This window comes from Gossypium hirsutum, chromosome D08, assembly GCF_007990345.1.
Source record: "Gossypium hirsutum isolate 1008001.06 chromosome D08, Gossypium_hirsutum_v2.1, whole genome shotgun sequence".
NCBI classification, from domain to species: Eukaryota; Viridiplantae; Streptophyta; class Magnoliopsida; order Malvales; family Malvaceae; genus Gossypium; species Gossypium hirsutum.
In genome coordinates this window covers 23,890,562-23,962,650 of record NC_053444.1, presented here as the reverse complement: position 1 = coordinate 23,962,650, position 72,089 = coordinate 23,890,562, and the positions used below count along the sequence as shown (strand labels likewise).

The window sequence follows — 72,089 nt, the reverse complement described above, 5'->3', positions numbered from 1 at the left end:
GAAGGGTTGTGTTTGGTGGTTTGGCAGGTGCAAAATATGGAGAAAGAAATAAAGGAGTGAAGGTTTGTCAAGGCAAAAGGTTAGACAGTTTGTCATTTTGTATGCCTCGACAATTCAGGAAGATGACCAAGTCAACATTCAGCGCATACCAGTTTCAGCCCAACTCTACTTGTACTAGAAAAATTTGCCTAAAAAAGAGGAGAAGATATTGTGGGTTGTTGGAGCTATTATAGGAAGAAAAGGCCTAAAAAAATCCAATGGAGAAAGCCCTAAGTGTGGAGATCCAGAGGCTACAATTGAGGGAAGCGACTGAGGAGAGATGAAAAAAGAGAAAACCGAAGGCAGTCCCTCTCAGCCATCATAGGACATTATTCTGCTGGATTACTGATTGATTTGGTGACAGCCATCTACCTAAGTTCTTCCATTATTTATTATTTTGTTCTTCGTGAATTAATTTGGTCAAAACGATGTTGGGTGTTTTTTCAAACTTGAATTTTAATCTCCGACCCATGAGCTAAATCTCATAGGGTTAGGATTACATGATGGAAACTTTTATTTTCTTTAATAGTTAAAGCGTATATTCAACTTAATTTAATGTTTCATTCAATTGTTTTATTTCCCAAGTGTATGATTATATTCTCTAGACATAAATGAATGTGCAGTATGCCCATAAAACTGAATCTAATTCTAAAAAGGTTGGATTAGTTGGACCGTAATTGAATGATATGAGCAAGTACTCGATAGATACTTTTAGTAGACTCTAGACATAGAGCAATGATCATACGGAATGAAGACAAAATAATGCAGGGTACTGTGATTAGGCCTATAGACACAGGCCAGGTAACTTGAGACCTTGCTGTCAAAAGAAGCAGGTCACTTTAGGTCTCTTTTGAGCAATAGATTAAGTACAATTATGCTGAGTCATTACTGAAAATAAGAGCAAATTCTTAGTAGTCTCAACCTTTAAAATCAACATCATAAACCTTCAATCTGTTGCCGCAGCATTATTGCCATAGCATTCTTAGTTATTTATTTATTCGCTCACATTTTATTCGCGTAATTATTCTTGTAATTGCCATTGCATTTTTATTCTTGTTTTGCCTTAGTATTTTCTAATATTAGTTAGTATACATTTTTCACTCATCCTTATTATTTTAATTTATCACTGCGTACTTAACTCGATTTTTCCATAACATTAATCATTATCATAACTTGACCATTTCTATACCTAATCTGATCCTTGTAGAGACGATCTCACTTATCACTTTATCACTTGATTCGACGTGTATACTTGCACAATTCACATATCATATTCACACGTGACAATTGTTAAATGAAAGAAATTGAAGCAAAAACAATCAATAAGTTGACAAGAAGAAATTGGTCAAGAAAGAAGAGAGATCTCTTTGAATTAAGATGTTCTTGATGGAAATCAATAAGAACTTATTCTTCTTGAGTGTTTCTTGATTTGGAAATCGAATAATAAAGCCAATCAATTAGATAAATAATAAAAAAATTTGAACAGAATTGAACAAAAAGAAAAGAAGAAAAGATGAAAGATGGATATGATCGAATGTAGAAGATGGAAAGATGAAGATTGGGTAGATGGATAACACTCTAAAAAGCTTTTCAATAAAAAAGATTCAACAAGAATTCTTGCAAAGAAAACTTAAAAGTATTTTATTCAATCAAAGCATAATGATCAAAAAGGTGACCAACCATGCTATATATAGGCTGGCAAGGGATAAGTATAAAGAGAGTGTTTTTAGGGTAAAGATAAACATGCTATCTAAGACTTCAAAATAATTAACTAACTTTATCCTAAATAAATAAAAAAGATGAAATAAAACTTCCTAAGTATGGATTAAAGGTTGAATTCAGCCGAGGCATGCATATGGGCTGCTTGGGTTGAATTTTTACAAATGATCCAGTTATTAACTCAAAATGGGCTAAAAATTAAAATAGACTTAAAAAGAGCCACTCACTTATTAACTAAAAACCTTAAGATGGGCTTGTGGACGTTCCCATGGTTGATTTTTAAGGTTTTGAATTTTTGATCCATTCATTGCAAGATTGGGCTCGTTTAAGCTTGTTGATGTAATTCAAGTTGTTCTAACTCCAAGATTTGGTTTCTTGGATCAATAATTTCAAGATCTGGAATCTTGATTTTCTTAAATATTCAAATCTTCAAATATGATGGAATTGGGCCAATGTTTGGTTTCTTAATTTTCTTGAAACCAAGAAAATGAATCTCGATCTTCTTTTTCCTTCGTATAAGCTAGTAAGGCCTTCGTTACGAACTCTTGTACAATCACGCTCAATTTCATTTTGATTTGCTTGGCTTTCAATCTTATAATTGGGTCTTCATGCTCGCATCAATTATTTAAAATAATCTATAATAATAAATTTTTTTATCATTTTCGATGATAATTTAATTTAATAATATATATATACCAATGATTAAAATAAAAAATATTGTTATATCAATATTCTCATTAAATTATTATAATAACAATATTCTTATTTAATCATAATTTTTAATACACCATCGTATTATGTTAAACAACACAATGTTTATATATGATCATATATATTTCTCATTAGAACAATATATATTCTTATTACGTATTTGTTATTATTGATTTATATTTCTGTATGTTTTAGAATTTAATTCAAAATTATTTATTAATTAAAATATATTTAATTGATGGTTTGCTACTTATAGATGAAAAAAAACAATACCTTCAATTATATGGAAATTATTAATTAATTATAAATATTGGAATTATTTTAAATGGTATTTATTATTTATTTATTCATTCGGTCTAATATAAGTAAAGTATATCACAATCTCAACAAAATTTAGAAAATAGATAAAAATGTATTTGGTAAAAGGTTCTATTCAACTATTAAATTACCTATAATTTTCAAAAAGTAAAATTTAAATTCATTATAGAACCAAAAATTTCAAAGAATTACGTGTCATTTTTTTATTGGTGCTACATAACTAAAGTAGTTGTTTCATGTTTGAGTCAATATTTTACTTTAAATATATGTATATAGTATTTATTATCAACTATTATCTCAAAAAACTATTATTATAACTATTACATGTTATTTTACTTGTTTTATTTTTTAAAATTAATATTTTATTTTATTTTATTATATAGATTTAAATTTGTATGTTATTTTAAAAATAAGATAAATTATTATTATCAATTTTATTAAAATTAATTAAAAATAAAACGCGTAAAATCAATATAAGGTATGTAACATTAGAAACTAGTAAATCTTAAAATCAGAACTTATTATTTAACTAAAAATATATTTTTATAAATCTAATTATATTTATAATATCTAATTAAATATATATTTATATTAAAATATGGTTTTTAAATAATTAATTTACAATTAAGTTATCAAGTATATATTTTTAAAACCAATATATCAAATTAATTAGTGAAATTTAATTATAAAGTATTATAATATTCATAATTTAAATAATTTTTGTGTAAATATAAATTTAAAAATTAAAATAAATATTACATATTTATGTTTTATTGATATTAAGCTTTAATTTTTTTGTTATATTTATTTATATTTTGAATTTGAATTTGAATTTAGAATTTTATTACCATAGTGAAGAATTTTTTGATTATCTTTTTTTTAAAAAAATTATAAAATTATTTTTAAAATGAATTAATTTATCATAATATAATTAGAAAATATCATGTGCGCAACAATATACACTAACTTAATTAAGATTTCCAGGCAACAATTACGTAAATAGAATAAATACAAATTACCAAATGGAGAGGATAGAATCTATATTACCATATATAAAGGCAAAATATATAAAAAGGAATGTGAGATGCATGAAGATAAATGTTGATGCGACTTGGAGCAATGATAGGAATGCAATGTGTGGAGCGGTTTTTCGGACCATGAGGGTTTGCTACTTCCGCTGAGGAGTTGGTTTTTTTCCTAAGCCGAAAACCACATCATTCCATCTAAGAGTTGGGTGATATTGTTCGATTAATGCCATTTTGCTCTCTTTGGGTCTTTCTCTCAGAAAAAAAACAAAACAATGTTCATGGCCTTCTTTCCACATTATTAATATAATAATAGTTAAATTTTAATTAGGAATTCTCTATACTCTTAGATTATATAAGAATGGTTAAGTTTTAATTTTTGTCCCTATACTATTTTTAAAATTTGAGAATTAATTATTTTTGACATAATTTTGTACTTTAATGTTTATAATGTCATTAATTAGTTTAAATAGTTTATTTTAATTAAAATGCTCACGTGATATTGTAGAGTTGTTAACATCGTTAAAATTCTCTTTTAAATTCAGGTCCATTACAATGCCATCTTTTTGTCACATGGCTATCAAGTGAGTATTTTTTTTTTAATTTTAGAATGTCAAACCAGCAAATTTAACATACGAATTTTAACGGGGTTTAACAATCGGACCTAAATTTTTTTATATTCGAAAAGTAGAAAATTAAATTCTTGAAAATAAAAGTATGTAAACTAAATTATAAATATACAAAGAGTACAAAAACTTAAAATATATTGTAACCTTTAAGTTTTAACTCTATAATTTAGCCCCAAAGTAATTAACCTAACGCAAAGTGTGGGTCAGGAACCATGCTAGTATTTGTTAAAAAGTAACAAAACTTCTAGGGTGCACTTCTTAATACGCTTCCCATCAACTTCTATATAAAACAAAACTTGAAATTGATTATTCTCATAAGCTTCCAAAATTTCTAACGAGATATCAATATTTCTAATATGAAACCTATAGGGGATAAACCCGATTAAACAATAAACAAAGTGAAGAAAATAAGAATCAAAAAGATCGAACACGTAAATTTTACGTGGAAAAAACTCCTTAAAGAGGATAAAAAACCACGGGTAAAGGGAGATTTCACTACAATAAAGGAGAGTACAAAAGATGGGGAGAATTAAAAGAAAACCCGAAGCCCCACGAGAAAAACCCTTCGAAACAAAGAACAAAATTCTCTTAATCTAAATACTTTTGTTTTGTAAAACCTAGAGTAACTAAGGCCTATTTATAGGCTGAAATTCATAGCAGATATGACTACAACAACTCTAGGTTAATTAGAGTTTAAGTAGAAAACTAAAAATAGAGTTTATCTAGGAGAAGAAAAGCGAAAATAAATTTTGGTCAAAATAAGAGGCATTCTCCCACAAATATCCACCTTAACTCGTATTTGGACCAACTCCCTTGTCAAGCCCTGTTATGGGCTTAACTGATTCTTCGTCGAATACTTACCAAGTCCAAGCAATGTTCGAACTTTGAAACTGAAAGGCTCTTTGTCAACATGTCGGTCAGATTGTATTCTGTGCCAATTTTAAGAATCTGAATATCCTCTTGAATGATCACCTCTTAAACAAAATGATAACGTATGTCTATGTGCTTCATTCTCTCATGATGCATTTGATATTTGGTGAGATGTATGGCACTTTGACTATCACAATATACGACAGTTGCCCCTTTTTCACTTACCAGTTCACTGAACAGGCCCTTTAATAAAATTGCTTCTTTTATTGCCTCTATAATTGTCATGTATTTTGATTCAGTAGTCGACAAAGCCACTGTAGCTTGAAGTGTTACTTTCCAACTAATGACAAAATTCCCAAAAGCAAATAGGTAACCTATGAGAGACCTTTTTCGATCTAAGTCTCTTATATAATCAGAATCAACATATCCGACTAGACCCTTTTGAGTTTTTTCAAACTCTAAGCACATGTTAGAAGTATCTCATAAATATCTAAAAATCCACTTAATTACATGCCAATGTAACTTGCCAGGATTTGTCATGTATCGGCTAACAACACTAACAACATGTGAAATATTAGGGTGAGTGCATACCATTGAATACATCAAGCTTCCAACTATACTTGAATAAGGTACATTTGACATGTGCCTTTCATCTTCTTCATTCTGTGAGGAATCTAAAATTGAGAGTTTAAAGTGGGAAACTAAAGGAGTACTTACCGGTTTTGCATCTTACATCTCAAATAGTTCAAGGGTCTTTTTGATGTACCTTTGTTGCGATAAAAATAATTTCCCGGAATATCCATCTCTCAAAATTTCATCCCCAAAATTTTCTTTGTTGCACCAAAATTCTTCATCTCAAACTTAGAGTGAAGCATGGTTTTAAGGTTATCAATTTCAGGTGGATTCTTAGCCGCAATTAACATATCATCAACATAAAGCAGCAAATATATAAAATAACCATCATCAAGACATTGTAGATAAACACAATTGTCATACTTACTTTGAGAAAAAACAATACTCAACATGAAAGAGTCAAAATTTTTATACCACTTCCGATGAAACTGCTTCAAACCATACAAAGACTTTTGTAATATATAAACATGATCTTTTTTACCTTCAAATTTGAAGCCTTCCGGTTGTTCCATGTAGATGTCCTCAAGGTCACCATGAAGGAAAACAGTCTTTATATCTAACTACTCTAACTCAAGATTATTTGATGCAATAAGAGCCAAAAAGTGCCCGAATGAATGTATGTTTCACAATGGGAGAGAAAACATCATGAAAATCAACTCCCTCCACTTAATTGTAGCCCTTTGCAACCAGTCTTTCCTTGTACCTAGTGTCGTTAGGACCCGAACTTCTTTTTTTCAAACGCCTATTTGCAACCAACATTCTTTTACCGATAGGTGGTTTAACTAGCCTCCAAGTCTCATTCTTTTGAAGAGATTTCATCTCTTCTTCCATTTTAATAAGTCATTTTCTAGAATCGGAGGCTTGAACTACCGTATAATAACATAAAGGGTCGGTTGAATAAATGCTCTCAGCAACACTTAGAGCATAAGCCACTAGGTTTCCTTCACAGTGTTTCTGTGCTAGTTGGATTTCTCGCATTTTCCTTTCACTAGCCAACTTATAATTAGTTAACTGAGATGTAAGAGTACCTGAGGGTCAGACGGATCCCCAAACAGATCCAAAATAGGTTCAAACTTGCAAGAATCAAAATTTTGTCATGTCGTAGCGAAACTGGGTGACTCTTCGTTGGGATGAGACCTCTATTTGTCGCAATGTTGGGAATTTGTTGGTCATGACGTCACCCCATGTTTTGAATTTTGACTCCACCTCTCTCAAGACACTTTGATTTGTTGTTTCTTTAAAAGTAAAAGTCTCATTTTCTGATCGAAACATGGCAGATTCATCAAATGTAACATCTCTGCTAACAATTATTTTATTGGATTCCAAACAACACAACTTAAAGCTTTTTCTACTGATAGTGTAATACCCCAAAAATTACTACAGTAAGTAAGATAATATCCTTGATATAATAAAATAAAAAAATAAAGTGATAAAAAGGGTAATATTGAGTTATGTCAACATTGAGAAGTATATTATGACATATTAATTCAAGAAAGGATTAAATTGCAAAAGTGAGAAAAGTTTTGTTGCCCAAGAGTAAATACTCAAAATTTGAGGGGTTAAAGTGTAAATACGAAAAAGTTGAAGGACAATAGTGAAAATATTTTAAGAGTGGAATAATCTAGTAACTAAGGAAAATGGAAGAATTAGGACCAAATTGAAACGGTGAAGAATTTTGAGGGACTAAATTATAATTTTACCAAATGAAGTGATGACTCAATGATGGAATTTCAAAAGATTATAAAGGGCAAAATGGTCAAATAGAGAGAGAGAATTCTAGAAGGTAATGATGATGTTTGTGATATTTTTAATTAATTAATTAGATAAATGTTATTTAATTAATATTTTATTAAGATTTTTAGTATTATTTTATTATTAAATGATTAATATAAAAAAGAGGAAAGATGATGAAAAAATCATCATCTTTCCATGCAACCAACGTTAGAAAAGAAGAGAAGAAAGAAAGTTTTTTTTTTTACAATTTTGGTCCTTTCACCAAAAATTCACTATTTTCACCTAAAAATCAAAAAAATTTTCATCGCTTCCAAGAGAGAAAAATAATAAGGAGACAATGGGGAGCTAGAATGTCAAGTTAGATTCAAGAAGTAGAAGCTGGAGGAGAGAGAAAATCAAGTTAAAGATTGAAATAATAGCACAAGGTAAGAACATCAAGATTTCAATATATTTTTAAGTTTGTTATTGTTGAAAAGCATTGAAATGATGTTATAGTAGAGTTTTCTTAAATAAAGTCTTATGTTCTTGATATATTAGTGAAGGGAAATAAGTGAAAATGATGGGAAATATTATAGAGAAAGGGAATTAGGGAGTTATAAACTTAGAAATCAACATCTTGCACTAAAATAGTTTTGGACAGCAGCAGTAGGTTAACTTTGAAAAATCACCATAAATTGTGGAAATCGAATTAGAGGATGAACAAAATATGGAATTAAATTTGATTAAGTCTAGTTTCTCATAGAAGAAACGGTGTAAGTAATGGAATTGTAAATCATGAGATATAATAAATTTTGTGAGACAAGGTCAGAATGAATTCGGGTTCCCCTGTTCTGACTTTGGAAAATCATCAAAAATTTAATAAAAATAATTAGAGGCTTAAATTTATATAATACTGAATGAGTCTATTTTCAATAGAAATGAACGGAAACATCATCCAAATTCTGTACAAAGAGATAATTATTTTTTAGTGAAGAGGGGTTCGAACTGTCAACCAATGAAACTGAGGAAATTTTAAAGAATAAACTGTACTTATTGGCTAAACCAAAAATTCTGAAACTATTATGGTAAGAAGATATGTTAGTCTAGTTTCATAGTAATTTAGCGGATCTTAATTTAGAGTTCTGTAGCTCAAGATATAAATAATTTAGTAACTATGACTCAAGTGGACAGCTTTGAATTAATATTTAAATAAATGGTGGAATTATAGATAATGTTACATATAAGCATATTATACATTAAGGATGTGGAATGGAGAGGAGGAGGAGGAAAATAAATGATCATTCAACTAGCATGAGTTCTCATTAAAAATGGCCAATTTGCATGTTTTAGGTTCAAGTACTAAATTGAATAAAAGTAATATTTTAAGGGTAAATTGGTAAAGATGTCAAAAAGTGACCAAATTGCATGAAATGAATTATTTTATTATTTAAATTAATAAATTGAATGAAATATTATTAATATCAAGATTGGGTGAAAATTCGATGAAAATAAAAAATGACCAAAATGTCCCTAAATTTTGGTATTTCTGTAATTTAGCCTGGTAAGTTCGTGTAACTTGAATTATATTCTTAGATGATTGAAATATATATATTGGATTGAGAAATTGATTTGAATTGTGAACATGAGAAATTGTGAATTGAATGAAATGGAAATGAAGCTTTGAATTACATGAGTAAATATCTGGTCTCATAGGCCCTATTTGTTATGAATATAATATTTCGAGGATATGTTGTAAAGAATTATAAAACACGTTAATAATTTAAAATTTTTAATTCGGATGAAATTTTGTAACTCGATTTAATACGTATACAAATGTATGTCTTCTAGTAATGCCTCGTACCTTATTCCGGCGTCGAATATGGGTAATGGGTGTTACAATGTGACATCACCAGATTCGGTCATAACGTTTAGACCAGGTTTGGAGTGTTACATTTAGTGGTATCAGAGCTATGATTTAGTCGGTTCTCGGACTAACATAGCGTATGTGAGTTTAGCTATACATGCCATTTTACTACTCATGATAATGTAATATCTTCCGACTCCAGTGAAATTATTTTGTAAGACAGAGATGACTTCTAACTGAGTTGTTTCCAATAATGCTAAAAAAAATTTATGTTGAGGTGATTGAAATGTATTTATGATGAAACTAAATTTAGAAAGGTATGAATAGAAAATTCATGATAAGTATGTGTTAACGTATGAAGTAAGACAACCATGAGTTGAGAAATGTAGAAACGTAGAATAAAATGAAAGTTTATATGGTGATATGCTCATCCGTGTTTGCTTGGCGCGCATATGATGTTATGTGCTCAACATATTTGATTAAGTAAATATGGTAAGTAAATATACACAAATAGATGGAATGTATGTTTATGTACACTTGCTTGAATAAGTGTAATCAGTATATTTATATGATAGAATCTTATGTTTAATTGTTAAATTAGAAATAATATGATATTTGTTTTATGTCTTTACTATTGAACCATGAATATTATAATAGTATGAAAATTGAATTGAAAGATCAAATTGCGTAGAACACAGGAATAAGTACTTTCATTCAGTGATATGTGATTTCCGTATAAGACCATATCTGGGATATGGCATCGGCGTGTGATCTCGTATAAGACCATGTCTGGGACATGGCATTGACATCGATATGTGAGCCAGTGTAAGACCATGTCTGGGACATGGCATTGGCATTATTAAAATTATGAGAAGTCCCATGTAAGACCATGTCTGGGACATGGCGTTGGCACTGAGATGAGAGGTCTCATGTAAGACCATGTCTGGGACATGGCGTTGGCACCGAGATGAGAGGTCCCCCGTAAAACCATGTTTGGGACATGGCATGGGCACCGATATGAGAACTCCCATGTAAGACCATATCTGGGATATGGCATTGGCAGTACAGGAAACATCCCATGTAAGACTATGTCTGGGACATAGCTTTGGCATGTTATATTTAGATAAGAGACCTGAGTATCCTTAGTATTCCAAGCAATTCAACGGGCTAGTAAAGAAATTATGTTACATGAAAGTTCAGGTAAAAGTGTGATAAATAGATTTAGATGAGTATAAGGATTAAGAATATTCCAGTTATCAGTTGAGAAAAGAATTTCAATAAGGAAGGAGTAAGTTATAATCTTTCGTTGTTTAAGCAAGCAAGTAAGTAAACAAGTAAGAAAGTAAATAAAGAAGAAGTTAAATTTGATGAGACAAAATATTCAGGTATGATACCTAAAAGAATGTATGTATTAATTGGAAGTTTTTTTTAGTGAATGGAATAAAGTGAGGTTCGTGATAACAGAATTAGTCAGAGAAATGAAAATTAAGTGGTAAAGATGTCTGTGTGTGAAGGTTACAATCGAAATGAACATGATGATCTTTTCTGGATATTATATATATCCTTTTATTCTCAGAGATATGTATGTGTAATAGTTCAATTCTGATAGAGTTCTTATGTTGTGAGAATGTTAGCTAATTATAATGTTAGACGAAAGCCCTATTGGTCTGGTCGGTTTATGACCGGTTATTATTCTGTTTTGCATGCATATTTAGAAAGTGTATTGTTTTGCTACAAGAAATATTGTGCTGATGACTAAATTGCAAAACATGTAAACGTGATATGTGAAGTACATGATATGGATTATTAGTAAATTATGGATGAATAATGAATTTTGAAATATAATACATGTATTAAAGGTAGAGAAGATATAAATATATGGATTATTGATACAAGAATTAAATTGTAAATCATGTAAAAGCATTATGAGAAAAGTGTAAAAGTGATATGCATGCATGAAATAACTTGCCCAAGTAGACGAGATTAGAACTATTAGGATATTAAGGGAGTTTAGCGTGCTCTCTGATTATTAGCACATCGGTGCTCTCTGATTATTAGCACATTTCTATATCAGTTCCGTAAATCCTCAGTATTCTGTTTAATCTACTGGACCTCTGCTGAAAAAGATAAATAATTTTCGTTACAAGGTAAATATTTACCTCTGATTCATGTTTGAAATATTGAATTAAAAATAAATTGTGAAATGAAAGGATAGAGAATGAATACAAATACTAAGGTACGTAAATATGTACATAATGGAACTATAGAATGATAAAGATGACTTTAAGAAAACTAAATGAAGAAAGGACTTCTAGTTATGAAGAAAGAGAGAAAATAAGAACTCGATTAAGTAAAAAGAGGAATATTATTGAAAAGGAAGTACAAAATTATATAAAAACTAGAAATGTTAGTGATAAGAATGGATAGCAAAAGAATAGTTGAAAGAATATAGAAATGATGAAGTTCATGATCAAAATAAAACAAGGAAATTTCGAGGACGAAATTTATTTTAAGAGGGAGAGAAATGTAATACCCCGAAAATTACTACGGTAAGAAACTAAGATAATATCCTTGATATAGTAAAATAAGGAAATAAAGTGATAAAAAGGGTAATATTGAGTTATGTCAACATTGGGTTATGTTAACATTGGGAAGTATATTATGACATACTAATTCAAGAAATGATTAAATTGCAAAAGTGAGAAAAGTTTTGTTGCACAAGAGTAAATACTCAAAATTTAAGGGGTTAAAGTGTAAATACAAAAAAGTTGAAGGACCAATAGTGAAAATATTTTAAGAGTGGAATAATCTAGAAACTAAGGAAAATGGATGAATTAGGACCAAATTGAAAATGTGAAGAATTTTGAGGGACTAAATTATAATTTTACCAAATGAAGTGATGACTCAATGATGGAATTTCAAAAGATTATAAAGGGAAAAATGGTCAAATAGAGAGAGAGAATTCTAGAAGGTAATGATGATGTTTGTGATATTTTTAATTAATTAATTAGATAAATGTTATTTAATTAATATTTTATTAAGATTTTCAGTATTATTTTATTATTAAATGATTAATATAAAAAGGAGTAAAGATGATGAAAAAATCATCATCTTTCCATGCAACCAACGTTAGAAGAGAGGAGAAGAAAGAAAGTTTTGTTTTCTTTACAATTTGGTCCTTTCACCAAAAATTCACTATTTTCACCTAGAAATCAAAAGAATTTACATAGCTTCCGAGAGAGAAAAATAATAAGGAGACAATGGGGAGCTAGAATGTCAAGTTAGATTCAAGAAATAGAAGCTGGAGGAGAGAGAAAACCAAGTTAAAGATTGAAATCAATAGCACAAGGTAAGAACATCAAGATTTCAATATATTTTTAAGTTTGTTATTGTTGAAAAAGCATGGAAATGATGTTATAGTAGAGTTTTCTTAAATAAAGTCTTATGTTCTTGATATATTAGTGAAGGGAAATAAGTGAAAATGATGGGAAATATTATAGAGAAAGGGAATTAGGGAGTTATAAACTTAGAAATCAACATCTTGCACTAAAACAGTTTTGGACAGCAGCAGTAGGTTAAATTTGAAAAATCACCATAAATTGTGAAAATCGAATTAGAGGATGAACAAAATATGGAATTAAATTTGATTAAGTCTAGTTTCTCATAGAAGAAACGGTGTAAGTAATGGAATTGTAAATCATGAGATATAATAAATTTTGTGAGACAAGGTCAGAATGAAATTGGGTTCCCCTGTTCTGACTTTGGAAAATCATCAAAAATTTAATAAAATAATTAGAGGCTTAAATTTATATAATACTGAATGATTCTATTTTCAATAGAAACGAACGGAAACATCATCCAAATTCTGTACAAAGAGATAATTATTTTTTAGTGAAGAGGGGTCCGAACTGTCAACCAGTGAAACTAAGGAAACTTTAAAGAATAAACTGTACTTATTGGCTAAACCAAAAGTTTTGAAAATCTTATGGTAAGAACATATGTGAGTCTAGTTTCATAGAATTTAGCGGATCTTAATTTAGAGTTCCGTAGCTCAAGATATAAATAATTTAGTGATTATGACTCAAGTGGACAACTTTGAATTAATATGTAAATAAATGGTGGAATTATAGATAATGTTACATATAAGCATATTATACATTAAGGATGTGGAATGGAGAGGAGGAGGAGGAAAATAAATTATTATTCAACTAGCATGAGTTCTCATTAAAAATGGCAAATTTGCATGTTTTAGGTTCAAGGACTAAATTGAATAAAAGTAATATTTTAAGGGTAAATTGGTAAAGATGTCAAAAAGTGACCAAATTGCATGAAATGAATTATTTTATTATTTAAATTAATAAATTGAATGAAATATTAATTTATGTCAAGATTGGGTGAAAATTCGAAGAAAATAGAAAAGTACCAAAATGTCCCTAAATTTTGGTATTTCTGCAATTTAGCCTGGTAAGTTCGTGTAACTTGAATTATATTCTTAGATGATTGAAATATATATATTGGATTGAGAAATTGATTTGAATTGTGAACATGAGAAATTGTGAATTGAATGAAATGGAAATGAAGCTTTGAATTACATGAGTAAATATCGGGTCTCATAGGCCCTATTTGTTATAAATATAATATTTTGAGGATATGTTGTAAAGAATTATAAAAGCACGTTAATAATTTAAAATTTTTAATTCAGATGAAATTTTGTAACTCGGTTTAATACGTATGCAAATGTATGTCTTCTAGTAATGCCTCGTACCCTATTCTGGCATCGAATACGGGTAAGGGGTGTTACAATGTGACATCGCCAAATTCTGTCATAACGTTTAGACCGGGTTTGGGGTGTTACAAATAGAGTATCCTGAAAAGATGAATTTAATGGCCCTTGGTTTGCGCTTTCCCTGGCTGACTTTAGCATAAGCAGGACAACCGAAAATTCTAAGATTAGAACAATTGGGAGGATTACCTTACAATTTTTCCTCTACAACTTTATCGTTCAATGCTCAATAAGGAGATTGATTTACCAAATAACTTGCCAGGTTTACAACTTCAGCCCAAAAGTCCTTCCCTAAGCCTGCATTAGAAAGCATGCATCGAGCCTTTTCCAGCAAGGTTTTGTTCATTCCTTTTGCAAGTCTATTCTGCTACGGAGTTCCAACAACGGTTCGATGTCTTTCAATTCTTTCTCATTTGTAGAAATCATTAAACTCTGACGAACAGAACTCAAGACCATTATTCGTTATCAACCGCTTCACAAATTTTTCAGTTTGTTTTTCTAATAGTGTCTTCCACTGTTTGAAGATTCCGATGACTTCACTTTTCTATTTCAAGAAATAAACTCAAACTTTTTTTGAGTGATCATTAATAAAATTTAGGAAATATTTATTACCTCCTTTTGAGATGTCAGAAGATAGACCCCATAAATTGGATTGAATGTAATCTAGAGTCCCTTTTGTTCAGTGGCACTGCTAAACCGAAACTGACTCGGGTTTGTTTTTCGAAAACTCAATGATCATAGAAACCTAACTTGTCAACTCCAGTGTCTTTGATAAGATTTCTATTACACAAGACTGTCATACATTTCTCATTCATATGACCTAGTTGCATGTGCCATGTTGGGAAATGTGGTCATATTGTAGTAAACATGTAACTATTTTCATTTATTTAAACGATGAATAATTAAATTAAGTTAATTTCACATTTCACTATTATGTCTTCTGTATTTCTGTCTTTTATATTTTGCATGCATAGAGAAATTGTGACAAGCAAATATTAGCTTATTGATTGTCTAAGTTCAAACTGAAGATAAGTGGCATTGTAAGAATGTTTACATTGTGAGAAAGATAACTTACATCAGTAAAAAAATCTAAATAAGTCTGTAATCCTGTAAAATAATCAAAGTGAGAATTTGATTCAAATACTGAGAAGGACTATTATGTCGCCTACAATTCCAATTAGGGAGATGGCTAGTCTTGGACATCGAAGCAGTTAACTCCACGAGTAAAGTTATAGATGTTTTCATTAGTAGAAAGATACATTAGACTGGACCCAAGATGAATCAATTCTGAATCTATTTGTGAATTAATTCACTTGTGACGTTCATGGTGTGACTTACCTAAATCCTGAGTTAGTCATTGACCATGCGTATGTAACTCATGCGCTTTGATATAAGTGGAAGCTTATGCTCTAAAGATGATCGAGCCCATAGCCAGTATGCTGGGTACGTGACTTGTGTATGGCATGGCTTTACTAGCAATAGTGAAATTCATAGCTCAATTAAAGAGTTAATGATATCCTCTCATTAGCATTGTGTGGATTGATAAATATGGAACGTGGTCACGAGTTGCTTATTCTCGAACGAGCAGTTTATCACAGTCATTTGTTGACAATGATCATATTAATCATTAAGAAGACACAATGGTGACAATGAGATAAAATAGGATTGTATTGAGTGAACGAATTTAACTCAAAGGAATCAAGGATATCATATGAGGGTAAAACACACATAACGAGGTCATTGGACAAAGCAATTGGATGAATTGCTTTCGTAAAGAGTATACAATAAGGAGTATTCAATCATGTTACATCTTGTAGTCTGACTCCATGATTAAGTAATTGTGAATTATCAGAATGATACTTCTGGACATAATTGCAATTACTAGAGCCTAATTGTATATGTCTGATTGGTCCCTCTACTAGCTCAATAAAAGCTCAATGAGACTGCATTTGAATCAAAATAAAATTCTACGAATTTGAAAATAATTTAATTTAGTCAATTTATTCAATGTGGAATTAAATTAGGTGGTCGCGAGAATTGTTCAACTAGAGAATCTGATTAAAGAATTTTATTGAAAAATTAATTTAGAAAATCTAAGTAATTTTTGGAAAAATTAGTTTTTATCAAGTAAAATTAAATTAATCAAATTAATCAAAATTAATATGATATTTTTGGAAATTAATTTTCAAGTCAGACAACTAGCCCAATGGGTAATTGAACTTGAAAATTGGATCTGATATCGTAAATTGGACTCAGGAGCCCAAAACTGAGACCAAGACTCAAATACAGGTCGAACCGGGCCTGATATGTGAAACCGGGCCGACAGTCCAACTGGTGGCTAAACCAGACCGGTCGGGTTTTCACTGACTCACACTTAACCGGCAATAACCGAATAGGTTTAGGGTGCCGTAAAGGTGTCACACCAGCACCACCAGACACGGCAGTGCTGGTAGCTGCGATGACGGCATTTCGGTAGCTAACGGTGTTGGTCTTCGGTGATTGAGTAGTGGAAGAGTTACGCTCCTACTGGGACTCTACCAAAAATTTTTATTTTAGATTCACTATTCCAAAAATAATATTATTTTTATAGTTTAATATCAAATGTAATTTAATATTTAGTTTAATAGTATTTTATTAATTAATATTAAAGTGATTATCTTAATATTAAATTAAATTTAATGTTTATCTTGTAGATACACATTCTATTATTTCAATAAGATTTAATATTAAATTTAATCTAATATTTATCTCGATAAATATTACATTAATTTAATATTAAAGTGATTAAGTTTAGTCATAGTTGAACACTTTAAACTCCCCTTATATAAAGAGAGCCTTAGGTCATTATTTTACACACATTTGAATTCAAGAGAAAGTTGTAGAAATAAAATTCTCTGAAGAGACTATTTCAGAAAATTTCTAGAGATATTTTTTATTTACAACTTGATCCAAAAGTTTAAAAAAATTACAACATTACCCCACTGGTAATATTTTGTGAAAATTTTTCTGATTCGAAGTGAGCCCACACTCGGTAGACATGAGCTTGAGGATAGCGGAGAAGACTACTTGGTCGAAGCACTCATCCTAGACGAATCGAAAAGGTACAATTTTGATTAAACGTTTATTACTTTAAATATCACAACCAAGATATTATTTTGGAACAAAATTTAAAACTCTATCCTCCCTAAATTTATTTTTCATTGCGTTTTCCGAACCCGCTTTTTTCGAACATGCCAAAGTTTGGTTGAATAGAAATAGATAGAGAAAGAGTCACGTCGTGTCATCGTAATGTGGTGGCAATTTTGTTTTTTCTTTGTGTAACACCCCAAACCCATTTCCGTCGTCAGATTTGGGTCACGAAGTATTAAGATAACATTTTAAACATTTAACAATTCTAATTCACACATATTCAAATATAATTACAATTATCAAATCACATTCCATTTATAACAAACATACCCTTACGGGACTTAAACCAAGTTTACAGGGACCTAAAAATAGTTTGGAAACATTCTGGGGTCAATTCGAAACAAAACATGAGAATTAGGAAAAATTGAAAATTTTGAAACAGGGGACACACGACCAAGTCGTCAGGCCATGTGTTACAACCCAGACCATGTGGGCATTCAAAGTCCAAACACACGGTTGTGTCCCAACTCATGTGTCTGCCCATGTGTATATTTGTGTCACAGGCCATGTGCTTGTCCGTGTGTGCATTCGATGTTGGGTTACACGGTCATGTCGCTGGTCGTGTCTCAGACCGTGTGACAAACTATTTTAAGACACATGGCTATGTCGTGGGCCGTGTGCTAGACCGTGTGAAACTTGCACCTAAAGACAATAAGACACACGGTTGTGTGAGTGGGCCATGTGTGTTACACAGCTGTGTGACAGCCCATGTCCTAGGCCATGTGCTGCACATTTAACCCCTAAATCAAGCCATTTCATACACCATTCCTTGTGCAACAAGACAAACCATATCTAGGTCAATTCATAAGTTCAAAATCACATTCAAGTCATCAATCACATGCCAAAAATCCATATGTTCTATGTCTAACCAATATGCCATTCAAAGGCACCTCAAACAAAGATTAATCATTCAAATAACCAAGTTAAAAGAACATATGACATTAACTACATTTTCATACTCAAACATCCACTAAAATAGCCCAATATAACCACTCTCACCAAGTTGCCATTATAAATAACATTTACCTATTCACATCAACAATTATATACATCCAAAAGATTCAAGCTCATCAAACATACTTATTTCATTCACAAGCTACATACAAGCATTTGTTTCAAGGAAAAACGTAATTCAAAAGCATCAAACATACTTATTTCATTCACAAGCTAAATATAAGCATTTGTTTCAAGGCAAAAAATGATTCAAAAGTTTACATGGCATCCAAGATAAGTAACCTTCACTAAATTCAACTATAGACCAAAAGATCATTACTCAAAACATTATCATCCTAGGTACATGCCAAGACACAAAAAGAAATACGTCACCAACATTGAGTTCAGGATTATCGTTGGATGCTGAGTCGACAGTAAAAAATATAGGTACCTAACTTGCATACAAAAATATGATCAAATAATGAATAATTTCATTAACTCAAAGAACTACATATGTGTTTCATAATCCATCAATTCAAAATATCTAACATGTAATAGTTATTACCACATACTGTACCATAAGTTCATCATGAACATTTCATATACAATTGAACCAATCTATCATTTACCAACCATCTTCAAGGGATCGTTAAACATCATCAATATTGACCAACTTGTTATTAGCACCCGGTGCCTGACGGATAAACTGTAACAAAGTTTTGCACCCAACACTAGTCGGATAAACCAACAATAGGTGTGCCCTGCACTAGTCGGATAAACCAAAAATGTCAAATGTGTGCCCAACACTAGTCGAATAAAACCGATAAATACATACATAATTTCATAATCCAATTCCCTCGTTTCATAATTCAAGCATTTGCATATATATAAATAAAATTAATATACCAATATAGTAATTAAATTATTTAAAATAAATAATAAGAGTTCGAGTTCAAGGACTACGAACTTACCGAAATTACGATAGTTTTCGGTTATCGAGGTTGATTAATAGACAACTTTCTCCTTCCCTCGGTTAACAACCACTTTACTTGTTTCTTGATCTAAATACGATAATCCAATTCAATTAACTAACTCAAAACCATAATAATTCAATTTAATAATCTATCATAAAATCATATTTATAAATTTAACCCTCAACAATTGGCAATTGCACAACTTAGTCCTTAACATCAAAATTAACTTAATCACATCCTCATTTAATTTCCATAGCTAATTGAATGCACATATGATTCACTAATAGTCCCTAAATTCTTGAAATTTATGATTTAACATCATGCTATTTTAATTTATAGCATTTAACTCCTTACAAGCTAGTACTAACAAAATCACTATTTAAGGTAATAATTTCTCATACCATAAAGTTTAATAACTCAAAAAATTTTCCAGAAAAATAAATAGTCTCAAAACAGTCCCTATACCTATCATAATTTGTCCATCTAGTGCCTCAATTAGCTTGGTCTAACTTCAAGGGTTCTAAAAATGCAAAATCCATTAAAAATGAAGGCATAAAACACTTACATGCAAGGCATTCAACAATCCAAAGCTTAATTTTCCCCCTCCTATAGTGTTTTTTTGGTCAAGAAGAAAAATTAGAGAAGATGACCTCTATTAATTTATTTTATCAAAGTTTTTTCAAATTACCTAGTTGTAATAACAACCTGTTTTTAGTAGTGTCAAAAATAGTGGTTTCAAAACCACGATTTTAAAGAGAGAATAAATATTTTATTCTCTATTTAAAGTCTATGGGATTATATTAGAGTAGTATTAAATTTTCGTTAAGAAATTTTGAAGTTTAAATGGTTAATTAGGTAAAAAGGACTAAATTAAAAAAGGTGCAAAAGATGGATTCTAGTAATTAAATGGATTAAATGGATTTAGAACTATAAATATAAGGATGTAGTTGGTAAATATACCATATTATATGTTAGTGGATGTCTATGGATAGGTTTTATTGAAATTTTAATGGATTTTAAAGGTTAATTTGGTAAATTAATAATTAAATTAAATGTTAAACAAAGTAAAGGAAAAAAAGGTTGTCATCTTTCTCATTTTTCCTATCTTAAAACTGAAATAGCCATTGAAGGGGGAGGAAGCTTCGGTTTTTAATTTCTTCTTGCATGGTATGTATTCAAGCCCCGTTTTTAGTGATTTTTATGTTTTTCAGCTCATTTTAACTTAGTTTAGCTAACTTGGGGGTTAATTTGCAAAATTTTTAAAGGTTGAGGGACTTGACATGGTTGTTTTTTAATATGTTTTGAATTTATTTGATAGATTATTAATCTTGGTTGTTAAACAAACTTGTTTAGCTAAGTGATTTTTGATGAACTTTGAAATAGGGATTAAATTGTTGAAATGTAAATCCATGGGTTTTATTGTGAATTTTTGGTAATTATGGGTTGTGCCAAGGTCCCTTGTAGTATTGGTTAATATGAATTTAGGTTAAAATGATTAGTATTCAAGTTATGAGCTTAAGGACTAAATTGTGAAAAGTTAAAATATTAGGGGTAATTTCATAATTTTACATAAATATGAATTATTGATTGAATTGGATACTTGAAGTATTTAATTGAATGAAATTAACTATTTAGATCAAGATAAACAACAACTGAATTTAAATTGAGGAAAGGCAAAAGCTTCGGATTAGTTTCAAATTCTACTTCTACGACCATAGTTATCGAGGTAAGTTCGTATGAATTATGATCATATTAATTATAGCTAAATTGATTATTTGCTATATTGTGTTAATGTGAACGGACTTGAAAATGCATATATATTGATGTTTTAAGTAATTGACGGATGAATGATCCTGTTTGAACCTTAATAATTCTTAGGATATGAATGACATGTCATTAGGGATTTTTAATGTTTCAAGTGCTAGTCTTGAATGTCCTACCGATGGCTGAGGTCCAGCATTTGTTGCGGATTCTCCACAGCTCATGTGAGCAAGCCCATTTCACAGCTCGTGTGAGCACTATTGAAAAGAAAAGGTTATGGTTATATGGACAGGCACACTATATGTGAGAATTCTCAAGTATCCGATGCAATTCTAGATGGTTCAACAGGTAAGTAAAGGAAATGGCATGATATTTATACAATTGAAATGGTTCATGATCTTATGAAAGGGTTGATGAGTTGAATGATGTGTATATGAAATCTAGTTATGTTATGAATGAATTCATATGTATCATGTATAAACTTACTAACTTGTGAGTTTGATGGTGCTTGTATAGGATTTTACTAAGCTTATGGTCTTGATAATGATATTATGCATATTTTATAATGTGTACTTAAGAAATGGTAAGTTTTGTTTGATTTTATACGAGCTTACTAAGCACTAGTTGCTTATGTAGTTACTTTCCTTTGTTTCACATATTATCAGAAGCTCAATCAGTTGGAAGTTTGACGGAGATCTATCACACTATCCAGCAACCATTTCGGTAGTTTTTAAATATTTTGGCCAAAGTTATAATGGCATGTATAGGACTTTGTGTAATGGTAGTTCATGAATTTGTTAAAGTTTGATTTGGTATGTATATACTTTTGAAGTTTATGTTTGGTTTGATGAACTTTGGAGCTTAGACAAGTTAGGTCATTTTGGCCATTTTTAGGTACTTGTATATATTATCCTTGTTGATATGCTTGTGATGTTATGTAAATGGTTATATGTGATGTTATTTGGTAATTAAATGAACTAGGTTTTATGCTTTTAAAATGTGGCTATATTGTTTTGATTTGATTAATGATGTTTTGGTATAAATGTGGTGCCTTTGAATGACATATTGGTTAGATGAAATAGGTTGATTGAATTGGTATGTTTAGATATGTTTGAATAATGCTTAGGTCTATTGAAAGTGTGCATGAATGGAGTGGTTGAATAGGTATGTTTTGGCCTTGAAATGGCTTGAATTTAGGGTCAATTTGTGGAGCACACGGCTGTGTGTCACTTGTAAATTCTTAGTGTATTAAGTCAGTGTGTTACACGGCCTAGCACACGGCCTGCAACACAGCCGTGTGACCCAACTCTGTGAGTTACATGGGTTGAGACACGAGCTAGGACATGACCGTATGTCCCTTTTGTTTTGATTGTTTGGTAATGCTTCGTAACCCTAATTCGGTGACAGGGACGGGTTAGGGGTGTTACATTGATTACCACTTTACCATTTAAGCATGTTAAAATTACAATTAAACCAATCCATGTACATCCACTATATTGGTATTTGGTCTTATAATCCACTAAGTCTTTTAAACTCCATTTTTACATCAATTTATCACATGTACTAATAACTCTCAACTTTTGCATTTATTACACTTACACTTTAGTTCTTTTTATTTCATTAGCTATTTGAACCTTAGAATTTCACCACCAAATTTTTATACAACATACCAAATTTTTATACAACATTCCTAATATTATATAAATACTTAATAATTAACATATTTTGACCCACTTTCCAGAATTGTGATCACAAAACCTTTACTCTCAATACCCCTGAAACGGTTCATTACACTTCGGTAATCACAGTCGCACCAGTGACCATTGGCCCTTACAGAGCATATAGGCTGCCATTTTTCTATCCTCTCATCAAAGCAAGAGCCCTACAAGAAAATTTTAAGTCATTTAAATAATGACTATCCTACAACCATTAGAATCCAAAATTCTCAATGAGATAAGATTTTTCTTTAAATCAGGAACATACCTAACATCTGACAATGTCTGAATAATTTTGTTGTGCATCCTAATTTTTACTATTCTGATTCTAGATATTTTACATGGAGAGTTATTCTTCATCAGCACAATTCCACCTTCAACTAAACTATACATGGAGAATCAGTCCTTGTTGGGACACATGTGATAAGAGCACCTTGAATCTAAGATCAATTCGAAAGTAAGATGAGAGCTTTCATTCGTTGACACCAATAAGAAATCATCACCTCTGTCCTCGCTACACTAGCATCAGCAACGTCGGCTTTCTGCTTATCTTTATTGTAGTTTCTGGCATCCTTTTTGATTTTATTTTGAAGTTTCCAACATTCTGTCTTAACATGGCCCACCTTTTTACAATAGCCACAATATTTGTCACGAATTCTGGATTTGGACATTGCTTTAGACCTGCTTTGATCTATCTTTCTAGTTTGTTGTCTGCCTCTTGCAACTAGAACTAAGGCTTACCTCTCTAATTTTTTGTTTGGGCCTAAATCGTTGTTGAGTTTATCCTTACTCAGAAGATTTCCCTTCACATCCTCGAACAAAAGATAATCTCTCCCATAAATCAGAATGTTCCAAAAAGTTTTATAAAAAGAGGGCAAAGAGATAACAACAACATAGTTTGATCTTCGTCACTAATCTCTACTTCGAGATTCTTTAAGTCATTAAGAAGGGTAACAAACTCACTAATATGAGTTCTACTAGACTCACTTCGGCCATTCTAAACTTGTAAAGACGTTGTTTTAATACTGACCTATTGGCTAGAGATTTCGTCATATATAAGGCTTCCAGTTTCTTCCATAATGCAAACACTACTTTCTCCTTCAGAACCTCCTGTAACACATTACCCGTGAGGCATAATTGACTAGTAGATAGAGCCTTTTCATCGAGCTCTTCCCATTCTAACTGATCCATATCTATGGGCTTCTTCCCTATAACGACCTTTTTCAGATCATTCTGAACTAGTATTTTCGTCATCTAAACTTGCCACAAACTCAAATTTGCAATTCCGTCGAACTTCTCAGTATCGAACCTTGACGCTGCCATTTTTAAACGGGTTGACTGCAGAAATCGAACTAGCTCTGATACCAATTTGTAGGGGATAAACCCGATTAAACAATGAACAAAGTGAAGAAAATAAGAATCGAAAAGATCGAACACGTAATTTTATGTGGAAAAACTCCTCAAAAAAGGATAAAGAAAATCACTTCTAAATGGAGATTTCACTATAATAAAGGAGAGTACAAAAGATGGAAAGAATTAAAAGAAAACCCAAAGCCCCATGAGAAAAACCCTTCGAAACAAAGAATAAAATTCTCTCAATCTAAATATTTTTATTATGTAAAACCTTAAGTAACTAAGGCCTATTTATAGGCTGAAATTCATAGCATATATGACTACAACAACTCTAGGTTAATTAGAGTTTAAGTGAAAAAATAAAAACAAAGTTTAACTATGAGAAGAAAAGTCAAAATAAATTTTGGTCAAAATAAGAGACATTCTACCACAAAACTAAAATTTCTAACCAATACCAAAATCTCTTATATGATACCAATATTTCTAATGCAACACCAAGATTTCTAACTGGTATCAATATTTCTAAAACTATACCAAAATTTATAAGAACATCTTATTAGATATTCCCATAAAAAAAAGTAAAGGATTATACCAAAATTTTTAATGAGAAGCTTTTAAAAATTTTAGTATACCAAAATCCAAAATTTGGCAACCATTGCCAAGAAGGTCACCGCTCACCACCATCGATCGCTCTTCGAAGGTTGATCAAAAAAAAAGTCCACTTTAACATTATTTTGAACTCATTTTTCCAAATCCAACTTCAGTTTTGCCAGAATAAGCATCGATTTTCCTAGATCTACAATCAAACCTGTAACACCCCAAACCCAACCGGGATGGACCGGCCCGAATTCGAAGTGTTACATTAGCCACCTAAGTGACTCTCCGGCTAACAACCTCCCAAGACACACCCCGACCTTATAACACCTCAATCTTATCTATTTATTAGTTATTTATTAATGCGGAAGCAATTTGTGAACCAATTTTAAACTTTTATAAGTAATTTAACTTAAAGACATTTTTGTTACTTTACCACCTACGGTTAAACTAACCCAAATTTAAATCTATACATTTATCAACCCTCTTTTGGTCAATTTATGTAAGCCCTAAAATTTTCAGCTTAACCTGAGTTTATTTTCTGTCTAATTCAAGTTTTATTATTAAGGACTAAATCGTAACAATTTCAAACTATCAGTACTATACCTGAATATTAAATTGAGTGTGTTTCTAAAAAAATTTATCAATTAAAAGTCTAATCCTAAAATTTTATCAAGTTTTCATACCATTTAAGGCTCTAATTAGACTTATCAAGTTACATGACTAATTTGTAATTTAAACGGACTAGAGAACCAATTCAAAAATACCAAAATTCAAACCCCCAATAGTCCATTGCAGTTTTTTTGTGCAAAAAATTTGATTTTAAACCCGATTTTAAGTATTTTAATGGCCAATTAAACCTGATTTAGCTACAATTAAATATCATACATATTCATACACCTTCAATTGAATTTATTAACACCAATTAAGCCTCAATTAAATAGAATTAAACATTCAATTTCATGCATATCACCCACCAGTTAATTCAAACAAGTGGCGTACCTTAGGCGCTAGTAAATCACTCCATGGATGCTCCATTTAAACAATGGTTAGTGTAAACATCATGCCTCACACACCGTGTTATCAAGCAACAATACACTGTAAATTATTCAATAATCAAACTCAAACATGCATATATGATATTATAAAACCATTCAAAATTAAAAATGTCCAATGTCCAAGTCCAATTACAACCAAAATTAAACTAAGTTCCGGAAGTTCCACAATGCCTGATTAACATTTCTAAAACATGTAACTAAATCTCTATCGAGCCTTAATCTCTTGGAACTCTCTTACTCAACTGCTCAACTCCACAATCTCATCGATTAACTGCACAAATATGAGGGTGTGAGCTTAAAAAGCTCAGTCAACATTAATAAAACGACGAGTAAATTAGCACCCAAATCATGCTTAAATCGAAACCAATCAAATACAAATTTCCAGTCACAATATCAATCCATAATAGTTCAATGTCGTATGCTCAACCATGTATCAAAAATCATAATTAATCATGGCATATAATCATCAATTTAGCATAAAACATTTCATGCATTTATATTGGCATATACAATCATGGCTTAATCGGTTGAACATACATCGGATAAACGAATCTCCTTACTCCAAATCAGAATTAGAATCAGTCCCGGATTGAGCGGGTCGAGGCCACACGCTCCCTTATATCACTTCAAATCAATCTTGTTGAGTGGAGACACAAGCTCAACACTCCCTTCTCTACTCCAAATCAGTCCACCTATAGCCTCATTGCTCACAAATAACATATCAATATGGTGAGTACTCACAAATCTTATGGCATGTCAACTATATCCAATGGATCCACCATGCTATAATGCCAATATAATCAATCAACCATAACATAATTTCAGTCAATAATGTACTCAATTTAAAGTGCCAAAATGCGTATGTGAATCATGTAACATAGCCATTTTAACATCAAATTAAATCTAGCATACCAATTACCTATTGCAGACACCCATTTTGTCCAAGGCCAATTGGAGACCCATTTAAATTTTTGTTCTCTCTTGAGCCACTCGAAGCCCACCCGATTTTGGTCAATTTGAGACCTTTGTTTTTCTTTTATTTTTTCTTTTCTTTTTGGGCTTGTCAAGGGCCCAAATTATTATTATCATTACTACTACTATTAGTATTAAATATTATTATTATCTTTTTTATAAATAAACAAGATTAAAAAATAATATATATACATGAAATTAAATGAAAGAAAAAAAAGGGGGGCTTTTCATATTTTGTCTTTAAAGAAAAGGTAAAAAAAACAACAATAACAAGCATTCGTCTTTTTTTTTATTTTTCTTCTTTTCTTTTTTTTTTGTCATATACATATCTTGAGGGATCGGGTTTGGGCTCCAATGAAGGGGATGTCACCGGAACGTCAGTCTTCCGCCCCTAGAAGCTCCAAAAATCCCGTTTTTTCCTTCCCCTTTCTAAAATAAATGTTTTTTTTTAAAAAAAGACTTGATCTTGGGAAAAACTTTGATTTTTTTTTAAAAGAGAAAGTTTAGATTTTTAAAATAAAAAATCTGTTTTTTTAGTCATATTAAAGGAAAAGTTTAAATTTTTAAAACAAAGTTTTGATCTTTTTCAACTATTTCGAAATAATTTTTTTTTATTTTTAAGAAAAATAGTTTTTTTTTAAAAGAGAAAATATAGATTTTTAAAATAAAAATTTGTTTTTTAGTCATTTTAAAGGAAAATTTTAAAAATTTTAAAATAAAGTTTTGATCTTTTTCAATTATTTCGAAATAAAGTTTTGATTTTTAAAAAAAGTAGTGATTTTTTTAAAAGAAAAATTAGATTTTGTAAAAAAAAATTCCGACCACCGTACGCGACGACTCAGCCATCAAAGGCTGGAGAGCCCAACGACTCTCCAGTGATGAAGCCATGGCCAACATAGAAGGAGGAAGAGAAAGAGGAAGAGGGTTTGTTTTTTTTTTTTTTTGAAAAAATGAGGTTAAAATGAAAGAATGAATATTTTTTTTTCATTTATAGGTGTAAAAAATGGGTAATTTATTCCCACCCCTTTTACTTTTTAAATTTACAAAAAATACCTCATTTTTTGTAGCATCGCCCTCACTCTTTAGCCTATTTACACCTGTAACCCTTTTGTTTATTCAAACATTCGATTTAATCCGAAATTTCAAAATTAAAAGCAAATTAATTGCTACATCAATCCTCTATCTTCCACATTTTTTATCTTTTAGTCCCAAAATCAAGCTATGCCATTTTGTTTCCATCTTTAATAAATTATTTACACTTATATCTTCCATTTCATTTGCATTTATACCTTATATATTTAATGTCAATTATGCACTTTATTTTAATGTTTTATATTTATTTACACTGTATAATTTTTTATTTTTTCTTATTTTGTCTTTATTTATTTTAATATCCATTTATATTTATGTTTTTTTTACACAATCCCTTACATACATTTTAATATTATTTATTTATATTACTTTGATTCTTTTATTGTATTATGAATAAGGTGTATATTGTTATTATCATCATCATCATCATGTCAATGTCTTATTTATTTCATTTATTTAAGTTTTCTTTTTTATTGTTGTCATTTTTGAAAGAGTTTTAACTTTTCATTAACTTTAGCCAATTTAATTAATTTTCCTATTTTATTACTATTCATTTTAAAAGAGTGAACTTTAGGTCATTTTTTCCATCCTATAATTGTTGAAATTTAGGTTAGTCTTTAAGATCTTATCTACCATTTACCCTAGAAAAATTATAAATAACATGTAAGATATTTTTTTAGGATCAAAAACCTTCTAATAGATCCATTTTGAATTGAAACATCCATTGATTTGTGGATTTCCTCTCAAAATTTAAGATCCACCATTAAAGCACGTTAAACTTTTAAAGAAGATGACATTAATAAAAAAAATCATGTAATTATCACTCAAATCATGTAAATATGCTTCTAATCATCATAAAAATAAGTTTAGAAATAATAATTACCTTTGATTTGTTCTAAATCCTTTGATTGAAAATCTTGATTAAAGAATCTTGAAAAATTTCAGAATATTTTTGGCTACCTTTGTGAATAATTTTGGGTGAAAAGAGAGAGCATTTTGAGAAGGAAATTTATTGAATCTATTCTCTAATGATAGATCTTTAAAACCATGTAAAGAAAATGAATTTTATAGCTCTCTAATATGATGTAAATGGTGTGAAAAGTAATCTAGATGCACTGAAACAACCCCCAAAAATTTAAAAGTTGGGAAATCTCCCAATGGCTACTCCTACATTTTCCTTATTTTACCAATTGATCCTTTCTCTCCAAAATTTTGAATTTAAAGGTTTATTTCCCAAATAAATACTTCAAAAATTTCCTTATTTTACAATTAAATCCAATTTAACTAATATTTAAATTTAACTCAAATTAACCCCCAATAAAAATTATTTTAAAATTCTTTTTCGACCCAAATTAATTATTTTCACTAATAATTATTTAACTACTTTAAAATTAATTTTCCAAAAATATTTTTATTTTTTTGGATTATTATTTAATCGATTTTAGATGAAATTGACCTCCTAAATTAATTAAAAATTACTATTAACCCGATAAATTCTCAAATTCACACTCGGAACTTAAAAAATATACCCGAAACTACTAGACTCGGTTTAGGAATATTACAAAACCTTTGAGCTTTCCATCTTCGATCTCCATTTTCATTCATCAAATCAGCCTTAGATTTGAGTATGTTACTCATCTCCTCTTAAACTATCATTTTATTGTTTATATTTGTCAAAAGTGACACAAAATTTACAAGAGAAGTTAGCAACTCTCCCTCTCTCATTCTTCAAGAACAGAGAAAATGAAATGTTTCTTTTGCTTTTGTTATTGAATATCGACTTTTTCAACTTGAAAAGAAAAACTTCTTTAAAAAAATTCTTCTTTGATTTCTATCTTCATTATAATTGAAAATGATAGAGAGAATTTTGTGTGCTTGGAGGGATTTCCATATCTATTTTTGTTTGCATGGAGAGATTTGAGGGTTAAAAAAATCAAAAGATTCTTTTAAAAAAAATTGGGTGTTAGGTTTTATTTAAAAAAACAAAAGGAGAGTAGTTTTGAAATTATTTTTTTGGGTCTAGCCTCTAGATTTCAGAAGAGACAAGAAAAAAATATGTCTTGAAAGAAAACAGAATGTATTTTTAAAAAAATTCTTCTACAAAATTTCAAGTTCCAATTATTGAAATCAAGAAATTGAGTTTTACATATTTGAATTTGGTAGACCAAAGTTCTAAAGAGTGAAAAACATAAAATTTTGGTATCACATTGCATATATGGATATCCATTAGAAATTTTGATATTTGATTAAAAAATGTGGTATTTGTTACAAAATTTTGATATATGTTAGAAGATTTTCATATATGGTTAGATATTTTGGTATGTGTTAGAAATTTCGATATTCGTTAGAAATTTTAGTATTGGTCCCTACACACGGACCAAAAAAGGAAAATTTTGATATATCAAAATATCTAATAATTTGCTTTAGATATATTGATATCGCTTTAAGAAATTTTGGTATTTGGTTGCATATTTTGATATTGGTTAGAAATTTTAGTATTCCAAAATATCTAACAATATATTTAGAAATTTTAGTTAAATATTTTGGTACTAGTGTTAGAAATTTTGGTATACTAAAATATCTAATATTTTTATTAAAAATATTAGTATTACAATAAAAATTTCAGTATTAACTTATTTATAACTGATTGATTTGGTTCGGGAGTTCTAGGGTGCGCTCTTTACAAAAGCTTCTCATGAGCTCCCATTAACATTTAGCGAGAAAGAAAAAAAATGAAAGGGTAATTTAGTGATATTTTTAAGAATTTATTAAAATTTATAAGGCTTTACCAAAATATCTAAGAATTTAACAAAAATTCTAAAGTTATACCAAAATATTTAAGGATTTACCAAAACTTCTTTCTTAGTGTCCTAGCCCTAATCAACTCAACATTTTAGCATACCAATATTTCTAGAGATTTACCAAAAATGTTAATATTTGATACACTTGCAGTTTTTTTTATTCCACAAGTAGCATTAAAAAATTGTCACATGTCTATTTTTTAAAAAAATATTTATATTTTTTAATATTTTACTATACTCCTATAAGAGACTGGTCAAATCTTGACTCTATTTGTGGAGTCTAAAAATCCCAGCAGTAGTGTACAAAATACTATTCCTTACCAAAATATCTAAGAATTTACCAAAATTTCTAATGTTATAAAAAAAAAAATCTAACAATTTACCAATATTTCTAAGAATTTACCATTGCTTCTAAAGATTTAGCAATATTTCTAAAGATTTCCTTAATACCCCAAACTCGATTAACTCAACATTTTGGCATGCCAAGTTTAAATATATACCAAAACCTTATAAGGTTATACCAAAATATTTAAAAAATTACTAGAATTTTTAAAGTATTTATCAGAAATTTTAAAATTATACCAAAATTTTCAAGGATTTACCAAAATTTTGGTATGATTTTTTTTAAGAATGTTACTGTTTACGAATTTAAATGGGAGCTCTTCCAATAATTCCTTATAAAAATTTTAGTATATGAATTTAAATGGGAAGAATTAATTATTGGATGGTATAAATTTCAATATTTATAAGAATGTTAATCAATAATTCTAACTGTTTATGGATATTTGTAGGATTTACCAAAATGGTAAGGATTTATCAATATTTTTTAATGTTTACCAAAAATTTTAAGGATTTTTACCAATATTTCTAAAGATTTCCTTAATGTCTTAGACTCTATCAACTCAATATCTTGACATACCAATATTTCTAATGACTTATCAAGATTTTTAAGATTTTACCCAAATTTCTAAACTTATATTACAATATCCATGGATTCACCAAAAATTTAATATTTCCAAGGCTTTATCAACATTTCTAAGTACTTAATAATATTTCTAAAGTTTCACCAATTTTTGTAAAGATTTCCATACTATCCTAGGCTCAATGAACTCAACATTTCAGGCTACCAAAAAATTTAAGGATTTATTAATTTTTGCAAGGTTACATCAAAATTTCTAAAGTTATACTAAAATATCTAAGGATTTATCTAAAATTCTAAGTATTTTGATATAACCTTGGAAAATTTGGTAAATCCTTAGCATTTTCGTATGACATTAGATATTTTGGTAAATCCATAAAATATTGGTAAATCCCTACAATTTTTTTATGCTAAAATATGGAGTTGATTGGGTCTAAGACACTAAGAAAGAAATTTTGATAAATCTTTAGATATTTTGGTAGTGTGGGGTATTAAGGAAATCTTTAGAAGCATTGCTAAATGCTTGAAAATATTGATAAATCCTTATAAATTTTGGTATGCCCAAAACATTGAGTTGATCGGGTCCGGTATACTAAGAAAATTTGTTTAATAAATCTTTAAATATTTTGGTGTAACTTTAGAAATTTTGATAAAACTTTATTATTTTCGATAAAGTGATAAATTATATTTTTTTGTTTGAGAGCTAATGGGGAAGTCCCAAATGTGGTATTGAGAAAAGGACATTGCAGGACAGGGATGGACATGTTTTAACTCAAATCAGTAGCTGATGGTTGTCGAGTCCACCAATATAAACCTACGCCTAATTTGCAATTTAAGCAGTATAGGGAGTAGGGTCGATCCTTCAGAGACTGGGTTCACGTAAAATCGTTGCTCTTTCTCGACCAGATTCGTGTCTGGGCAGTTGTCGTGCCCAAGAAATTTGGGGGAGGATAAAATTGAAAACCTGAAATAAACAGGGAAAAAATGAGTGAAAAGTAAAAACTAAAAATAAAATAATAAAAACAGTTAAATAAATCTGAAGAAAAATTAATTAAACTTAGCTCAGCTTCAGGCACGGGTTTTTCCTCGTCTTTGAACCGATCCTCGAAATTAGATGAACTCCTCTTTTCCAATAAGCTAGTTATAGCTACCAAGGACGCCTCGGACACCAACTCTTCCTTGTGTAAATTAGTTATGGAACGACCTATAACTAACCCTTACTGATCGAACAACCAACGAAACGTTCGTGGTTTAAAACTTTGGCAGCTTTGCTGTTTAGAAGAGCCTAGCTCTAACCAATGTCCTCAACCGCGTGGGACATTTAAATCCGGTTACTACTTCCCTTGACGGAACCAAACAGCAATCCCCACTTGGCACGCCAATGTGTTCACGGAAAACCGATTAGACAATCGATCCTCGGAATTCCAACTGTATGTCTAACCACACTAACTCAAACGACGTCTTTTTTGACTTAGTGTTTATTTGACTTTGTGAGTTGACAAAATCATACTATTAATCCGGAGAAGTAATAAATACTGAAAATTAGGAATTGAATTGTTGGGGTTCGCAACTCACGGACCTTGACGAAGCTAACACCGGCCTAAAGCTGAAATGGATTTAGCTGACTAATGTTTGGGGCATGTTGGAGTTGGGCATATTTGAAGAGGGTTGGATAAATGAAAAAGAAATGTAGGTGGGTAGGTGTAGGTGACGCAAGGTTTGGCTGCTAGTGTTATATTTCTAAGGCAGGAAATTAATAAATGGGAAAAGAAAATAAGGAACTAAAGCCAGCAAATAAAGAAGAAAGGAAAGATTATATTTCAGAAGATGAAAGCTTGATTAAAAACTTGATGAAAAACACTTGATGAATAAATGAACATAGTAGCCCCCTATTTATACTAGTGGCTTTGCCAAATTAAGAGACACTAGAGGAAATAAAATATTTCATGATATAAAAATCCCTACATAATCTCCCACTAAGTAACATAAAATTTCAGCTAATTACATCTTGGAAAAATTCTGCTTTGGCCCACCTTCTTTGCTCCTTTCTTCAATGTAGCCCAATTGTTTCCTTTTTCTTCTATTTATCCCCAAATTGTACCCCTGTATAAAATTTAATATAAACATGAAAAAATCAATGGTGCATTCTCATAAATTGACCAATTAAATTACATAAAATATATATTTTTAGCATTTAATCAGTAGCTGTGATAAGCATTGGGACTTGAGGGAAGTAATGGATTCATTTTTACCTACAACACCAGAGCTCTACTACCAATATGGAGTTGGAAGTTGATTTGTTTAAGCCGTAGAGCTTGTAATTCCAAATGACTTCTCATATAATTATTTCCTTATAATCTAACTAACATTTAAATTCATATATCACAATAATTAATTATTTATTCCCATTTTAGCAAAGGATAAAAATTAATTAAAAACAACGTCATCTTAAGATGATATCTCTAGGCTCTAGCCGGATGGTTAGAATAAGAACCAAGACCCAACCGATAAAGACCTTCGCCTTCTTTATGACCCAATTTTTCTTTTCTTTACATCTATCCTCTCATTTTTTCCCACTTATTTCTCCTCCTTCTCATAACCCAACCTCCTACTTTCAACTTCCAATCCAATGTCTTCCTCCGTTTCTTCCCAACATGATCAGGTCCTTCCCCCTTCTTTTTCCCCCTTTTCTGCAATCTTGGGTTTTTTATTATTATTATTTTAAATTCTGTATTCTAATGTTTTTCTTCACTCCAAAGACTTAATTTGGCATTCCGAAGATCGTGTTTTCTAGGAGATAACCCATAAAACCTTCCCTATCCTCTCTCTCATTGCTTCTCCATAGAGCTTCAATTAACTTAAAATCAATTCCAACTTCCTTTATTGTCTTTGTAATTGAAATAATTTCTTGTTGATTTTCCATTTCAATTACAAATATGTCATTTTTTTTTTGGATAATGAGAATTTCTCCTTGCTTCACTGCGTTAACTAGCTTTGGTAATATTTGGGAAGGTTCACTTATATTTCTTCATTACCTCTGCAGGTTCTAGTAGAAGAAAACTCCTTCGCAAGAATTCTAACCTTAAACCGGCCTAAGCAGCTCAATGCCCTTTCATTTCAGATGGTATGATCTCTTCTTAATAAGCTGCTTAAACTCTTTCAGTATTTGGGAACTACCCCTGTGTCATACAATGAGTTTTAGTACTGTTACTAGTAAAAAAGAATCTCACCTTAAAAAAAAGCTCAATGCCCTTCTATTTTTTATTTTTTAAATTTTTTGCATTTTACCACCTTCTGGAGAACAGTTCCTAGGTGCACCACATGTTGCTTGATCAAATGTCTCTAGCCCGAAAGGTCAAACAATTTTTTATGCTAGTTATTTTTCTAGCTGCTAGTTCTTATGGTCTTCTTTACATGCCTTCTTTGTCAACTGTTGACTACATACGATAACCTATCAAGTTTGTCCTTTACAAGAAAATTGTGTATTCAGGATCTGTACCTTGCACATGCTTTTCTTCTCTATTTCTATGTTATCTGCATGAGTATCATATATTGTCTGTCAAAGACCTTTTGGTCACATTAATTGTTTGAAACATGAAATAGTAATAATGTTATCTCTTTCAACGGCAGATTTCTCGGTTACTAGAACTTTTTCTTGCCTACGAGGAGGATCCTAATGTCAAGCTGGTAATACTGAAGGTACACACCTCCGAAGATACAACTTTAGTATCATTTTTCTTTTACTTCATTGAAAGAAACAACTTGACAAAAGTAAAGATAGTAGCATGGAGTTGGAAGAAATTGAATCTGATGACATTTTTGGGTTGCATATAAGCATGCCTGGTCTCTGATCTTATCTCATTTCAAGTCACTCAATCAGATTGTTTATAATGCCCAATAGAAAGGCTCTATGTTTTTTTGGGTTAACTATCTTAGCACATCAGCTTGGTCATATATAGTCAACGGTCATAACTATGTTTAATTTATAATCTCTGTCAGGATTCCTTTTGGAAGTATGGCCTTACATACCAGCATTACTAGTCATATACGGTTCTTAGGTAAAGGCCAGATAGGAATTTACTTCTCATCTGTGCCACTTAATTGGCAGAGTAAACTTTAAAGGGGTATTGTCTGCTCAGTTTTGATCATTGATATTCCTTAATGTAACCAAAGAGTTGAAACTTGAAAGACTTAGTTAAATATGCATGAATTAAGTAAGCTTTTTATACTTATTTTGGCAGAACCGCTAGGAAAGAAATTATCTTAAACTTAACCCCCCTGTAAGACTAGGTACCGTAATTGATTTTTCAAGCAAATGTTTAAGCATTGAAGAAAATATACCTGATAGCTGGCTATTTGTCATTAGGGAAAAGGAAGAGCATTTTGTGCTGGTGGAGATGTTGTAGCTGTGGTACATGATATTTGGGCAGGTATGGATTCTTTCATTTCTTGTGGATATTAATAGTAGTATTCCTTTAGGTCTAAAAAGGTTAATAACTTACATTATTAATTTGCTGTCACTTTTGTTTCCTCTTTGTCTACCTCACGTTTGCTATTATTTATGATTTCTCCTTTGCTAGCACTCTAAACTGACCACTTTTGACTCGTTGAGTCAAATGTGCCTTCTTTTTCCCTCTTGTTTGTTGGAGGAATTTAAATTCAATTTTTGGTATGAATTTATATGCTTTAGGTGGATGGAGAGCAGGTGCCAACTTTTTTATGAAGGAATTCTCCTTAAACTATTTGATGGCGACCTATAGCAAACCACAGGTAACCAAAATGGCATTAAGGCTCCATTTGTCTCTCAAAAGTGTTTCCAGGAAATGTAGCTTTTCCTCGGAAGTATTTCTCTGAAATGCTATTTTATTTTGTTGATTGGATAGAATTGTGAAAAATAATTTGTCTTACTAGGTGGAAAATATCTTCAAAATTCTTTATCCATGGGTAATTTACAGTGCAGCACCTAATTAACTTTTTCACACCTAAATATTTATCATAAAATTTTAGAAGAATTATTGAATTTGCAAATCAGAAGTAACCATAAAAAAATAGCAACAGAATTCCTTCAAATTTTTTGAAGCTACTTGAATCATGTTTGATCATTATAAATTTTCAAGTCAAGGAAAATTAATAATAATTAATTGGAACATCAAATTATTCTAGCTCACCATACAAAAGAATGCATAAAACTAATCTTCAAATTCATATAATAAATCCTCAAACAAGTTAAGAACAATAGAGAAATCTGAATTTGAGCATAAGAGAATACAGAATTTGGAAATTTAGCAAAAATGGAGTGAAGAAAGGGTGAAATCAATTGACAAGTTGCCGGGCTGGGTGTTTGGAACAATAAAAATGTTCTGAATTCGAGTATAAAAGAACACTAAATCCGGAAACTTACAAAAAAAGATGGAGTGAAGAAAGGGTGAAATAAAATGACAAGTTGCTGGCTGACTGAGTTTTAGCTTAAGTTGGCATCGCCGCTGTCACAGCAACTTGGTGGTTGTGGATTCGAAAGCACTTTAGCATGTAATATCCTCCACTTTTGGGGTTTGGGGAGTTATGGGTAGTTTAGGAATTGTATAAAAGAAATGATAAGTTGCTGGGCAGGGTGTTTGGGTTGTGATCTTAGGTTTTTAATGAAAAAGGGTTATGGAGGATTTGAGGAAGAGGGGGTGGGGTGAGACTGAAGGAGAAGGATGGGAGTTGCAATGGAGAAGAGGAAAACAATATCAAGGAAGTTGTAATCAAGAAGAGAAAGAAAAAATCAATTGTTGAGGTCTCGAGGGAGGAAAGAGGGTTGTTCCTTTGACCATGTTATTTTCTGTCATTCAAACACCAAAGAATACAGAAAGAGATTTCTAAAAGTCCATTTCAGTTAAACAATCAGATACTAAGTAAAATTTCATAAAAGAGCATTTCAAGCTATGTTGCCTTCAGCCTATATAATGTATATATATGATTTCTCTAATTGTGAGAATGCAAATCTCATTGAAGGTTTCAATTCTTAATGGAATCGTTATGGGAGGTGGGAACGGTGTTTCAATGCATGGTAGATTCCGTGTTGCAACTGAGAACTCGGTATTTCTCTCTTATGTCTCCTTTGAAATACTTTAGCATCTCCTTGCATTCATTAGAAGAAAAATTGCTGTATTAGCATTCTTAGCTAATTTTTTCTTTGTTGTTTATTCAATAATGATAAGCTCCCAACCAAAATAACATGGTGTCTCTCTCCTAGATCTTGTCTACTTATGTTTTCTATTAATTTGAGAGAGCACCAGATGCTATGTATAGCAGATTGGTTTTCTCTTTCTAAATGCTGTTATATTGGATGTTCTGTAGGTTTTTGCAATGCCTGAAACAGCTTTGGGACTCTTCCCAGATGTAGGAGCGTCATATTTCTTGTCAAGACTCCCAGGATTTTTCGGTACTCCCATTTATATGCTTGAATCTCTTATACATGCCCTTAGTTACTTTTATTTTTAAAATTTCATATTCTAAGATTAAATCCTTTAAAACATAGGATGAACCTTGGTTCACCTCTTCAGTAGCATCCAGTATTTTGGCTGATGCCTTATACAAGAAAAAAATGCAAAGGCAGTAAGGCTCCATAGATTGGATTCTCCTTTATGATAGCTACAATAGCAATCTTTGGCCTTTGTTGGATCTATTTTGGTTCGTGGAGCTGATTCATGTTGTATTGGTTTCTTCTAGCTAGCCAGAAAACTTGTAAACTTGAATTTGCTTTGTGTTTAGCTTCACCTTCTGTCATCATCTTCTGGCAGGAGAATATGTCGGTCTTACTGGTGCAAGATTGGATGGTGCAGAAATGCTTGCATGTGGCCTTGCAACTCACTTTGTCCCTTCAGCTGTATGCATCCCAACCTAAAATTTGGTTTGAGTTCAAATATATTTGAGAAAATGTAGATTCATACCGGTTGGTTTATGGTTGAGAAAACATCCTAGAGGAAACACAAAAAAGTATCAGCTTTGTGATTCTTTTGGCTAGTAAAGTTAGCATGCATATTTATTTTTTATTCGTTTTAAATTGTAAACATTAATCTTTGAAAGTTATAGTGTAAAGTTACTGTCCGATAAAATCATATAAAGCTATTTTTCTAACAATTACCTGATTCATCTTTAAAGGTTTTATGAATAGGCTTCTCTGTTGTATAAAGCTACTTTTGTAGTTCAGACCAGATCTTTCCTTGTCTGGGAAAGTAAAACCTGATCTCTATCTTCACTTATTAAAGAAACTAAAACTGAAAATGCATTCCCTTATCCTTGCTTTGTGAACAGAGGCAAAGCTGCAGTGTGATTAGTCAAGGTACAACATAGGTTTTGCTTTAGAATCCTTGAAGTCTCTGTTGATTTTATATCCAAAATAGGCAATATGAATGCCTAAGAAATTTTACTTTATTGTTTATAATAACTTTAGTAATTACTTTATTTGTTTACATCATTTCATTTAATCAACAGAAATTACCTATGGTAGAAGCAGCATTATGTGATGCAGATTCCAGCGATCCAGTAATCATATCATCAATTATTGATCAGTACTGTGAGAAACCCTCATTGAAAGAGCAGACTGTGTACAATCGGTTAGTTTTCTAGTAACAATTCATTTTCCTGCATAGATGGTTTGATATCTGCAGCCCGCAAGGGGGGAGAGAGAGAAATCTTAATTTAAGAAATCTTGAATATCTGCCCTCGAGGTAGCATATAACTGTAAACAGAAGAGACATATTCACAACAATTATTACATTACAACAGACTGATACTGTACATCCTATTTAGGATTGGTATTTTTTGAAATCCAAATTTGCTAATGGCAGACTGACATGGCTTTCCCGGATATCATTGGTTATATGGCTGCAGATTAGATGTCATTGATAGATGTTTCTCTCAAAGAACGGTTGAAGAAATTTTGTCTGCTCTTGTAAGTTGATAATTTGGTGTTGTTTGTTATCAGAAACATTAATATGGTTCTTTCATTTAATGTTTTTCTTACACATGTTTCAAATTTCCCTGCAATTTGTTATACCATCAGTATATGCCACCTAAAACAAAAATCTGTGAACCTATGCTTACACAGGAGAGGGAGGTTGTTGACCAAAGGGACGGTTGGATCTTTGCTACCATTCAAACACTGAAAAAGGCTTCTCCGACTAGTCTTAAAATTTCTCTTAGATCAGTAAGTTGACATTTTCATATTGATCGAAACGTGCCAATCATATTATTTGTTGATATCACCTTAGGGTTCCTCCTTGGATAAATTTTTCTTATTTTTTAGACTAGTTCATTTTGAAATTCACCCTTAACTATTATAACCATAAAAAATGTATAGCACTTGTCAATGTCGGCATATGAATATTTTTCTCTTATGCTGGTGGTGGCGCAACTGAAATGAGAAACATAATAAGCCTTGTTTTTCAAATTATATTTTTTACAAAAAGTTATTTCCATGCATAGTAGTCAATAGAGGATCCTAGATTATCTGATAAAAAGTTTGTTTGAAGCTAGGTGAATTGTTTCAGCTTAAAGTTGACTCTGCTCTTACAATATCAGATTAGAGTAGGAAGAGTTCAAGGTGTCGGTGCATGCCTCGCTCGTGAATATAGAATGGTTTGCCATGTTATGCGCGGAGAATTCAGCAAAGACTTTTTCGAGGTTTCAGCTAACTTAAATTTATGCATTTTAACTTGCTTTCATTCTCACCGTTTCTTCAACGAATAAGCTCTTGCTTTCCTAATGCAGGGTTGCAGGGCTATGCTACTGGATAAAGATAAGAACCCAAAGGTTAAGATTCTCTTTCCTGAATCTTCAATCACTTATTTCAGTTTTATGAAGTTTGTTAATAAGGTTGACTGACAGACCGAATCACCTTCCCTTTTTGGTTTGCCAGTGGGAGCCGTCGAAATTGGAGCATATTGCTGATACTACAATAGACAGGTATTTCTCCAAGGTGAAGGATGAAGATTGGGAAGATCTTAAGCCTCCAACTAGATCCAAATTCAACTTGCCACCATATGTCATTGCAAAGCTTTAGATGACCACTGAGATGATCATGTTAAGAGTATAGAGCACAAAGTTGTAATGTCTATAATGAAGCAAAGTCCATTGGGTATAAATATATATATATATGCATGTCACTCCTTGATGAGTAATAAGTAAGCTGTCCTGTGCATTTCACTGCCGACATAACTCTGAATCCATATGAGACCAATAAAAATTACCACAGTTAAATCCTTCTTTTATGCCTTGGATCTCAAGATTAAAGATTTTTCATGCGCTTTTTATGCGAGTCATTGTCAAATCATATTTTAACACTGATCTTTTCCATCGCATCTAAGGTCCATTCATGGCTTCATACTCACTTGCGTTTGTCTGCAAGATTCTTTTGCCTTCTGATGGAATCTATAAAGGTGGTAAATTCTGTAGCTTTTTTTTTAATTTTTTGACCGCTTGAGTTTGTCTAGTATTTTATGGTGGAGAATCTTTTTTTAACATTTTTCTTAAAAAATTTATAAATTTAGAGATTTTTGGAATAAAATTTCTGAGATAATTTACAATTCTTAAGAATTGTTAAATTTGTTTCTTGGATAGATTTTCATCTGAAAATTTTTGCAATTCTTCTGCAATAAGTTTACCAGGTTGATATTTTCCATCTTTAAGATTCATACCAAGGAATTCTATTTCTTCTCTATCAATCTGCATTTTCCTTTCTAAGAGCATGATTTCATATTGAAGAACTATCTACTTGAACCGAGCCAAGAGATTGGCATGTTCTTCTTGATTTGGGCTATAAAGAAGGATATCATCTATATAAATCATGACTTGATCTATAATAGGCTGAAAATTTTTTATCATGGCCTTTTGAAACAGTGATGAAGCAGTTTTAAGCCCAAAAGGTATTACTGTCCATTGAAAATTTTTATTTGAGATGCAGAAACCCGTCTTAGGCCTGTCTTCTGGATCTATGTCTAGCTGTCAAAATTCTGCTTTCAGATCAAACTTGGAGAAAACTTTTGCCTTTGCTAGACTTGAGAATAGCGAATTTCTATTGGGCAATGGAAATTGATCATCTTGAAGAAAATGATTAAGAGGCTGATAATTAATTACTAGCTTCAATTTGCCTCTTGCTTGTTCTGATCTTTTGTTGACATAAAAAACTTCACATGCCCATTGTGAATTTGAAACTTCAATCAATCCTTGTTGTTGCAATTGCTGACATTCTTCCTCTGCTAGTTTCTGATCAGAACAACCAAGAGGAAAATTGAGGCTAGTATTAATTATCAGCCTCTTAATCATTTTCTTCAAGATGATAAATTTCCATTGCCCAACAGAAATTCGCTATTCTCAAGTCTAACAAAGACAAAAGTTTTCTCCAAGTTTTATCTGAAAGTAGGATTTTGGCAGCTGGGCATAGATCCAGAAGACAGGCCTAAGACGGGTTTCTGCATCCCAAATAAACATTTTCAATGGACAGTAATGCCTTTTGGGCTTAAAACTGCTCTATCACTATTTTAGAAGGCCATGATAAAGAATTTTCAACCTATTATGGATCAAGCCATGATTTATATAGATGATATCCTTCTTTATCATTAAATGAGATTTTTATTGAAAAGAAAGAGATTTTTCATAAAATGAGTTCCAGACCTTCTACTGCAAAAGCACCAATTTCCTTACCTTCTTATCCTTTAAAATCTCACTCTACAAAGAAAATATCTTCATTATATGAGGTAACTTACTTTACAGAGAAAGAAAAAGTTCAAGCCACAAATCTACCACTTGTAAATCCATACTCTACCTATCAAAAACCCAGTTACTCCCCAATAAAGAGTATAAAGTCACTAATCAATACCAGTCGCAAGAATATTCGAGAATATGTTCAATCTTCAAAGTTCGACAAGCATCTGATTTATGGAGGTCAGGAAGAACAATTTGTCATTCTTGAAGTTCCTTCCAATTTCCCACAAGATTGGATTCAACATGGATATTCACATATCCATTTTGGTGTAGTCAGATTAGCTCTAAATTATCATGGAACATCTGGGAAACCAGTTGTGTCTAGGATTGCTCTGTTAGATTCCAGATATAAACGATATCAGGATGCCTGTATTAGGACAGTTGAAACCACTCTGAGCTCAAGAATGACGATGGTAACTTTATTCCCTAATTTTACCATGTCCCTTCAAGATCCAAACCTGTTGGATGCCTTAAAAGTCCAGATCTAGATTATTGGAGCTGAGATGGTCGAATCAGCAATAACAACGACCCTTCACTATCAAATAGTGTATAGGGTTCAAGATCACGCTTTTAAGTTATTACACCATGGTTCTGAAGATTCCCTCATCATTTTTGTTAATACTAAAGAAGAGCCTCACTGTGTGCATGTAGCAAAACAAATACCCAAGCAAGAGTTGTTGAAACTTTTGCCAGAAAAGTGGGTAACAAATTATGAGCAAATCCATCAGCATGATCATGATCAACCTATCAAATCAACCAAAATTCAGATCATCACCAAATCAGATGGAACCAGTGAAGTCAGATTTGATCACAGTCATTTAAGACCTCAATTTACGCCACCAATCTTCCCAACACAGTTGATGATGCAACCTTTCCAACCTAGAAGTCCAAGGCCAAAGTCAACTCTTATAGAGAGTTTTCAAACAGATGGAAAACCTTTATATTATTTTAAAGATCCTATTACAAGACATTGTCCATGGGATCTTATGTGTTCCTGTGAACTATGTCATGAGCTAAGTTTTGACAAATGGGTTGCAGGCATGTATAATGAGGCTTACAAGCCTCACAAGAAAAAATCTCACAGGAAATCAACACAATCTGAGTTTTACAAACGGTGGATAAATGGTGATCCAAATATTGGTCATTTAGGAGAGGATAATGGAAAATTTGTTTATCTTGTTGATTATTCTATTAATAAGCTGAAAAAATCGCCAGAAGTTGAACATCAGTCTTCTTCACTACTACTACCACCAAAGAAAGATCCTCAAGACCAACAAAAATGATTTGTCAAGCCTTTAAAGCAGTCATGTTATAAGAGGATCAATAAATGGCTTCAAAAACAAAATCAGATTCAATCTTGTTCCCAATAAGCCCAGACTTCAACTTCATCTCAGATAAGTCAAGAAGTATGCATGTATCAGCCAGCATCTTCTTACGATCAAGATTTTCCTCCCATTACAGAATTTTCTAACAAGGAGTATACTCATGCTCCAAAAATTCCTTCAAAGTTACAAGCAGGTCTAGAAGGAAAACCAGTCAAAATAGCGGCGGCAGAAGGTACTCTTAACTAGCAGGCAGAAAATGCCTTAGCTTAAAATTCTATTTTGAAAAAAATAGATTCAAAAGTCAATCAAATTGATTCAAAAGTCTCCAAAGTTGAAACCAGAGTTGATGAAAATTCAAAGATGATTAAAGATCTTATTCAGCTTTTCCAAAAAAGACTGAAAGAAGTCGCCAGAGAACCTGCAGCGCCAGGCCAAGATTTTTTCTCACTTTGCACAGAGAGAAAAGGAAATGAAAAATCTCAAAGAACAGATCAGGGTATTAAAGGAAATAGGGAAAATACCACCTCCTAACCCTTCCAGGAATGGTATTGAACTATTTCCTTCAATCAGACAGTTGGATACTCCTCCATCATCCGGATCCCAAAAAATAATTTTTCCTCCTCTTGAAGAAAAGAAAAAACCCAGTACTTATGATCTATTTTTACAAATCAAGGCTCAGAAAGAAGCAGAAAAATAGGAGGCAGAAGAAAGAAAAAGGTAAAAAGAAAAGGCTTTGGGAAAAAGACCTGTTGAAGAAGAAAGTACAGAAAAAAGTCCTTCTCCACCTAGACAGGTATCAAAATCATTGATGATTCAGAAGAAAAAACTTTCTGATAGTAATCATTTATCAAATTTTTTGAAGGATTACAATTAGTAAATGCTTCCAAAAATATCTGTTTTACAAGAATCTGAAGAATCTCCTACTGAAGAATTATCTTCATCAGAATCTACTTCAGAAGATTCTAAGTCTTTAGATGTTAATTCTGATCTACAAGTAATGGTCGCAACTCAACCAAATGTAAAAGTTGAAATGTCATATGATGGAGAAATGAGTGAAACAGCTGAACCCTCAAATGCAAAACCTTCACCTCATGTTTCGGGTGGAAAGATGATTTTCACTCTAGATGATATTCCAACAAACAAATGGCCAAAAATACTGCAAGAATTCCATGCTTGGTTAGAAACCAAAAGGTTGACAGAAGAAAATCATTATAACATCCTGATGGAATTTGTTTCCAAATTCACTGAAATGTTAAAAGACTAGTAGAATTCTATAAACCAAGAATATCAAATGCAATTTTTAGTGTTAACAGATTTATCGCAAACAATCAGGATTATTCATAATCACTTTATTGGAAGTCCTGAAGATTTATTGACTCTGAAAAGAAGAGAATTTTTCAAAAGAATATGTTGCTCATACAACAGAAGAGATTTGTCAAAGCATTTTTATGCAATGAATAAACTCTTTTGCGCCATTGGGTTAGATCCAAGTCTCAAACAAGCAGTGCTTGCATCCATACCTGATCCACTCCAAGTGGCAGTCAATCACAGCTTACAAAGACAAGGTAAAAACATCCTCAATTTAACTATTGGAGAAATCTAGCAAGAAACTTATATAGCTCTTGAAGACTTGTGCAACAGAAGAAAAGTCTTTAAGGATTATCTTCATGGTGATAGGATGTTAGATAAGGCCTGTGATGATTCTTATCTCAAAATAAAATGTGGCAAAGACAAATCTTGTTATTACTCTATCAGAAAAAAAAGACATTTCAGAATAGTGAAAAAGATTTTTCCAAAGATACCTAGAAAGAAAAAATTTAGATGGAGATTCCTTAAGAAGAAAAGATCTACCAAATGAGCTAAATCAACTCGTTGTTACATCTGCAATCAGAAAGGACATTTTGCAAAATTATGCCCCAACAACAAAAAAGGAGCAAAAATGATCTAGCAAATACAACAAGAATCTGGAATAAAGATCGGCAAAGATGATGATCTTGAGTCTTTATTCTCCATTGATGAAGAACCAAATGAGCAATCACTATGTGCAATTCAAAGTCTTGAATACAGTGACTCTGAGTTTTCATCAAGTGAGATATACATGATGCAGTCCTAAATACTTTCAACAACCCAGGTTTCTGTTCCCCATATTTCAGTTTCGATTTATCTTGATAAATACAGTAAGCCTATTACTATTATTGCTTTTATTGATACTGGAGCGGCAGGAACAATCATGAATCCATAAATTTTGCCATCAGAATGGTGGAAACCATATTTTCGTTACTTCAACTTTGCAGCAGACAAAGTATTTGCAACACATTTGGTGAGCAAACCTATCAAAATTCAGTTTTTCCCAAGATGTGCTGTGACTACAACAGTTTTAGGGTAAAAAATCCCAGGTAAAGATCTTGTTGGTTTTGATCTATATACAAAAGCCAAACAATTAAGAATTTTTACCTGAAGGACTAAGGTATAAACAAATGTTTAAACCTTTTGTCCAAATCCCTAAATTATTCATAGTTCACTCAGAAAAGTTCCAAGAAGTTGTTGAAGAATTGAAGGAAAGATCTTGTGCAGACTCTCATTCAGAATTTCTTCAGAAATGTGAAAATCCATTATGGAAATATTCTGAATTTTGTATCAAACTTCCTTTTAAAAGGAATGAAGATACCAATCCTACGAGAGCTAGTCACACTAGAATGGATCTAGAACATCAGAATCTAGCAGAGGAAGAATGTCAGCAATTGCAACAAAGATTGATTGAAGTTTCAAATTCATAATGGGCATGTGAAGCTTTTTATGTCAACAAAAGATCAGAACAAGCAAGAGGAAAGTTGAGGCTAGTAATTAATTATCAGCCTCTTAATCATTTTCTTTAAGATGATAAATTCCCATTACCCAACAGAAATTCACTATTCTCAAGTTTAGCAAAGGCAAAAGTTTTCTCCAAGTTTGATCTGAAAGCGAGATTTTGGCAGCTGGGCATAGATCTAGAAGACAGGCCTAAGAAGGGTTTCTGCATCCCAAATAAACATTTTAATGGACAGTAATGCCTTTTGGGCTTAAAACTGCTCCATCACTATTTCAAAAGGCCATGATAAAGATTTTTCGGCTTATTATGGATCAAACCATGATTTATATAGATGATATTCTTTCTTTATAGCCCAGCTCAAGAACAACATGCCAATCTCTTGGCTCGATTCAAGCAGATAGTTCTTCAATATGGAATCATGTTATCAGAAAGGAAAATGTAGATTGATAGAGAAGAAATAGAATTCCTTGGTATGAATCTTAAAGATGGAAAATATCAACTTGGTAAACATATTGCAGAAGAATTGTAAAAATTTTCAGTTGAAAATTTATCCAAGAAGCAAGTTCAACAATTCTTAGGAATTGTAAATTACCTCAGAGATTTTATTCCAAAAACCTCTAAATTTACAAATCCTTTAAGAAAAATGTTGGAAAAAAATTCTCCTCCATGGAATGCCAGACAAACTCAAGCGGTCAAACAGTTGAAAGAAGAGCTACAGAATTTGCCACCTTTACAGATTTCATCAGAAGACAATCTTGCAGACAGAAAAAAGTGATAAATACTGGGGAGCTGTACTTTTTGAAGAAAGAAATGGAAAAAGACAGCTATGTGGCTTTAAAAGTGGAATATTCACTAATGCTGAGATCCATCGCTCCACTTTCAAAGAAATCATTGCAGTAAAGAAAGATATATCTAAATTTGAATTTCATCTTATAGGAAATCACTTTCTTGTTGAAATGGACATGTCCTCATTTCCTAAAATGCTAAAATTCAAACAAGAAGATATACCCTATCCTTAACTGTTAAGATAGTCATAATGGTTTTCCAAATATTCTTTTGATGTTAAACACATTAAAGAAAAACCAATGTTCTTGCTGATATTCTATCTAGACCCTTTGAAAATTTCATGATAATGCCTTCATCATCAAAATCCAAGAAAACTCAACCTCCGCCTGTTTCTTTTTCTATACCTTACCTTCCAAATTCTCACCCAAAACATCCTCCAGAAGTGTTGAGTATAATTATGGAAAAAAAGATTCCACAAAGAGGCCAGAAATATAATGCTTTCTTATCAGCTGAGTATCTTTCGAGATTTTAGTGGGCTATTTCTTAAACCATTGGAACTTCAGGAAGAATATCCATTCATTCATCCACTTAAAATTCAATTCACTGAATTCCTTGATGAATTAAAATGGATGATGTGGTATTTGACACACCTGTTTCATATTGGGGTAGAATTCTTCATTGAAGATATTTTACATTTTCTGGCTATGGCTGCCCAAGATGAAATTAGTCCGGAGATGAAGAATTTAGCGATTTTTTAAAAATGGTTTTACCTTTTAGAACAATGGGTTGACATGATCATGAGAGAATAACTCAAAGATACAAGGGCACAATATATTGTGATTATTTTTTACAAGCCTCAGTATTTTATGCAGAATGGTCCATCAACACAATTAGGGTCATTCCCTAGTGCCTGGATACACAAGACATATTTTTCAGAGGTTAGTTCAAATCCTTATAATTATAATGATTTACAAAAATATTTGTGCCAAGTAAATAGAACTATTCCAGCAGACATATGGCCTCCAGGAGATGTATTAGCACCATGGGATATAAAATTGAGCCACCAACACCTTATTAAGAACAGTTGAAGAAGGCATTAGAAGAATACCAGTCAAACATACCAGATCCAAAATAATGGTCACAAGACTATCCATGGTTTTCTAGTAATGCCATTCAAAATAAGCCAGCTTGGACTAATTCGCAGGAAAAGACATCACTTATGAATGAAGAAGACAATTTTTACAATTCAAGTGATGGTCTTGAACAACAGATTGAACAGACGGAGATAAAGTGCTACAGAGTTAAAGAAGAAAAAACAAAGATGATAGAAGAACTGAACGTCACTTCTGATGTCAGCATAGGCTATGAAAGTGATTAGACGTGATGTTTCATTATGTTTGTTATATAAGTCATAAATTAGATGTGATGTTTCGCTATGTTTTTTATATGAGTCAAGAAAGTAGGCTTGTTTCTTATGAAAAAGTATAAGTCAAAAAAGTAGGTATAAAAATATGAGTCAAAAAATATATTTGTCTTTATATGAGTCATAAAAATAGTTTATTTTTTTATGTAAAAGAGATTCCTACTTATGAGGTTTGCTTGTAAAAATTAGGATAATTTTTATGTCAATTATATTCGCTTTTATTTTTAGTTTTTTTAGTAAGAATGAAATTTTAAATAGAAATAATCTGATCTATACAAATTTTTTTTAGTGGAGAGTAAAATCCAGTCTCAGCTCCTCTTGCTACATGTAAGTTCTATTCCCCCACGGTAACTCCACTAAAATGGTTTTATAATCTCTAAACCTCCATAACCTATTGGCACATCCGTGTGAACCACCTTAGAATCAAGCACCATTTGGTTGGAGGCTGCAATATGATTAGTGATATCATGGTCTGTAGAACTATAAACCATGCATAATTTCTTTTTCTCTGATGTTGAAGCATGCTTTGCTTCTTCAGTGTCTGGGAAAGTGAGATTATAGCTGGTTTATAGCCCACATGTAAATGGGCTGTGACTATCCGAATTAATTTTGTTCGGCTTTTGAAGCTTTCAAATATTCTTCACCTTCCTTACACTGCTCACCCATTTTTCACTTCATTTCTTCTATTTCCCTCAAAAATTTTCGTTTCCCGGACATTGATTCGCTATTTCCTTTGATAGATTTATTTTCGTTTCGGACGTAATTCAGGAGACAGCCACATTGCTCTCAACATGTTTGATTTTATGCCTGAACAAGCTCCAATTATCCTACCGTGACTTCTACATAAACCATAAACCCTAATTTATATACTCATTCACCGGTAGTAGTAAAAAACAAATCGCCAATTTACTAATGGCAACAGCTAGTACTGCGAGTAGAATAACAAGGAAAATAGTGATTGCAGTGAAGAAAGCAGCAAGTAGAAATAAAGGATGGTACGACCTCCACATGGCTGCGGCCTCAGGTGCCATTGCTCAACGACTTCCATTGGTCGATCTCGTAGCTGAGATCAGAGACGCCAGGGTATGCTTCTTTTATTTTCCATGATTCTTTCTTGCAAGATGAAACTTATAAATAAATTTGTTGACTGCATTAACCTTACAGATTCCTTTATCATCTGAAAATGAGCTGTTGAGAGACTTCCCCGCTCTTTCTAAACGAATTGTTGTGATGAACAAGATAGACCTCGCAGACCAAACACAAGTAAAGGTTGCTATTTGTTTCTGTGTTTCTTTTTTATTTGCCTTTCATTTCGATTCCAAATTCCACTGTTTCTGTACTAGTATTATTATGTCATAAAGTCCATTTCAGTTGGAGAATTCACATAAAACCATAGTAAATACTTGGGTAAAAGTGTCGTGGAAGAGCTGGAGTAAATTGCATTTTACTTCATCTACTGAAAAATTAGTATGTTAGTCCCTATAGGTTAATCAAAAACCAAATTGATTATTTCTTTTAAAAATATCATTTCTATTGTTAAAAGTTAGTGTCACTAATAAAATAACTAGATAATGATATGTGTGGTACACCCTGCTGTTGACGTACAATGAATAAATTTTAACCATAAAATGAATAAAATTTTTAATAAAATGATCAAATTTTTAATAAAATGATCAGTTTATTATTTGATTTAATGTAAAAAACTAACTTATTCATTTTTTTAGCATATGAGTCAAAATACAATTCAAACTTCTAGTACAAATTGTTTCATGATTATTTTACCTAAATACTTTGCACAGCTGTAGATAGGTGAACATTTTAGAATATTTATAAAATAAAAGTCAATACTTTAAGATTTTAATTTTTTTATTTAAGATAAGGTTTTTTTAAAAAAAAAAAAGAGTAGTCATTTGATGCGAAATTAAAAAAAATTAAAATGTAAATTACATATCCTTAACTCATATATTAAAGTTGGATTGTTGATAGTTTTTAATGGAGCTAATGTTTGATTAACTTATTGTAACAACTTTGTCAACTCTTTTAATAATAATATTAGATAGATATAAATAATCTTTATAAATGTCATTTAATTAGAAAAACTACCCTACACCTTTATGGCTATGTAACTTCTTTCTTTCACATACTTCCTCTCAAAAGTATTTATTTTTTTCATTATTTATTTATTTATATTTGTCTTGTAAATTTTTCCACACATTTAATATTTAGTTCAATTTTTTTTAAGGGATGGATGAGATATTTTGAGCAACAAAATTGCATTCCTTATGGAGTCAATTCCCATAACAAGGACAGTGTGAAAGGGGTATTTCATCTCTCCTATCTAACCACTAAAACCTTGTTTCCCTTTAAGATATATTATGTATACTAACAATTTATAACAATTCATTGCTCACAGCTGCTTAATTTTATACAAGCTCAAGTTAGGGGACTGTGCAAAGCTAATCATCATGCTAGTGAGACAATAACAATAATGCTAGTGGGGATTCCTAATGTTGGAAAATCAGCACTAGCTAATTCTTTGCATCAGATGGGGAGGATTAGTGCTGCAGGTGCTTTAACCTTCTCAAATCCTCTCAGCTTCAACATTGTTTTATTGTTTGGTTGGAATGGAATGATTTTAGGCACTAATTTTAGTAGTTCATTAAAATTTCTCTTGTTCCTCTCCTGCTTAGTGAAAATCTAAACTATCATCCCATGTTCCTTCTTTATAGAGAAAGGAAGGTTGAAGCATGCAACTGTGAGTCCTCAGCCTGGAGAGACAAAAGATATCAGCAGCTTCAAGGTATACATGCCACCATGTTGTAATGGTTTTTTTTTCCCTTAATTTTGAATCATTTTTCTCCATCAATGTTGTGCTTGTAGCAATATAATGGAGTGTTTCATGCTCAACACTTACATCTTCAGATTGGTAGCCATCCCAATATCTATTTGTTGGATACTCCTGGTATTTTGCCCCGTATGATTCATGATGCTGAGCTTTGCTCCAAACTAGTATTAACAGGTGGGGGTGATAACCATTATTTTTTCTCTCTTTTAGGGCTCAAGTATATCTCCTCTATTAAATCAAAAAAATTATGTTTATGCAAGTGCAGGGGCAATCAGAGACGGTCTGATTGAGCAGAAGGAACTTGCTCGATATTTTTTGACCATTCTTAACTTAAGTGACCAATATAAGAAATGGGCAAAATTTTCAACCAATGAGGATAGGCTGTTGTCATTTATAGAGCACAAAGTAGAAGATTCAATTAGCTCTAAGCTGGAGATGAGACAAAAAAAGCAGCATATGATGGATCACACTCAGGTATGGACACTTGTGGGTAAAAGTATCATGGAGGTCATTATGTTAGAAGTCGAATTGCCCCTTCTACTAAAAAAATGGGCAAGTCAGTCCCAATAAATTAGATCAAATAGTAAATTGATCGTTCTGTTAAAATTTTCATTTATTTTTATTATTATCCCTGTATGTCGGCATGAGGTGCTGCATATGGCACGTCACGTGTAACTATTTGATTATTCTTCTATCAAGCATTCCATTTTTTAACAGTAGAAATGGATATAACTTTTACAGAAAGGATCAATTTGCTTTTTTATCTAATGTACAATGACTAATTTGCCCATTTTTTTTAATAAATAGGACAAAATTCAATCTAACTCCTAGTACAAGGGCTTCCATGATACACGTTAACCGACACTTGTGTTATTTACAAAGTTAGCCTGACTGAAAAATGCAATTAACTCTTACTTTTCTGTAATCTTCAACTATATCAACTGTTGAGGGAGCTTCTGCTTCATAATTTGTTTTCTTGAGTTGATGCAGGACTTGATTGTGAATGATGTTCGTGGGACTATCTTTGATACCATTTCATGCTTTGATGGTAATATAGAGCTGGAGGAGGATATGATAAAACTTATGGAGGCAGAGTTGGTAGCATTGAGGGAGGCTTTCCGTGTTCCACAAGGATTAGGTGAATATGTCTACAATAGAGTTGTTAGTGTTAAGTTGCTAGATTTGTATCGCACTGGGAGGCTCGGGCATTATACTTTAGATACACTCCCTCTAACACTTCATCATCCCATCTAGTCTATATCTACATTGCCTGTACAAACTACATTTTTGTCCGTTAAATTTTATCCAAAGCTTTTCATACCATTTAACCATACCTAGCATTCTAGTTGCGATTACGTGGTACATTTGGAAAAACTAATTCCAACCATCAACTTTGCAATAAATTTGAAATGATTGAGAATTGAAAGAGTAAAATAAATAAAAACATAAAAAAAAAATTCTTCCTTTAAAAGTATGCTCAGGCCTTGTGCTTCTTCAAGGTACAAAAATATTTTTCTGAAGTTAAAACTTAATTAATTTTTAACTTTTTACTATTGTATCCGAAAAAAACCATTAACCTTTAACCACTTCCTTCCGGTACTTTTCTACTACACTTTTTAACCACAACAATAAAAAACTAGCTCTTAATAGGAAAAAAAATAAATAAAAGAAAAAGTAATTTTATTTTTTAAATATAATTGAAAATTAAAAAAAAATACATTATTTTCTAACGCACGCACTCTAAGAGACTAATTCAAACTTAAAATTGATTTGAAAAGCAAATAATGCAAGTACTAAACTTGAAGAACAAGAAATCAATCCAAATGGAATTCAACCTACCTATTTGCCACCATAACATAACAGGATGATAAGATTAAGTTTGCAACAAAGTCCAAGTAATTTAGCCTAATACATAAAATGCAACTTTGAAGAACAATACAACTATTCATGGCCTACAAATGAGTTCAAAGGAGCTGGATATTATCTAAAGTAACCATGAAAGCTGTACAGCGTTATACATACATACAAGGGGAGGTAAACATTTTCCCTATAAGCTTACCTTGCATGAAACCTTGTTATGCCCAACTCCTTTGCACCGGGTACAACACACAGATCTCCTAATAATTCCCTGGCTTTTGTTTCGTCTTATTTTCTTTGGTTGTTGAGCTGCTACTGGTCGTGAGATGCTTGGAGGCATTATCTGATCCTCATCTTCCTCGGAATCTTCTTCATTTCCACAAGGGTGAGCAATGGTCGAAGCAGGATTTATGCTCTCAGCAAATGCTAACCGGAAGCTTTCAGCTGTGTAGTATTTTGAACAATAATCATACACACTCCTACCTGTGCAGTTAAAGACAGCAACTGCATGATGGCAAGGAAGCCCAGTTGGTTTCCACATAGCACAACTGCAGTGTTGTTTGACAATATCCACAACATTGATGGAGCTATCATGAACTTCAAACAGGGTGTCGGATGAGAATAATACTTTCAGACCACGTGCTTTAACACATTCTTCTTGTAACTTTTCCTGCTTTGACGGTGTAAGCTTCATAGTCCAGTTACTCGATTCCGTTCGACGAAGTTCCATTAATTCCATGATTTTACATCTTATTACTTCAACCTTAGGTATGATGGGTAGGTCTCGTGCTTCCTCTATCCAGTTAGCATATGCCTCTGCAATGTTGAGTGTTATGTGATTAAAATGCTCACCCTTGAAAAAGGCATTTGCCCAATATTCAGGCTCATTTTGCATGATCCAATCATAAGCACTTGAAGAAACCCGTTTAATTTGCTCAGTGTACATCCTAAAACCACCAGGTCGGACTGCTTTCGCGGCAGCTAAGAAACATCCAGGCAATGAAGCCCTTCCTTCTCCAAAGAATGGTCCCTTCAAGTTCTGTATGAAACTGTCCATCAAGTAGTATATTGAGTAACCGTGGTGAGCATTTTCAAATATTTCAAGTACATGTTTCATTAATCCCTTATCTCTATCAGAGACAAAGGTTAGAGAACGGGAAGTCGACACGGCAGATCTCAACTGCTCAAAAAACCAATGCCAACTGTCCTCATTTTCATCATCTACAACAGCAAATGCAACAGGGAAAATACCATCATCACCATCCAGTGCAGTCGCTGTAAGCAGAATTTCATGGTATTTTGATTTCAAAGGGATGGCTTCGAGGAAAAGAAGTGGACGACAACCACTTTGGAAACCACGTATCAAAGCATTAAAGGACAGAAAAAGACGCTGAAATCTTTTATCATCTCCGATGACAAGCTTCGTAAAACTACCAGGGTTTGTCTTCTCTATCTTCTCACAGTACCAAGGCAACTGGTTATATGCATCTTTGTATGAACCCTGAAGTTGCTGCCGAGCATCTTCAATTCCACGCCATACTTGCGCATAGTTCAGCTCAAGCCCAAAATCACGAAGAAGGCCAGTTGCAATTTCTTTTGGTTTGTGGTGTGGGCTATCTCTCAACCTATCCTTTATAACATTCACCAGCCAATTTTTAGCTGGAGTAGCAATCTTCCATGATTCGCCACCGCAAGTATGTGGTTCATGTAACATTTTAACCCTAAACACACTGGCAGATGGGACCCAAGATGCATGAATCCTCCAAGGACATCCTTCTACTGCACATACAGCATTAGCACGATTGGTGTCATTCTTTCTTAATTTATAACCAAAGCGATGTGCAATGGCATATTTCTGTAGAGCATCACGGAATTCCGCCACACTTCTGAAATCCTGGCCTTCAGTAATACCATTTTTCCATGATTCAACTTGTTTCTCCACTGAACCATCAACAGGGCCAAGCTGGTGGTCCCCATTATTAGCTACAACAATGGGATTGAATTTCCTAGCTACCTTTTTCCTGGGCGGAGTTTTCTCTGTCTCCTCAAGATTGTCATCAACAGTCACAATGGTAAGACCATTTGCAGCACGTTTCCAGGAGGCAGTGCGCCTTCGTTTCTTGACAGTATCAGCAGGAGAAGCACTCATATCAATTGTATCTGTGTCAGTTGCATCAGCAACACTGACCTCAAAAAGACCATCAACAATGTTACGGCCAGCAGTACGCTTTGCTGCTCTAGAGGGACTTCGGAGTGCTGCATTGACACCTGCAACAGAGTCAGAAGGGGTTGCTATACTGATGGTAACATCCTTCAGGCCGCCAGCAGAGGGAGCAACTTTGGAAGTAGCAGGACGTGCAGCAGTGGCTTTCTTTTTCCTGCAAGCGATGAATGGTCTTAATGAAACTGTAGATTTCACAATTTCCATAATTAACCACAATGCAGAAATACCAAGGGAAACCCACACTCATCAAAGAAGACGGATTTTTTCAGCACATTCTTATTTTGCTTGCTGCTGATGCAATGATAATGAATTTCCCTATAAATTTAATGCGACAAAATAGTAATGACAACAAAGAGAATCTAGAAAATGGTAATAATTGCAGGTAGAGAGTAATTACCTCTTAGCAGGCATGCCATGATTTGCAGGAACAAAGCCTGCTTTCCCTGTAAGGAAAACATCTGCAGTCACCGAGTCCTTGTGAAAATCACACATCCTTTTTAGGTCTTTCTCATTAGACAAAGTAATTAGTGTTCTCCTGTTTCCGGGGAGAAAATACTTGATAGCCAAAGATTTTAGTTCCAAGTTACATTTCTCAGCTAATTTGTACTTGAGATCATCGAATCCTGTCTCAGGGCTGATGTCCAAGGCATGTGCCTCTCCTCCAGCATATAACATGGATCCATCATCTTTTGTCTCAAATTCACCACCATGCTGGCAAATCAAGATCAGCTTCCCCCGCACCATTCCAAATTGCTTCTTAACTTAAATGAACAACAAATTTACAAATAGATTACATAAACTCAAATGATAAAAGTAAAAGCTTTTAAAATCATTACAAACCATACATGGCCTACAAACATCGTTACATGAAATACTGCATGCAAGGCAATTGACAGGTATGGGAGAAACCCACACAGACATTAGAAGTACAAAAGGAAATTTTCAGGTCCCCCAATCATAGAACTGATGCACAAGATTCAGTCGAAAATGCCAAACCTTTCTCAACTTAACTAAAGTGGAAGACACAGATTTTCTTTTACTAATCATCATGGTAGTCCTTAAAGGCACACTTACAGTCAGTAGTCAAACCAGTTGAAGCCTCAAACAACAGAGCACGACATTGTCTTAAACCATCAAACCAAAGGAACCAACTTGATAATTTATCAGTGGAAGGAAAAAAAAAGTACACAATTGACAAAAAATATATATCTACATTTCTAAAAACATAAAATTTATAAGTAACATCCCATGATTGATCAGTGATTTTGTTTAGAAAAGCGCTCAAAGACAACATATAAAACAGCTAAACGGGTTTATCACCCCCCCAAAGTTTATTTCAAGATGAAAAAGGCTGCCAAAGAAACCAAATAAGTCAATGTCTTCCACTGCTAGTGAGCTAAAGAAAAAAAAAAGATCTTTTTAAAACCAAAGCAACGGTCATGATAACCAGATCAGCAAAAAAAAAAAAAACCCACCAAAAAGCAGAACCATTAACGAAGACCCAACAATCTAAACGAGAAACTAAATTACATTTTCCACTCAACTTCAAGGAGTAACAGTGCATGCAAAAGAATTAAAAGAAATTGACTAAATTATGGCATGCAAACCAAGAAAGAAAATAAAAATAAAAAATAAAAAGAAATTAGCACGAAAAGGAGAAAATCGGATAATAAATTTTAGAGAGAGAGAGAGAGTAAAAGGGGGAGAATTTACCAGACTGGAAAATCCGGGGCTTGGAATTGGAGGAGAAGAAGAAACCCTAAAGCTTGGGGTTTTTTTTCGAGAAATTAGGAAAAAAAAGAAAAAAAAAGAAGAACAAGTAAAGAAGGGTAGGGGTGTGATGTACAATAAATAAAAATTGGGAATTGTCGGGTCAGCGTTGGAAAAGGAATCAATTTCAAGGGGTTGTTTTGGAATTTAAGGAAAATATAATAATAATAATAATAATATTATTATTTATTAATATTCGTGATAAATGCCATAGTAAAAGAGTTGTTGATAAACATGTTGTTTGAGTGCAGGTACCAATAGACTTCACATTTTTCACTTTTTATGTTTTATCCGTATATTTTGTTTTATTTCCATCCTGCTATAATTCTAAAAGAATATTAGTGTTTTCAAAATTAGATTTGATTCAATTAGATTTATTGAATCGAAAATTAATCGAGATATTATATTGAAGAGAAATAAAAAATCAGTTGGCTAATAAATCAGTACAAATTGATGGTTGAGCTGGATTTTATAACTTCTTTTATTTTTTTATTAATTTTTAATAATTTATTTAATTTAAACCAGACAAGTATATTGATAGGGAATCGATGGTTTGAATGATTCGACTATCAATCCTATTCTAAAAACATTGAAAATTTATGTTATTTTATATTTTAAGCTACCCATAAGTTTTTAAAATCTCGAAATTAAAAGATATTAACATCACGTCCGGTTCACTGGAATAGAATAGGATTCTATCCTTTTTCACACTGTAATGAAATTGAATAAACATAACAGTGGAATAGATATGTAATACAAAAAAAATCAAATAACAAATATGTCCTTAAATATTTTAATGTATTTTTCATATCAATTTAATATTAAAGAATATTATTTTCTATCAAAAGAATAATATTTAAATATAAATATTTAAATTATATTTTCTATTAAATTATATTTCAAATAAAATTTTATATTAAATTATATTTAAGTATTTTTTATTAAATTATATTATAATATTTAGAATATTTTATATTAAAATAATTTTATATTTTATATTAAATTATATTACAATATTTTTTATAGTTTCTAAAATTTAGAAATAATATTTTATATTAATTTATATTAAAATATTTTTTTATTTCCTCCATTTTTACATCTTCGTTGGTCCCATCTCTCTCCCCAAATTCATCTTCATCTTTCTCTCCAACATTTTTCCAAATCAGATAAAATCGCAAAGTAAAGAATCCCAAGATTCAATTATTCATTAATTGCCTATATGTCATAAGATTAAGAATAAAATATATTTTAAGTCTTTTTTTTTTCGCGAGGAGTTGGATGAGAAGAAACTCTCATGTCTAGTTCTGTAGTAGAGATGGAATTCACCAACAACCATCAACTATAACCCAAAAGAACCCAATTCCGTAAACAGCATAGAGGAAGAATGAAGGGGATATCTTATCGAGGTAATTGAATTTGTTTCGGTAGATATGCTCTTCAAGCACTTGAACCCGCTTGGATTATATTTAGACAAATAAAAGCGGGGCACCGCGTAATGACACGAAATGTACACCATAGTGATTTAGTAGTGGTGGAACTGTCCTTGAAGACCTATATTATTTTCTAATTGGTGCAATTTTGCTTCAAACATTAGTAAATGTCACACCATGTTTTTAAAAAAATGTTGTTAGAATGTTATCAAGCAAGTGAGTTGGCTTAATGGTTAAAAGCATAAATAAACCCTATTAGGTCCCATGTTCCATTCCCCACATCCTTATTTTTTTTAAAATTTTTTTTACTCATAAAACATTGGTTAAAGTTTCCATTGCCATCCCCTCCTAGTTACATGCAAGGGAAGATTCTTTCTTTTTTTAACTAGTCAACTTTCCCCCATAAACCCCCTTTTCACTCCGCATGTTCCCCATGATCCACTTTCCATGCCATTGTCCCCCAAAGCTTCCATTTTCTCTCATTTACCAAGCTTGAACTGTTCATCCCACCTAAGGTAGTCAACATTCACTTTTGTTTTCTTTCATTCTATTTTCTTCTCCTCCTCTTTTGGTTGTTCCTCCTCCTTACTCCTCCCTTTCTCACTTTTTGTTTTATTTTAGCCTCTAAACATCTTCCTTTACACCATCGATTTCCATTTTTTTTACCACCACTTGATATCATTATCCACCACCAAACCACCACTTCACCATCGCTGCACAACCGTCAGACGATCGTCGCACAACCATCAGGCGACCGCCACACTACCATCAGACGACCGTCGCATCACTGTCGTAATGTAAGTATCTACAAGGAAAACTCTATATCAATTTCTCTATAACTTATAACCGTCTATAGGGGGTGATTTTTACATGATTATTCGAAGGGTTGGTTTGATTATTCAGATTCTCTACACCATAAAAAATCAATCGGATTTCTTCATAAAAAGGAAACAAGAGTAAGTTCTCTACTTAAACTCTTAAGAGTTAGAGATTGAATTCATGCCCAAGACTAATAATTATATTTCTTTAATAAACTATCTTTTTAATCGGATAAAGTGGGAGATAAGTCTTTTTGTTCCATAATTGAAGATTGGAGTTTAGATCTAGTGGAAAGGCTAATCATCAGGTGTGGGTTTAACTTATTAGAAAATTTACACATGAAAATTATTATCGAATAATACATATATTTAATTAAAAGTGAAATCTTGTTAAAGATCTCCATGATGCAAAATATTGAGAATACATTATTTATTCAAAATGGGATGTTAAATCTGTAAAAAGGGGTGATATTCAAGTAAGTACTTTGAATTGATCATTTTGTGAATGTATGATATAATTGTTGTGATTTAATGATTGATGTGAAATGATGTCTACATACAAATTCTCATGATATGTGATTTTATGACAAGATTGATTATGCATGATATATAAATAAATCATGCCACTATTTTGATAATTGAAATAAAACTTGCATGTTAAGCATGCCGACTATGTTGACTATAAATTTGATTCGCATGTTAAGCATGCCGACTATATTGATTATAAATCCAATTGCATGTTCAGCATGCCACTAAAAATATTGTTCATATGCCATATCACATGTATGGGGTTGGGATGATTACGAAAGGAGGAAGACTTTGGTAGTTTTACAGCAATATTGAGTGGCTTGACCACAACGATGCAGCTTGACTGCGATATTGAGTGGCTTGGCCACAACATGATGTGTTATTCAAAAAGTTTTTATTGGTGTGTAGCGGAGATGGGAAGGAATGTTTTTGAAAACCTTGCATTGATTTATGAAAAAGCTCTGCATTGACATTTTCACGCACCTTAATATATATGAGATGATGTTGAATATAAGTGTTGCTATATTCATGAAATGTATGGCTTAAATTAGGGGTGTGCATAATTCGGGTAAAACCGAAAAATTCGGTTAACCGACCGAATTCGGTTAATCGGTCGGTTAACCGAATTTTTTCGGTCAGGGGTTAATGAATTTTTTTATGATTTTTCGGTTAACGATTAATTCGGTTCGAAACCGGTCGGTTAACTGAATTTTTTCGGTTAACCGAAAAAATTAATAAATAAAATTATCCAACCCAACCCAATTAACCAACCCAATAAAACTAAAACTAAAGTCTACCAAATTACCCAACCCAATAAAACTAAAACTAAAGTCTACCAAATTACCAACCCAATAAAAATAAAACTAAAGTTTAACTCTTAAGTATCTACCCAATTACACATGTTTTTTTTTTAGGTTTAATGCAAATGGAGATTTTTTGAAGAGAAGAAATGGATATAAATGGAGAATATTAAAGACTTACATTTCAACTATGTGTTAATTTCAAGAATTATGTTTAATTATGTAGTGATTCAAAGACTTATGTAATATTTTTAATTATGTAGTTATTCAATTCGGGTAATTCGGTTAATTCGGTTAAATTTTAACCAAAAATAAAAACCATACAATTTTCGGTTAATTCAGTTAACCGACCTAATTAACCGAAAACATTTCAGTTCGGTTAATTTTTTTTAAAAAAATTCGGTTCGGTTAACGGTTAAAAATTTTGGAAGGTCGGTTAATTCGGTTATAGCTATTTCGGGTCAGTTAACAGATTGGTTAACCGAATGCACACTCCTAGCTTAAATACTGTTTTCTTTTATGTTGGATTCACACTGGGCTTTAAAAACTAATCCCTTTAAATTTTCCTACTTTTCTGATAACTCACGAGGTTAGGACTTAGATACTGCTATCGGAGGAGTTTCTCGAATGTTTTCATGCATAAGTATTTTGAATTAAATCTAATACTCATTTTGAGACTGTGATAAGTTTGTTTATGGACTGAGGCATGGGATATTACTATGGGGATTTTTATTCTGTTTTGCATGACTTGATTACATGACATTAAGTTTTAAAAACTGCATAAATTAGTATTTGATAAGATTATGCATGAAACTTGGTTTTTATTAAAACCTGACAAAAAAAACTCTTTTCCATCGTGACAATCAAAATTAATTTTAGACAAAGATACAACTTAGTTTTTGAGGTTTTAATTGATTATAGAAAATTGAACAAAACCACTCGTAAAGATCATTTTTCGTTACCTTTTATGGATCAGAATGGATCAGATGTTTGATCGACTGGCAGGTAACAAATATTATTGCTTTTTAGACGGATATTCAAGATACAACCAAATAGTTGTAGCCTTGGAAGACCAGCATAAAACTACTTTTACTTGCCCGTATGGTACATTTGCTTTTAGGCGAATGCCTTTCATCTTATATAATGTACCTGCCACATTTCAATGATGTATGATGGCAATTTTCACTGATAGGGTTGAAAATTTTGTTGAGGTTTTCATGGATGATTTTTCTATTTTTGGTAACACTTATGATGTTTGTTTGAGTAATTTGGATAAGATAATAAAAAGATGCTAGGAAACGAATCTTGTCATTAACTGGGAGAAATGTCATTTTATGGTTATGGAGGGAATTCCTTTAGGATATAAAATTTCCAAAACTAGAATTTCAGTGGATAAAGCAAAGGTAAATGCAATTGAAAGATTACCACCTCTAGTTAATGTGAAAGGAGTTAAAAGTTTCTTAGGCCATGCTAGTTTTTATCGTCAGTTTATCAAATATTTTTCAAAAATTTCTAAACCTTTGCATATGCTTTTAGAAAAGGATTTTTTTATTTGAATAAAGCATGTTTAGATGCTTTTGAAGAATTAAAAAGCAGGTTAATCTCAGCCCCAATAATTGTTACACCTGATTGGAACTCACCTTTTGAGTTGATGTATGATGCATGCGAATTTGCTGTTGGAGCTATGATGGGTCAAAGAAGAAACAAAGTGTTCCATCCTATCTACTATGTAAGCAAAACTTTGACAGGTGCCCAACTCATTTATACAGTAACTGAAAAAGAACTCTTTGCTATAGTTTTTTTTGCCAAGTTTCATTCATATCTTATAGGTACCCAAGTTACAGTGTTTACCGATCGTACGACCATTAAGTATTTACTCACGAAGAAAGATGCTAAACCGAGGCTAATTCGTTGGATACTTTTACTCCAAGAATTTGAACTTGAGATTCAAGATAGATAGAGTGTTGAAAATCAAGTAGCTGATCATCTGTCGAGGCTTGAATAAAATGAGGTAACTTCTTCACTTGTTCCAATTAATTAGAATTTTCCTGATGAGCATATCTTTGAGGTAAGTCAAATTTAGGAAACACCTTGGTTTGCTGATTTTGCCAATTATTTAACATGTGGAATAATTCCTCAGGAAATGATATACCAACAAAGGAAGAAATTCCTTCATGATAGCCGGTATTATTTCTGGGATGACCCTTTTTTGTTTAAACAATGTGTAGATAACATAGTCAAGAAGTGCGTAGCTGGAAGTGAGATTGACGAGATTTTGTACCACTGCCATTCATCTCCGAGTGGGAGACACTTTGTTGGTTCTCGCACTATAGTAAAGATTTTACAAGCAGAACTCTTTTGGCCTACAGTGTTTAAGAATGTGTATGCATATGTGAAAAACTGCGATAGATGCTAAAGAACCGAAAACATATCAAGGAGGAATAAGATGCCTTTGACAAATGTTTTAGAGGTAGAACTATTCGACGTATAGGGAATTGATTTTCTAGGCCCATTTCCTTCTTCTAATAGGAACAAATATATTTTGGTAGTTTTGGATTATGTATCCAAGTGGGTTGAAGCCGATGCATACCAAACAAATAATGCTAAGGTAATCATGCGATTCCTACATAAGCATGTATTTACACTGTTTAGGACTCCTACAGCTATAATTAGCTATGACGGATCTCACTTTGTGAATAAATGGCTTAAGTGGTTGCTTGACAAGTACGATGTGAAACATAAAATTGCTACTGCCTATCACCCACAAACAAATAGACAAGTTGAAAGGGTGAATCATGAAATCAAAGGAATTCTTGAAAGGGTAGTGCACTCTAGTAGAAAAGATTGGTCTCGAAGGCTCGATGATGCTCTATGGGCCTATTAAACTACTTTTAAGACACCATTAGGAATGAATCCTTATCAGTTGGTTTTTGGAAAGACATGTCATTTGTCGCTTGAATTGGAAAATAAAGCTCACTAGGCCTTGAAACAATTAAATTTGGATCTTAAGCATGCTGGTGAGAGAAGGATGCTAAAGCTTGATGAGTTGGAAGAGTTGAGATTATTTTCATACGAGAATGCCAAAGTGTGTAAAGAAAAATTCAAGACATGTCATTACAGCCGTATACAATCTCGTGAATTCAGAGAAATTTAGAAAGTGTTGTTGTTTAATTTGAGGCTAAGGTTATTCCCTGAGAAGCTCAAGTCCCCACGGAGAGACACTTATACCATCTACAAAGTTTATCCATATGGAGCTATAGAATTGTACGACAACTATGGAGGTACGTTTAAAGTTAATGGTCAACATCTCAAACACTATTGGGATGGTGAAGTTGAGCGAGTTAAAACCTCGTTCAAATTAGTAGACCCTTAATTTTTTATAATCTTAATTTTTAATAAATAGTTAGAAATTATTTTTTCTTTAATTAGTATATTGAATTCATTTTTTCTAAGGAGATTGAATCTTAAGCGAGACCACTTGTGACCCCTCCAACCTTTCCTGTGAATTAATTTAATGTAATATTTTGAGAAAAAATTTTCTAATTAACTTCGAAATTTTTATTTTTTTAATGTTAATTTTATTTGTTTATGTTTAATAAGGGGGTCAAGTTGGCCCAAGTAGTAATTAGTTTATTCCATTTTAAGCAGTCTAGTTTGTGAGTACAGTTTGGGTTCAAGGCCTAAAACAATAATGACGAAAAATTTACCCCATATTGTCGTCCAAAGGGTTCCTAAAAACCCTAATTTTTTCGCCAACTTATGCTTCCATCTTTACCTTGTCTCCCAAGTCATCTTTCTAGCTAATTTTTTGCTATAAGTTTGCCCTAATTTGCCATTATATAAATCCCTCTCTACCATAATATTTTTTCACAACCATTCAAGCAATTAGCTTAAACCCTAGCCACTTATTCTTTTTGCTTTTAACCGTCTGCTTAAATCTCGAAGAATCTCTCCAATTTCTTTCCCTTGTCACAAAATCCTTCTTATTATTGCTGCGAGTTTTTTTCTGCCACAAGTTCATCGCCGTCGAAGGCTTACAGACACTGCAATCCTGTTGCTGTCGCAAGCTTATTGTCGCTACACAATCCTTGCTCCCATCCATTGCCGATTCTTTTCCTTCCTTTTGCCAAAACTCTGTTTATTTTTCAGGAAAAATCACCATGTCTTGCAAAAGAACTAGATGCTCCAAGACCTCTGCCTAAAATCCAATTGTGATTTAAGATGAGGAAGCAAAAGAAAGGTTTAATTCCATTTTCAAAAATCAACCCATGATGCTAGAAAAAGATTTAAATTTGGAGAGCAATGATAAGATGGTTGTGCCTTAGCCAATACGAAAGACAATTGATGCCCTCAATTGGAACTATTTTTGCAATGCATGATCATTGCCTAAAAAGGAGTTAGTTTGAGAGTTCTATGCCAATTTAACTATTCCAGATGCGACTGAAGTTCTTTTTTCGTAAGAAGAAGGTACCCCTACCTTCTGAGTCCATTAATTATTTGTTTAACCTACTTGATATTGAAGAAGATGAGTATTTTTCCATGATAAAAAATATAAATTGGGATTTTCATTAACAAGTGTTTAATCTTGTGAAAAATTCGGGATCCCAATAGATTATAAGAAAGTATGGTAGTTATTCTTGTCGAAGGGAATATCTAAAACCAGCGGCTAAGGTATGGTTCTACTTTGCTCGACATAGTTTCATGCTTATCTTATATAGTTCCACCATCTTGATAGAGCGGATACTTTTATTGTATGCAATTATGACAGAAAGGTCTATCAATGTTGGGAAGATTATTCTCAAGGAGAACCACGATTGTGCTAGAAAGAAGATAGGAAGTGCATACTTTCCATCATTGATAACTTCATTTTGCTTAAGGGCCCAAGTTAAAACAAAAGCAAACCTGAAGGGACCGTGTGTTCAAGGTTGCATCATAGCCCATGATCTTGAAAGGTTAGTGGAGAATGTCCATGAGCTAAACCCAAACCAAAATTTTACTCAGTTTATGTAACACCCCTTACCCGAGACCGTTGCCGGAGTTGAGCATGAGGCATTACTTGACTGAACTTAAAAGTTCGGGGCATAAAATATTACTTTTAAAAGTTATTTTACTGTTCATAATAAGGCTATCCACCTGCGCAGCAGTCACTAAATAAATTATAAATCGAGCTACAAAACTCAAAATTTAGATCCATAAATTTTCTCTGAAACTAGACTCATATATATTTTTACCATAAATTTTTTAGAATTTTTGGTTTAGCAAATTAGTACAGTTTATTAGTTAAAGTCTCTCATGTTTCACTGATCCACTGTCCTGACCTCTCATCACTAAAATTCAATTATCTCATTGTACAGAATTCATATGGTGTTCTCACTTGTTTCTATAGAAAATAAACTCAATAAGGAATATATAAATATAAATTACAACTCATAAATATTTTTGTACAATTTTTAATGATTTTCCAAAGTTAGAATAGGGGACCTTGTCTAACTAAAATGAAAATATCTCAGAATACATAATTCCTTTGTCTACACCGTTATTTTTCTATGAAAATAGACTCAATAATATTTAATTATATATCTCATTCACCTTCTAATTAATTTTCTACTATCCTTGGTGATTTTTCAAATTCACGTCACTACTGCTGTCTCAAAACTGATTCACTACCAATTTTTACTTTTTCATGATTTCTATGCATAATTTATCACCTAGACATTTATAACAACAAACACCTTCATACTTAGCCATTTTAATAACTATTCATCATCAAATATTTACATATTAGCGTTTGGTCATACATTAAGAATATACAATCGAAATGACCAAGTCCCTATACATGCCATAGCTCAAAACATTTATCGTCTTAAAATATCGAGTTGTGGTGGTTGATAGTGTGAACGCTCTCCGACGTCTTCAAGATCCCGACTATGCTTGATAATACTATATGAAAGAAAAAGAAATAAAAGAAATAAGGATAAAACTTAGTAAGTTTACAAGTAAATAAATAACAACATTTATCAAAAACAATTATATTCATAAATTTTTATTAAGCATTAAGATCTTTACTTTCTTCTTTACTTACTCTCTTACTCGTTTACTTACTTGCTTGCTTAACTTACTTCTTCGTTGTTGAAATTTCTTTTCTCAACTGATAACTGAGATACTCTTAATCTTATTAACTCACTTGAACTTGTCTATTAGGCTTTTACCTGAACTTTCATGTAACATCGTCTATTTATTAGCCCGTTGAATCACTTGGAATACTAAGGATACTTGGTCTTCTGTCTGAATATAACATGCCAAAGCTATGTCCCAGACATGGTCTTACATGAGATGTTTCTTGTACTACCAATGCCATATCCCATATATGGTCTTACATGAGAGTTCTAATATAGGTGCCCATGCCATGTCCCAGACATGGTCTTACGGGGGACCTCTCATCTTGGTGCCAACGCCATGTCCCAAACATGGTCTTACATGGGACCTCTCATCTCAGTGCCAACGCCATGTCCCAAACATAGTCTTACATGGGACCTCTCATAATCTCAATGATGCCAATGCCATGTCCCAGACATGGTTTTACATGGGATCTCTTTACCCAAATGTCATGACATTTGTATCCAATACATTCCTCATGTTTCAACGGGGCCTTTTAACACTGATTCTCTGTCATCTCATACTTGAGTTAACATTAGATATTTTCATGAAATAAATACATAATTGTTGAAAAATAACAGAATTAATAATAATTATCAAAATATTGCGTTTATTTACCGTAAACTTACCTCGGTACAAAATATGATCAAATCTAGCACTTTAGTCCTCAACCTTTTTCTTTCCTTGGTCTAACTCCGAATTTTGTTCTTCTTGATCTATAATAGAAAATTTAGCTTATTTAATACTCACATTCATCAAAACAGTCCTTAACTCGAACTTTGACAAAATTACGTTTTTGCTCCTAAAGTTTTGCATATTTACACTTTTGTCCCAAAACTCAAAAATGAAATTTCATCCCTTATTCTTATGTTTTATGACATGCTGAACATTTTTCCCTTCTATGGAAACATCAAATTCCCACTCTAACACTTACTTATGAACATTAGGTATTTTTACCGATTATGTCGTTTTACTCGTTTTCACTTAAAATCACTTAGCAAAAGTTGTTTAACATAATTTCAAGCTTAATATTCTACCATAAAACATCAAATAAACACATTTCACCTATGGGTATTTTTCCAAATATCAACCCTAGGTTAAATTATTGCTAGAATAAGCTAAATTAAGTTATCGAGACTCCAAAAACGTAAAGAACATTAAAAACGGGGCTAGAACAAACTTACAATCGAGCTTGGAAGCTTGAAAAACCCTAGCCATGGTTTCCCCTTGTGAAATTCAGTCATGGGGTTGAAGATGGACAAAAAGTGGCTTTTAATTTTGTTTTTAATTCATTTTAATAACTAAATGACCAAAATGCCCTTAATGAAAAACTTTGGAAACATGCCTAACCATGTCCATTTTTGTCTACCAACTTAACCAATGGTCTAATTACCATATAAGAACCTCCAATTTAAAATTTCATAACAATTGGACACCTCTAACATGTAGAACTCAACGTTTGCACTTTTTACAATTTAGTTCTTTTGACTAAATTGAGTGCCCAAACGTCGAAATTTTCGAACGAAATTTTCACGAAATCATTTTGTGAAATCGTAGATCATAAAAATATAATAAAATAAATTTTTTCCTCATCGAATTTGTAGGCCCAAAATCAAGATGTTATAGTTTATGAGACAGAAGAAACAAAATCTGAAGAAGAACCAAACAATCCAGAACTGATAAAGGAACCAAAAATTTCTGAACCAAGAGAGGAGTTGAATGTTGATGAGCCCGTTGAACCAAGTGTTGATCCTGAGTTGACCATTCCTCTGCCCACTTCTTTAAAAGAAATCAAAATTTTCAGTTATGATAGATATGATGAAGTTTTTGCATAATCAACAACAAGCTTATTGGAAATATGCAGAGATTAGAGATGATTCTGTCAGAAATACTTTCAAAAATATCTCTAACAATTTTGCACCTCAGTTCCCATATTATATCTTCGAGTCATAGAAGGAAGAGAATGAGGATGAAAGCGAGGATGAAGCATCAAAGGAGAAAGACGAGGGGGATAAGTCAAATAAATAAAAGGGGAATTATTAAATAAGAATCTAATCATGATATAGGCACTCTTCTTTGGATCGTTTGAGCCTTTCAAGCTGACCTTATTAAATTAACCCTCGAAACATTACTTTTGAGCTTAATGGCTTGTTTATTGCAAATTACCTATGCCATGAGCCATATTATATATATTTTTAATTTTATCCTTTTTTTGTGCACCTTTCTTAACTAAATTTGTCTTGGTGATCAAAGTTTGAGGAAAAATACAAAATATGTACATGTTTCACATGTTAAAAAAAAAGAAAGATGAAAGAACAAAGGAAAGTTTGTTCAAAAGAATAAAGAACAAAGAAAAGTTTTCTTAAATTTTGAAAAATAAAGGTTTAGCATGAGTTCAAAATAAGTTTGGGGGTTCCAAAGACCCATTTGTATGAAGGTTATGACACAAAAGGATCCAAGACAAAGTTAGGATTAAGATGATTGAACCTAAAAATTCACTTCTCTTTATCCTTACCTTTAGCCTAGCCATGTTACAACCTAATAAAAGACATATTGATTTGATGATTATACCCATTACATTAGTAGAGAGGAATTGCTAAGTTCATCATATGAAGACCACTAATTAAACCTTGTGATTGCTATGCTTAGATTGATAAGGAAAGCTTATTGATTGGTGAATGTTCTATATGACTTTGAAATTCATGCATACTATGACTCATGAAATTCATGCATACTATGACTCATGTTGACAATATTTTGTACTTAGTATAAAGTTTGGAAATAATATTTGCATTCGAGCTACTTATCAATTAAATAATTTGTGAGCATGATTTTATTGATGCTTGATTATGTGCAAAGACTGATACTGCTTAACCATATTGCAAAATTTGCCTTAGCAAAAGTTTGTTGTGCTAGAACATTGCTCAGGACGAGTAATGGTTTAAGTTAGGGGGTGTGTAAACTTGAAATTATATAGGATTTTTCTAGCAATTTTTACCACATTTTGACTTAATAATTATATTAATCTTGAGAAATTATTAATAAATTAAGTAGATTTTGTTTAAATTTTAATATTGAACATGAATTTATAAAGTATGCAAATTTATGCTTTATTACATGATTTTTGTGCATAAATTATCTTATTTTCATGTTAATTATTCATATGTTAATCTTTATTATGTAGTGGGTTTATGGAAGATGAGATTATCATAATGTTGCATGGACATGAACACATCCACCTTACTTGGACGGCAAAACCATGCAAAATTGGGTCATAAGAATATTAATTTTACCCAGCTAAAGTGTTGTTACAAAGTGGACATGTCTAGTTATTTATTGGATCTTGAAACCGTCCAACAAGGGGGAGTCTAGCCCAAATTCTGCACAAGCATATGGTTGCCCAAAAATCAGCTTTGGGATATTTTATTGGAGGTCCCTACAATTGCAATTTAATCAGAAAAGAGCCTTGGAAGATTGCCTTTGAAACCGTCCACGTTATGCCTAATTATAGCATTTTTTTTTGCTCAAAATAAGCAACCAAATCACATCCCTTTCCACATATTGTGGCCGACCAAGCAATGAAGAAGATGGAGTGATTCCAATCCCTATTTTTAGTAAACTTCACCCTCAACCTCACCTATAAATACCACACTACTCTCATCTCTCAAATCATCCTTCACATCCCTCATCTTTCATTTTCACAAACATCATTCATTCTCTCATTCCCTGTCTTGCTCTATTCTCCCCACACATAGCCATTCCATTTCCCTTCCATTTTACCCAACAAAAGCCTTGAAAAGATCACTTCTTGGCCAACCACCTTGAGGAACCATTAGCAAAAGAGCAATGGGCGGATTGGTGGAACACTTTCAATCCAAATTCGAAAGGCTGCTGAATTGAAATAGAGTTTACTTTTTCGTTACTAGTTGTTTAATTTAATCACGCTGCGATGTGTTTTATGATTTTTTTCATCAACAATGATAGCTTAATTTTATTTAGCTAGGATGATTGCGTTAATTCAATAATATTTTCTTGAATCATGTTTAAAGTGTTTGTGCCTCAATCGATCAGATTTTTAGTTAAAACCAAGATGTATTTCTTTCATTTGTGATTGGATGCATTTAGATTAGCTGAACAATCCTAACCAGATGACGGCTAGTAGACACAATAATTGAAAAGTGCATGCTTAATTTAGATCGTTAAACCTGAAGAAATTGAAGGTTCATAAGAACTTTAATTAGCTTTATTATCTTGCATAGTTTTTAGGTTTATGTGATTAAATTGTTTCAAACTTAATCTATCCCAGTTACCTCACATAAATACTAGGAAACCATTGGTTTAATATGATCAGTACAATGCATATTTCAATAAGTAAAAGATTCTGAAAGGACTTAATTTGGTTTCCAAACTCATGAAAGTTCGAGTTGCCATGGAATGTTTTCTAAAAATTGCTAAGCATAATGGAAAGGAATTGATTTGATTAATGTAATTATCCTAGCCTATACATGTTATTGATTGTTGAAGTTATGTTTCTGTTGCTAAAATCCATTCATACATTTAGATAATTTTGCATACTTAGTTTAAAATTGCATTAGGGATCAATATTACATTTAGTTAAATTAATCTAGTTTAACCATCATCACTCAAATCATTGTGTTTTTATCACCAAATTGTTAACTTATAATTTTGCAGATAATTGATTAATGTACACAGTCCCTGTGGAGACAATAACTTATTTTACTTACTTATTACTTGAACGATTGTGTGCACTTGCACAAAAATCCCGTTACATTTCCACAATTCAGATCTCTTTAAATCAACAAGAACAATTGAAATAAATCTAAAACCCTAAGAAAGAAAAAAAGTTAAACTAAATTTATAGGAGAGAATATAGGTTAAATGAT

At 32.0% G+C, this 72,089-nt stretch overlaps 4 protein-coding genes across 6 annotated transcripts; 3 read left to right on the top strand and 1 right to left on the bottom strand.

Moving 5' to 3' along the window:
* The first annotated feature begins 34,129 nt into the window (after positions 1 to 34,129).
* LOC107912542 (3-hydroxyisobutyryl-CoA hydrolase 1) lies at positions 34,130 to 40,922 on the top strand. Of its 2 annotated transcripts, none has more exons than XM_016840760.2 (14): positions 34,130 to 34,327; positions 34,709 to 34,789; positions 35,296 to 35,364; positions 36,032 to 36,095; positions 36,356 to 36,435; positions 37,663 to 37,746; positions 38,008 to 38,092; positions 38,451 to 38,536; positions 39,145 to 39,266; positions 39,544 to 39,604; positions 39,761 to 39,859; positions 40,189 to 40,335; positions 40,423 to 40,464; positions 40,571 to 40,922. In XM_016840760.2, exons 1-14 carry the CDS (start codon positions 34,295 to 34,297, stop codon positions 40,712 to 40,714), a joined length of 1,197 nt encoding a protein of 398 aa, XP_016696249.1. In that variant the 5' UTR covers positions 34,130 to 34,294; the 3' UTR covers positions 40,715 to 40,922. The 2 variants fall into 2 exon arrangements, with proteins under 2 accessions (XP_016696249.1, XP_016696256.1); XM_016840767.2 differs by having other exon boundaries at positions 34,150 to 34,327; positions 40,234 to 40,335.
* A 1,995-nt stretch (positions 40,923 to 42,917) lies between these two features.
* On the top strand, positions 42,918 to 43,697 carry LOC107907330 (uncharacterized). Its single transcript, XM_016834673.1, has one exon. It carries the CDS (start codon positions 42,918 to 42,920, stop codon positions 43,695 to 43,697), a length of 780 nt encoding a protein of 259 aa, XP_016690162.1.
* A 5,238-nt stretch (positions 43,698 to 48,935) lies between these two features.
* On the top strand, positions 48,936 to 52,930 carry LOC107912527 (DAR GTPase 2, mitochondrial). Of its 2 annotated transcripts, none has more exons than XM_016840739.2 (8): positions 48,936 to 49,840; positions 49,922 to 50,026; positions 51,000 to 51,077; positions 51,171 to 51,324; positions 51,487 to 51,557; positions 51,638 to 51,776; positions 51,868 to 52,076; positions 52,593 to 52,930. In XM_016840739.2, the coding sequence occupies exons 1-8, from the start codon at positions 49,670 to 49,672 to the stop codon at positions 52,854 to 52,856; spliced, it is 1,191 nt and encodes a 396-aa protein (XP_016696228.2). In that variant the 5' UTR covers positions 48,936 to 49,669; the 3' UTR covers positions 52,857 to 52,930. The 2 variants fall into 2 exon arrangements, with proteins under 2 accessions (XP_016696228.2, XP_016696237.2); XM_016840748.2 differs by having other exon boundaries at positions 48,955 to 49,840; positions 51,680 to 51,776.
* Positions 52,931 to 53,416: 486 nt separating this feature from the next.
* LOC107912517 (uncharacterized) lies at positions 53,417 to 57,575 on the bottom strand. Its single transcript, XM_016840729.2, has 3 exons — positions 57,397 to 57,575; positions 56,081 to 56,444; positions 53,417 to 55,837 (listed from the first exon to the last, which is right to left on the bottom strand). Exons 2-3 carry the CDS (start codon positions 56,425 to 56,427, stop codon positions 53,650 to 53,652), a joined length of 2,535 nt encoding a protein of 844 aa, XP_016696218.2. The 5' UTR covers positions 56,428 to 56,444; positions 57,397 to 57,575; the 3' UTR covers positions 53,417 to 53,649.
* Positions 57,576 to 72,089: the final 14,514 nt, after the last annotated feature.

Bases quoted from the DNA above. Each gene is read 5' to 3' on its own strand.
- LOC107912527 (XM_016840739.2), top strand. From the start codon at position 49,670: ATGGCAACAGCTAGTACTGCGAGTAGAATAACAAGGAAAATAGTGATT. The intron at 51,078-51,170 runs GTATTTCATCTC...CATTGCTCACAG, and splicing joins ACAAGGACAGTGTGAAAGGG to CTGCTTAATTTTATACAAGC. The intron at 51,777-51,867 runs GTGGGGGTGATA...ATGCAAGTGCAG, and splicing joins CTCCAAACTAGTATTAACAG to GGGCAATCAGAGACGGTCTG.
- LOC107912542 (XM_016840760.2), top strand. From the start codon at position 34,295: ATGTCTTCCTCCGTTTCTTCCCAACATGATCAG. The intron at 38,093-38,450 runs GTACTCCCATTT...ATCTTCTGGCAG, and splicing joins AAGACTCCCAGGATTTTTCG to GAGAATATGTCGGTCTTACT. The intron at 39,267-39,543 runs GTTAGTTTTCTA...ATATGGCTGCAG, and splicing joins GAGCAGACTGTGTACAATCG to ATTAGATGTCATTGATAGAT.
- LOC107907330 (XM_016834673.1), top strand. From the start codon at position 42,918: ATGGTCGAATCAGCAATAACAACGACCCTTCACTATCAAATAGTGTAT.
- LOC107912517 (XM_016840729.2), bottom strand. From the start codon at position 56,427: ATGGTGCGGGGGAAGCTGATCTTGATTTGCCAGCATGGTGGTGAATTT. The intron at 55,838-56,080 runs GTAATTACTCTC...CATCGCTTGCAG, and splicing joins CATGGCATGCCTGCTAAGAG to GAAAAAGAAAGCCACTGCTG.